A 69760-nucleotide genomic window follows, 5' to 3' on the forward strand; every position below is an offset into this window, starting at 1 on the left:
TGACTTAGTCAAAACATTAGGGATTTGAATATTATATAAGAGAATGCATAATGACAAAAATCAAATGTTATTTAAACTTTTCAAAAGATACACATTATATAGAATATTTATATCCGAAATAAATGTTGTATCAATATATATTTATTAGTTGTTCTTGTAACAATTTGAAGTGGTAACCGTTGCCTTTTCCTATTCACTTAATTAATTAATTAATGATATGTTTGTTTATATTATGTAATTATTAAGTCAATAATCACTTATTAACATATTATATATCCATTTCAGAAAGCAATCATAATCTTAATCATGTATCATCTATTACAACTTACCACTAGAGATGTGTGAGAAGGCTGGTAATAGCTACAGTAATATGTACGGTAAAAACTCAAATACTGTTAATTTTATGTAAAGTTAATAATTGAGAGTCGTTATATCATAATTTAATTTAAATATATTAAATTATTTAACAATTCTTAACTATCAATTTCAGATGAAGTTAAATATACTTAAATTTATACATATTTTATTCTTTTCACCAACATGGAAAAAGTTGAAAATTTGCTCAAATGCGGCATCAAGCGTTTATGAAAACGAATATAAAAAGTTGTGTTCCTACACTTTGGTTAGAAAGAGCTTGTAATTATTTTGGGTAAGATCATGATTGATAATATACGTTAAAGTTTTGGCCTATGCGATTATATTCTGACAACCTTGTACCAATTTGAAAGGAATCTCTCGAACAAATTTGAAATTCACAAATCATGTAGTAAATAAGTTCTTTTATATGTATAATATAAAAGAATATGATATGAGTTGGTGTTCAATTTTTTTCTAAAATACTTTGTTATATATAATTCAATAAAAATATTTTTGTTTACTATTTTTAAGATTTGAACCTATATAATAAAGTCCTCTTAATTAAGTTATATAATCTACATACCATTTCAAGTAATTTATTTTTTATCAATTAATTAAGATATTTATTTTGTAAAAAACTATATATAATTTGCATACGTAATTTAAATATAAATTTTGCTATTTGATACCCTAAAAGTACTTTTGTTAAGATATTTATTGGAGTTAAACCCCAAAATAGTCTCTGAGATTTACGAAATGCATCGATTTAGTTCCTGACTTCTCAATTGCACTATTTATGTTCTCGAAATTGAAAAAATGCACCAAGTTGGTCTCTTTCAAATTTTTCGTTCAACTGGCTTTCCGGCAGGAGTGACCTGGCAAATGATTGCCACGCTGAAAACGGTTACATGATGTGGCAATTGAAAGTGTTTAACCCAATTTAGTCCCTGATCCCCTTTTTAACTCTAACTGCAGAAGTAGCGCACCACTTCTTCTTCTTCTTCTTCTTTTTCTTCTTCTTCTACTCATTTTTATCGCCGTTGTTGTGCTGGTTGGAACGATGGTTGGACGTGAGCCTTGCGAGTGCCAGAGCAGTGTGGGTGTAGAAAACGCCCTGCCTGTGCTCCGATGATTTGGAACGGATACCCACTCAAATAAGCCCTTCTTTGGATGCCCGAATTGCAATGTGAGTGTTTCCTTAAGAATTGTTGTTGAGTATTTTTATGTTAATAATTAAATTTGCTGCTCATAGAGTAGTGAAAAAAGATGGTGTGAGATTTTTTGATGGCCAGACATTGTAGAAGATGATAATGAGAATTTGGAAGACGTTACAACATACAACAATGAAGAAGTGAGCGTCAGTCTTTCTTTGAGGATTGGCAATTTGAAGGCTAAATTAAGGATCCAGAAATATATAATACAAATGTTAGGATTGCTTTTTTTTTGTAAGTTGTAGTTTTAGTTGTGATGGTAAAAATGTAAGAACTATATTTAAAAAGTATTTGTTAATGAATATATGTGAACTCCTTGGTTTATTGGTGTATTCTGTGTAGATAGATTTTACAAAAATAAAATTCAAACTGAATGAATAGAACAAGTAAATTGATAATAGCAGTTTTTTATTATAAATAATACATTGTCAATATAACACACTATCAATGTACCACATAATGATAAACACCATAATACAGCTATTAGATTCTAAACCAAGAAGATTTCTAAGTTTAAACTCTTGTAAAGTATTAACTACTAAAAAAAATAAATCATACAGTCTGATTATGTGCTATTCTTGAATAGAAGTAACAAAAAAAAAAAAAACCAACCAATTCCCAAATTCTATATATAATCAAATATCAATAGCTAGTACATCCAATATCAAGTGTTTTTTTTTTGGTGTCTTGAACCCTGGTATTAGAACAAACTTCAAAAAATTTGCCAACCTAAAAAATGTTGTTGTACTTGCTTCTTGTATGGGATCAACAGAAGCAGTTACTGGTGGTGGTGAGTTTCTCCTTTTGGTTGGTAATTTATGTTGCCTTTTTGTTGTTATTGGTGGTGGTGCCTGAGTAAAGTTAGAAAATTAGTTCGAGTTAGTGTGAATAGGAGAGCTATGACAAAGAAGTAAAAAACAAAGGTTTTGAAAATTTTTATCTCATCTTGTGTTTTACCATAGTTTGGTTGAGATAAGTCAATCTCTATAGATTGGGGTGCAGCTACTAGTGGTGGAAGGTTGTCTGTAACAACCAGATGAGAAGAATTTTGGACATCTGCACTAGAGGGAGCTTCAGCTACTTGTCGTGCTTCGTTGGTAGTGTTACTTACTTCAACTACAGGTGTACTCCCAGTAGGAGTAGCTTTGGCCTTGGAAGCTGCCACAGCAGCTGCTGCAGCTGTAAGAGCAACATCAACTTCATCAGCTCTTTTCTGTTTGCATCCCCTTTTGGTGTGGCCCTTTACTTCACAATATGTGCATGTGAATGGTTTTAGATGTCTCTTTAGAGTAACAGTTTGCTTAACTTTCTTATTCCTTTAGTACTCTCATTAGCGTCCTTTTTTCTTTTGGTCGTGAGTTTTTTTAGTTTCCGATTAATGTTAGGAGCTTGTAGCTGATTGTAGCTAGACTATTTTTTCTACATGGATTGGCCTAGGAGAGGATTGATGTGATGTTCATAGATCTTCTTGTATGTTTCTATTGTGACCAAGGGGTGACAGAAATTCTCTAGTCTCTTGTTCACCCGTGCAAGAGCAGCACAAGTATGAACACAGAGAATGCCTACAGTAAATTAATCAAAAACTAGTTCAACTCCAAACCAAGTCACGTAATAATTCAAAAAAATTCACTTATATTGAAACTGAAAATAAAGTTATTGCAAAGGTAAAAGATATCACATGTTAACATCCAGAACTAGCAGGTGCAAAGTCTTTTGCCTATATCGACAACCATGTTGAGCCAACGATGACCAAGTTCCTCTGAATTCGAAATTGCTTCACCCCGAAAACCCTCACCAAGACTCCCGTATACCAGGGTTTGGAGCTTTCAGGTCGAAGAAAATGAAGAAGACAAAGTGATCTCTTTAAATATGGGGGGTTTGAACGTTTTGTAATTCCTTCCTAGCTAGTTGAAATGGCGTCGTTTTGTCATGGGTTTAGCGCCAAAGCTTAATACGACAACATTTTCTATTGTCCAGCGTGGCAATCATTTGCCAAGTCACTCTCGCCGAGAAGCTAGTTGAACGGAAAATTCGAAAGGGATCAATTTGGTGCATTTTTTTTTCAATTTCGAAGACATAAATAATACAATTAGGAAGTGAGAAATTAAATCGATACATTTTGTGAATCTCAGAGACTATGATGAGTTTGGAAAACTCTTATTTAATTTTGATGATGAACAAACATTATTAAAATGTTTAATTATAAAATTATTAATTTGATCTTAATTTATATTTGCCTAATTAATAATTTTGTTGTGCAGATTTTACATTGGGCCGAAAAATAAATTTCTGACTTAAGCCCAATAACCAGCCTTGTTACATGTTTTATACTAAGTGGCTGAAATTTTATATTGATGGGCCAAGCTCAATGTTGATTACAACCAAGCCCATGGTTAATTTTTTATGAGAGCTTCCTATGCTTGATCCGAAACAAAAATTCATCAGGAAAGCATATGTTATTACTTGGGCCAGATTTAATAATTGATGAAACTAAGCCCAATTATATGCAATGCTAATTCCTCATGCATTACCCGAAAACAATGAAGAGGGAAGCCAAATTGTTTTCAACAGATCCAAAAATTCAAACATGTGTTGGATTTCAAATTACATTCCACTATCATTTATTACATGGGAACTATGAGAGAGAAATTGACAAAGTGATTTGATTGCAAGCACCAAGGCTACACGTTTGTCAGTAAAAAGAAAGGGAAATTGATTCACTTTTATCTTTTGTTTCATTAACTACTATTTCTCTTTCCTCTATCTCATTCATCTCTTTCTTGTTTCTCTTCTTCGGTTATTACACAGAAAATATTGGTAGCCATGGAAGCAAATGTAAGCTACCGAAAGGAAGGGAGAACAAGCTACAAGACCATCATGATGATGGCACGAAAAAAGAAAAAGAAAAGTAAGTTGTGGCTAAGATTTACATCACTTATGGTAAGATTTTGTGATGAGATCTTGGCTTCTTCATTCTCAAAAAGGAAGATGAAGATTCGGCCAGCTTGAGGGAGATTCTTGAAGCATGGCTTGTCTTTGATTCTGCTCAACCACCACAGGGAGTAGCTAGAGTGGCGAAGTGATGGTTGAGGCAGAGATTGAAGCAGATGAAGTCATCATCATCATGAAGTATCAAGGGCCAGAAATCCATCTTGGAAAGGAAGCCAAGGATGGAGAGCTCGGATTGATGAAGGGTGATGATCAAGAAAGGACTAGAGGTAATTGCATGTTGGGTTTTACATGGTTATCTCTTCTCTCTCTAAGTGGCCGAACCGGTTCTGTTCATTGAAGGAGGAAGAAGTTGGTTCGGTTTTGGCTTCAAGTGTGGAGGCTTTCCTCTTCTTTAAAAAAAGGGGGAACAACCACTGTTTGAAAAAAGGAGAAAAAAATTGAGAGTGCAAAGCACAGAGTTCTCAGAGCTACCTGAGCTAACAGTTTTCTCTTCTCCTTCAATGTATTCTGTTTAGTATTTTTCTGTTTAATTTTGTCATGTCTTGAGTCTCATGGAAAAAGGCAAACAAGTGAGGTCTGTATGAAAAAAAGCCATAGAGCGGAAAAAGGCAGAGAGTGCAAAATTAAAAGAAAAAGCCATAGATGTCTTAGAGGTCCTTTGTTCATCTATGTTGTGTATCATGATTCTGTGGGAATCCCCTTGTAAGTTGGGTTAGCACTTTACAAGTTGTAATCAGATTGATTATAGTGAAATTCCATCATATTTGTGATGGAGACTGGATGTAGGCTGCACTGCACTTAGCAGCCGAACCAGGATATATCTGGGTGCAATCTTCTTCTTCTTTCTACTCCATTTCTGTTTTCAACTATACAGGAGCAAAAACCAGAAGTTTCTCGTGCCAAGTGACGAGACAAAAAGAAAAGTCTCGTGGCTAGGGATGAGACAAAACAAAAAGTCTTGTGTGTAGTGAAGAGATAAAAAGAGTAAAAGTTTCCAGAATTAGTCTGACAAGTCAGCAAGTGTTATCAAGCGAAAAGAGGACTAAGATTCAACCCCCCTTCTCTTAGCCACTGAAACCATCAATTGATATCAGAGCTTGGTCTCAAAGAGATCAAGCTTTGCAGCTTGGAGTAAAGATCCTCATGGCAGAAAACAGTGGTGCAAACGTGGTGTCTTACAATCTGGCTGAAGGTCAATCAAGCAACAGACCTCCCCTTTTCAATGGGAAAAATTATACCTATTGGAAGGAGAGGATGAAGATTTTTGTACAAGCAGTGGATTACAGACTATGGAAAATTATCTTAGAAGGTCCTCAATTTCCATCTACCACAAGTGCTGAAGGAGTGGTCACTCTTAAACCAGAAGCAAGTTGGACCGAGGAAGATAGGAAGAAGGTGGAGTTAAATGCCAAGGCAATCAATCTGCTCAACTGTGCTATCAGCTTTGAGGAGTACCGACGAGTATCACGATGCACAACGGCAAAAAAAATCTGGGACAAGTTGCAAATCACTCATGAAGAAACCACCATTGTAAAGAAGACTCGGACAGACATGTTAAACAGGGAATATGAAATGTTTGCAATGAAGGAAGGAGAGTCCATTGATGAACTGTTCGAACGGTTCAACTCCATCATTGTTGGCTTAGATGCTCTTGGAATTATTCATTCAGAATTTGTGCTAGTGAGAAGAGTGTTGAGATGCCTTACAAAAGAGTGGGAAACAAAAGCTTTAATTATTTCTGAGAGTAGTAGCTTAGATTCCATGACACTTGATGATTTGAGAGGAAATCTTCTTGCTTTTGAAAACTCCTATTTGAAAAAAGATTCAAAAAAGAAAGGAATTGCTTTTTCTTCTGTGACTAACCCTCTGGATGATGAATCCAGTGATAATTCTTCTGAAAATGAGTTTGTGTTGTTTGCAAAAAAATTCAAGAAAATGATGAAACTCAAAGGCAAAGGCAGCAGCTCAAGGAGGATGAAGAAAGACCTTAGCAAAGTAATCTGTTACAATTCCAAGGAAATTGGGCATTTTAAATCCGATTGTCCCAAGTTGAAGAAGGAGGAAAAGCCGAAAAAGGAAAGGAAGAAGGGACTGATGGCTTCATGGGAAGATTTGGAAAATGACTCAGATGATGATGATGAAGAATCTGAGACCAAGTCACAGCCTTGCCTCATGGCAAATAAGGTAGATCAGGTATTCTTTCAAAACCCTGACACTGAAGACCTTCATCTTATAATAGATCACCTCTCTGAAAAAATAAGATGTTTTTTGATTGATAATCAAGATCTTGAACAACAAAATTTCATTCTTAAAGTTGAAAATGATTTTCTCAAAGAAAAATTAAGAGAGGCCGAAACTGCTTGTGATCTTGTGGAAGAGAATAAGCAGTTAAAAGCCCAAGTTAGAAGTTGTGAAAGTGACCATTCTGTCCTTACATATGTGAATTGTTTTAAGCAAAATGAAGAGTTGCTTAAAGAGGTTAAAAGACTTAAGGAAGACTTAGCCAAGTTCACCCAAAGTTCTGAAAATTTGAATCAAATCTTGGCTAGTCAAAAACCTCTTTATGATAAAGCTGGGTTGGGTTTTTATAAATCTGAAAAATCACATTTTGAAAACATTGCTTCATCTTCAAATGATACAAAGTATCAAGACCCAACTTACTTTAACAAAACAGCAACTCCAAGATTTTGTAGGCTATGCAATCGAAGTGGACACTTTCCTATTCAATGTTTCTTTGGTGAAAGAATGATTGGTGATAAAGTTTGTAAAGTTGTTTTTTATTACAATGATTTGGGACATAAGAGATGGTTTAACGTGAAAGGATCCAAGAAAATTTGGATACCTAAGGTCACTTGAGTTTATTTTGTAGGTATGCCTAGCATCCAAGAAGAAAGAAAATATGTGGTACATGGATAGCGGATACTCTAGGCATATTATCGGAAAGACAACTTTCTTCATAAAGCTTGATGAATATGATGGAGGATTTGTCACTTTCGGTGATGATGCAAAAGGAAAAATAGTGGCTGTTGGGAAAGTTGGTAAAAACTTTTCATCTTGTATAAATGATGTGCTTCTTGTAAATGGTTTGAAACATAACTTACTTAGTGTTAGTCAATTGTGTGATTTAGGTTTTGATGTTATTTTTAAGAAGTTTGTTTGTTTGGTTGTTTGTGAGAAAACTGGGGATATTTTATTTGAAGCCAAGAGATGCAACAATGTGTATGGATTAACTCTTGAGGATTTAAAGGAACAAAATGTAACATGCTTTACATCTTTTGAATCTGAAAAATAGCTTTGGCATAGAAAGTTGATAAGGATCTTACTTGTGATGCATGTCAATTGGGCAAGCAAGTAAAATATTCTTTTAAATCAAAAGATGGAATCTCAACCAAAAGGCCATTAGAAATGTTGCATATTGATCTTTTTGGTCCTACTAGAACTCAAAGTTTAGGAGGTAAACACTATGGTCTTGTAGTGGTAGATGATTACTCTAGATTTGGTTGGGTACTTTTCCTTGCTCATAAGAATGATGCATTTTATGCCTTCTCCACCCTTTGCAAGAAAATTCAAAATGAAAAGGATTTGAAAATTGCCCATTTGAGAAATGATCATGGAAGAGAATTTGAAAATCAAGATTTTGAAAAATTCTGTGATGACTTAGGAATTTCTCATAATTTTTCATGCCCTAGAACACCCCAACAAAATGGGGTGGTTGAAAGAAGGAATCGAAGCCTTCAAGAAATGACTAGGGCTATGCTATGTGAAAATGAGATTCCTAAATTTTTATGGGTTGAAGCTGTGAACACAGCATGTTATATTTTGAATAGAACAATCATTAGAAAAGGGTTAAAGAAAACTCCTTATGAGCTATGGAAAGGAACCCCTCCAAATCTTAAGTACTTTCATGTTTTTGGATGCAAATTCTTTGTACTTAACAATAAGGAAAACCTTGGAAAATTTGATCCAAAATCCTATGAAGGAATGTTTGTTGGATATTCCACCACAAGCAAGGCCTATAGAGTTTATCTCAAAGAGCATAGGACAATAGAGGAATCCATACATGTTACCTTTTGTGATTCTAACTTAATTCCCAGTACTGTGATAGATAATGATTCAGATGGAGAAGGAGCTGGAACAAGCAAAGAAAATTCTAAATCTGTCCAGAATGAAGAATCTGCTAGTCCAGTTTTGTCTCGTCAGATTAGAGGAGAAACTTCCGTTTTGTCTCCTGAGCAGGCACGAGCAACTGAAACAGTAAGACCACCAGAAGTTCATCAAAGCTCTACACCTGTCCGAAAGTCTAGAGAATAGAAGTCTATGAAGGGATATCCTCATGACTTCATCATTGGTGATCCCTCTCAAGGAGTAACAACAAGATCATCCACCAAAAGGCAAACCGAACATAGCAATCTTGCTCTCTTGTCACAAATAGAGCCCAACAATGTCAAACAAGCTCTTGAGGATCCATCATGGGTCAAAGCAATGCAAGAGGAGCTTGCTCAATTTGATAAAAATAAGGTTTGGACACTAGTACCTCATCCGGATGGTAAGAAAGTTACCGGTACTAAGTGGGTGTTTAAAAATAAACTTGGTGAGGATGGACAAGTTGTTCGTAACAAGGCTAGATTAGTGGCCCAAGGTTACGATCAAGAAGAGGGAATAGATTTTGATGAGTCTTTTGCTCCGGTAGCTAGAATGGAAGCAATTAGGTTGCTTCTTGCCTATGCTGCCCATAAGGGTTTCAAAATGTTTCAAATGGATGTTAAATGTGCTTTTTTTAATGACTTTATTGATAGAGAAGTGTATGTGGCTCAACCCCCCGGTTTTGAACATAAAGATTTTTCAAATCATGTTTTTAAACTTTCAAAGGCTCTTTATAGTCTTAGGCAAGCTCCAAGAGCTTGGTTTGAGAGGCTTAGTGCCTTCTTGTTGGAAAACCATTTTCAAAGGGGTACCACCGACACTACTTTATTCATAAAAGCATCTAATGATGATATACTTCTTGTTCAAGTTTATGTTGATGACATTGAATTTGGATCGGCCAACATTTCCTTGTGTGAAGAGTTTGGAAAACTCATGACTAGTGAGTTTGAAATGAGTTTAATGGGAGAGCTTACTTTCTTTCTTGGCCTCCAAATTAAACAAACTATACTCCTAGTGGTACTTTTATTTACCAAGGAAAGTATGCCAAAGAACTTATCAAAAAGTTTGGCCTAGAAAACTCCAAATTAATGGGCACTCCTATGCATCCCAATACTAAACTTGAAAAGGATGATGATGGTCAAGATGTGGATGAAACAAGGTATAGAGGAATGATAGGTTCACTTATGTACCTTACCTCCTCTAGACCGGATATAGTCCAAAGTGTGGGTGTATGTTCAAGGTTTCAATCTCATCCAAAAGAATCCCACCTTACAGCTGTTAAGCGCATCATTAGATACATTAAGGGAACTTGTAATTATGGATTATGGTATCCTAAATCTGATGACTTTTGTGCAGTAGGTTTTTGTGATGCAGATTATGCGGGAGATCGAGTGGATAGGAGGAGCACCTCCGGCATGTGTTGCTTCCTTGGAAGCTCACTCAACATGTGGTCAAGCAAGAAACAAGCCACAGTGGCTCTATCCACTGCTGAAGCCGAATATGTTTCCGCATCTGCATGTTGCTCACAATTAATTTGGTTAAAAACCCAATTGGAAGATTACAAATTAAAAATCAATAGTATACCCTTATTTTGTGATAATATGAGTGCTATAAACATCTCAAAAAATCCTGTTTTGTACTCAAGAACTAAGCACATTGAGATAAAATATCATTTCATTAGGGAACATGTGCAAAAAGGTACTATTGATATTCAATTTGTAAAATCTGAAGACCAAATTGCTGATATTTTTACAAAACCTCTCTGTGAAGACAGATTCTGTACCTTTAGAAAAAGTTTGGGGATGTTTGATTTAAGTTTCATTGAAAATTTGTGAATGTGTAACTCTGTTCTGTTTTGCTCGTAGGTTTGGACGAGATGAAAAATAGCATAATGGAAGAGCTATGATTAAGGGGGAGGCAACGCAGAATTCAAATTTTATGGCCCCACCAAAATTCCATGACCCCACCATAACAGTTTTGTTAGTTATCTCTCTATGCAAATAAGAATCTTCTTCCTTGTGTCATCATATCTTCTTGGAAGTGGTTATTGTCAAATCAAATCCCTCTCTCTATCTAATCCCTTGATTTAAGGCAACAACTTTTCAGTTTTAGATTTCAAAAGTTAAAAGGGAAATCATCTTTTTTGGGTAATAACCACCCCATAATGGTCATTAACCTCTTACTAATGATCATTATTTCCACCATTCTCTCTCTCCAAGCCTCATTTAATGCGTCACCCACCTTGCTTCTCTCCCACTCAATCCGGTTATCACCCCCAACCTTTCATATTTCATTCCTCCATTACCATGAAAAAGAAAACCGCGCCAAGAAAGAGTGAAAGGATTCTTCTTTCTCAAAAACCATCAACGCCTCAAACCCACACTCATATCCACATTCATTCAACCTCATCATCTTCTCTTTCACCACCGTCCAAACAAACAACCACCATGAGAAAGAAGGTGATTGCCCACAAAAGTTCAGGCCGAGGCAAGAACAAGAAACCTGTAGTTGAAGAAGAAGAGCAAGAATCTCATACTTCTCCCACTCCTTCACCTCCACCCTCATCACCGAAGAAGACTACCCTCGGAAAAAGCTCACAGAAGAATTAGGGGTTTGCACTCAATGACACGATTGAACCTCCAAACTTGGAATCCATGGAATTCAGAGACAAGTATGGCAAGACTCACTCTCATTTTGACCCAAGCAGATTTAACTCCTGTACTTATTTTGAGTTTCACAAAGAGGTTATGGAGAAGCGTCATTTGTGCACTACCTATCTTGTTAGCCTCGAAAATCTCAAGAGCACCAACATCTCCTCGCTGTTTGAACTCCTCAACTGGAAGCCTTTGCTCCTCATCAAGAAACCAGTCTACCCTGGTCTTGTTCGAGAGTTTTATGCCAATATGCGACTCATTGACGGTACCCTTCATTCCTATGTCAAAAGGGTTCAAATAGCCCTTGATGCTGAGACAATTGGAGCGGCCCTGGGCTTCAAGGATGAAGGACCACGAGCATACATGGTGGAGAAATGGGACACACAAGTTGGCGTTTCACACAAAACTATTCTCCAGCAAATTTGCGAGAACCTTTCTGGATTGCATGGCACCATCCCAACCCACAAAGCCCTTGGACCAGTCAATTCCCTGCTTCACCGAATCATCACTCATATTCTGACTCCCCAAAACGGCTCACACAACCGAGTAACATTTTCTGACTGTCTCATATTGTTTGCTTTGGTTACCTCTACCCCTATCTTCTTTGGTTATATTATGATTAGGCACATGTGGGATTCTGTTAGAAGCACCAGAAAGGCTAACCTGCCTTATGGTATATTTTTAACTAGCATTTTTGAGTACTTTAAAGTTGATTTGTTGAATGAGGCTGTAGAAAACAAGGTGTCTTCAATCAGAGGAGGAGGAGCGACTAAGGAAACCAAAGGGCGAAAATCTGCTGCATCGGATAGTGACTATGAAGGCAGGCCAGAATCTTCCAAAACAATCAAGTCTATCAAACAGATTTTAGGAGAATTTTCAAACATGGCAGACATGATGTTTCGATCCCACAAAGAGGCCCGCAAGCAAGCTTATGAGAATGAGAAAGCTTGGAAAAAGTGCAAAGAAAGGGTCACTCTGATGATGGAATATTTTAAAGAAGACTTGGGAGATGATAGTGAAGGAGACGCTGAGGAAGAAGATATTAACTTCTCTGATGATTAGTGACTGTTTTTACTCTGTTTGATATTGGCTCCATTAGGCTCAATCCTTTTTTTGTATAAGCATGACTTGATACTAACTGCTTTAGGATAATCTCTAGGATACTGTGATATACTTTTGCTATTTTATCTTGAACATTTTGTTATGTTAATTCTGATTTGTGCAGGTGCCCCTTTGATGACAAAAGGGGGAGGAAATTTAGGTTCCAAAATTGAAATTGGAATGAAACAGGGGCTGAAAAACAGGGGAACAGGGGATGAAATTTTCAAATTGAAAATTCATGATCACCCTTGTTCAAAGAATGCATGTTGTTATTGCATTTGTTTTACTATGGTCATTACTGTTTGAACTGCATTTGTTTTTTGGTTTATCATGATTAGTTTATTTGGCATTTGGTTTATAATGATGCTGGATTTATTTTGATGCCTGGCTGTTGATTCATCATTGATAAACTTGTTGGATTGAAAATTTATTTTTGGCAGTTCCTTTAATCTGTGATACATAAAAACAGCCTTGTTTTGTTCTTCAAATATTTTTCCATCATGTTGTTTTGCTCTGATATTCTAAACAGGAAAATATTTGAAAAATATTTGGATACCTTCTTTTGATGTATGAAAAAAGGTTGAGCAGTAAATCAGTTTATGATATCAAATGAGTTTTGATTATCAATTAAAACTGCTCATAAATCAAGCATTTAGCATCATGTATAAATATGCTAAATAACATTGTTACTTGAAGCTTGATTTAAATGTTACAGGTTAGTGCTTCCCTTGGTAAAATAGCATACATTAAGGGAGAGCCATGTGACATTTAGAAAGGGGGAGAAATTCAAATTCAAAGGGAGTATTCTTTACTCAATCTCTAAATTTCTTTCCATTTCAATTTTAATAATGTTTGTCATCAAGGGGGAGATTGATGAGTTTGGAAAACTCTTATTTAATTTTGATGATGAACAAACATTATTAAAATGTTTAATTACAAAATTATTAATTTGATCTTAATTTATATTTGCCTAATTAATAATTTTGTTGTGCAGATTTTACATTGGGCCAAAAAATGAATTTCTGGCTTAAGCCCAATAACTAGCCTTGTTACATGTTTTATACTAAGTGGCTGAAATTTTATATTGATGGGCCAAGCTCAATGTTGATTACAACCAAGCCCATGGTTAATTTTTTATGAGAGCTTCCTATGCTTGATCCGAAACAAAAATTCATCAGGAAAGCATATGTTATTACTTGGGCCAGATTTAATAATTGATGAAACTAAGCTCAATTATATGCAATGCTAATTCCTCATGCATTACCCGAAAACAATGAAGAGGGAAGCCAAATTGTTTTCAACAGATCCAAAAATTCAAACATGTGTTGGATTTCAAATTACATTCCACTATCATTTATTACATGGGAACTATGAGAGAGAAATTGACAAAGTGATTTGATTGCAAGCACCAAGGCTACACGTTTGTCAGTAAAAAGAAAGGAAAATTGATTTACTTTTATCTTTTGTTTTATTAACTACTATTTCTCTTTCCTCCCTCTCATTCATCTCTTTCTTGTTTCTTTTCTTCGGTTATTACACAGAAAATATTGGTAGCCATGGAAGCAAATGTAAGCTACCGAAAGGAAGGGAGAACAAGCTACAAGACCATCATGATGATGGCACGGAAAAAGAAAAAGAAAAGTAAGCTGTGGCTAAGATTTGCATCACTTATGGTAAGATTTTGTGATGAGATCTTGGCTTCTTCATGCTCAAAAAGGAAGATGAAGATTCGGCCAGCTTGAGGGAGATTCTTGAAGCATGGCTTGTCTTTGATTCTGCTCAACCACCACAGGGAGTAGCTAGAGTGGCGAAGTGAAGGTTGAGGCAGAGATTGAAGCAGATGAAGTCATCATCATCATGAAGCATCAAGGGTCAGAAATCCATCTTGGAGAGGAAGCCAATGATGGAGAGCTCGGATTGATGAAGGGTGATGATCAAGAAAGGACTAGAGGTAATTGCATGTTGGGTTTTACATGGTTATCTCTTTTCTCTCTAAGTGGCCGAACCGGTTCTGTTCATTGAAGGAGGAAGAAATTGGTTCGATTTTGGCTTCAAGTGTGGAGGCTTTCCTCTTCTTTAAAAAAAGGGGGAACAACCACTGTTTGAAAAAAGGAGAAAAAAATTGAGAGTGCAAGGCACAGAGTTCTCAGAGCTACCTGAGCTAACAGTTTTCTCTTCTCCTTCAATGTATTCTGTTTAGTATTTTTCTGTTTAATTTTGTCATGTCTTGAGTCTCATGGAAAAAGGCAAACAAGTGAGGTTTGTATGAAAAAAAGCCATAGAGCGGAAAAAGGCAGAGAGTGCAAAATTAAAAGAAAAAGCCATAGATGTCTTAGAGGTCCTTTGTTCATCTATGTTGTGTATCATGATTCTGTGGGAATCCCCTTGTAAGTTGGGTTAGCACTTTACAAGTTGTAATCAGATTGATTATAGTGAAATTCCATCATATTTGTGATGGAGACTGGATGTAGGCTGCACTGCACTTAGCAGCCGAACCAGGATATATCTGGGTGCAATCTTCTTCTTCTTTCTACTCCATTTCTATTTTCAACTATACAGGAGCAAAAACCAGAAGTTTCTCGTGCCAAGTGACGAGACAAAAAGAAAAGTCTCGTGGCTAGGGACGAGACAAAACAAAAAGTCTTGTGTGTAGTGAAGAGATAAAAAGAGTAAAAGTTTCCAGAATTAGTCTGACAAGTCAGCAAGTGTTATCAAGCAAAAAGGGGGCTAAGATTCAACCCCCCTTCTCTTAGCCACTGAAATCATCAGACTACTTTAGGGTTTAACTTCATTTATTATTAGTAAAATATACAGTGTTTAAATATATTTAATATTTAAAATTTTAAAATATTTAAGTTTCTAATAATTTATTCGTGTTACATTTTGAACATTTTGAACAGATGGTAGTTATTTAGATATTAGTGAACAAAACCCTTAAATATTTAATGTTGATAGCAAATAATATGATGATGATGGTGTTGATGATAATTCGTAATGACACACATAATTCATAATAATAGTATTAGGGAATAAGTATATTTTGTGATTTGTAATTATTAATTAGTTATTATTAATATTTTTAATAATGTAAAATTATATTTAATAATATAAAATTACACATTTTTTTAATAATTAAATGCTAGCTATATTTTAATAAAAGAGACTTTTTCTAATTCCACAATAGCCATCCGATTTAATAAATATTATTATCCCTTCTATATGGATAAAATTCTCGTTGGTTTAGGTTAAGGAAACCCCACATGCAAACATCAACATGTCTATATTTTTATTGGAAAGAAAGCAAGTTTATTATCATCGTGAGGCCCCTCCGCCCCCCTTTTTAAAGTTTGGTGAAAAGTTTGCACCCTTTTTCTTAATTTATATGCTAAGTACCTTCTTTACATTATAGCCTAACTGAGGCTGTAAATGTCGAAAAAAAAAACCAAGTTTAAAATCATAGCTAGGGACTAAATTAGAATGGTTAATAATCCTATACATGTGTATGTATTATTCTTCTAGATGCGGCATTATATTCCATCCATAAGAAGCCAGCAGTTAATTTATTGAGAGCAGGCGAGATGCATATGTAAGCAAAAAACTATACTAAATTTTGGTTGAAAGGGTACTTGCACATATGACAAAAGAGGGGGAAGACTTTAGGCCCCTCAAAAAATAAAGAAAGGGCTTATCCTTATTGGAAAAATCTCATATAAAATAAGGAGTACATTAATGAAAGCTAGGGTTGCTTTCATATGACATATATAATTGGATATCTTTTTTATTTATTGATATAAATGAGTATGAGTTACGATCTGATGAAGTATTTGATCGCACGTCGTCTAATAAAGAAAGGGCCATAGAGATAGGTTGGCCAATCTGTCAACATGAATCCCCATTTTTAATTCTTCTCTCACCTCTCTTCAATTTTCATCGTCACTATTGGAATATATACAATCTATTAGCTTAGCTATAATAACCCTAATTTTGATTTCAATGCTGTAGCTTAGGCGCTTAGCCACAGCCACAATATAATTCAGCATCAGCATCAGCATCAACTACGGTTTCTTGTGGGATCAATAGTCAAATCAATGGATAGTAAGTTGAGGAACAGGAGTAGTAGGAGTAGCAGAAATCTGTATATGAAGGAACAAGAAGACAATGATGGTGCGGACTCCCCTCCTTCAAATTCCACCCTCTTCAACATTGATGCCTTGGTTACTTCTTCTCCATCATCTTCAAGTAAGAGAAGGTTAGTTTATTTAAAGAATAATGAACTATTAATTAAGTAAATGAATTATATGTGTAAGTAATGATGGGTGGTTAATTAAAGCAGGCGAGGCGTAGAAAAAAGGGTGGTGCATATAAGAATAAAGGAGGGAGAAGGACCGAGGCTAAAAGGGGAAAACAACACTCCACCACCCTCAGATTCATGGGCATGGAGGAAGTACGGCCAGAAACCCATAAAAGGTTCCCCTTACCCGAGAGGATACTACAGATGTAGCAGCTCAAAGGGGTGTCCGGCGAGAAAGCAAGTAGAGAGAAGCCGAGTGGACCCCACCATGCTGGTAGTTACATATTCATGCGAACACAACCATCCATGGCCTTCTTCACGGAACCACAATAGATCGTCTACTAAGAAGCCCCAGCCCTCCGCCGAGGACCTACTTGTGGACCCGGTCGAACCGGATCTTGAGGGCCACGACTCCATCATTCATGACCTTGGCTGGTTCCGTGATATCTCGGGGGCTCCCACCACGTCTTCGCCCGCCGTACTGGACAGCCCCATATTCTCTGGCTACGACGATGCGGATGTGGCGGCCTCGGTGGTGCTGCCCATGGGGGACGACGACGAGTCGCTCTTTGCGGACCTCGGAGAGCTGCCCGAGTGCTCCCTTGTGTTCCGGCGGGGGCTCTTGGAGACGGCGGAGCAACGGCGGCGCTGGTGTGGGACCCCAAGTTGATTACGGAACTGGTGGTGCTACAGCTTGGATCGGAAGATACTCTACATTTTCAATTATTTTCTTTTTCTTTATAATTTCGGTTTGTTGAGGATAGGAAAAAAAAAAAAGAAAATAGAAAAGGAGAGAAATGGGAACAAGTGGGAATGAAAAGGGGAATAAATAAGATTAAAAAAAGATTAATTAGGGAGGGTATGTGTATGTGTATGTGTTGTATCTTGTATGTCTGAACGTGGTTGTAATTAGCATAACTTGGCCGTCTATCACCAGCCATCTTCTATTATTTTTTGTGTGGTCCCCCATCTTTTCTCTCATTTTCCTTCAATTCCCAGCACCATATATATCATATAGTTTTACAATAAGTCAATACATATCTTACCTTCAAATGGTAATCAAATTTTTTGAAGGTCATATATTTTCTACTACAAGAGTACTAGATCATCACAGCTTTACCCACGGAATACATACAACAGGTAACATTTCCATTACGCCTCTGTATATCTATTTTATAAATCTTTTATTTTTTTAAAAATAATTGATTAAAAAATTAAAATTATTTTTACACTATAAAAAGATTATATAAAAAAAAATCCATGAATGAATGTTTGAATGCAACTCAACGGCTTGTTTTTTTTTTTTTTTGGTTTATAAACCATAAATTGCAACAAATTATAGAACTCTACGACTTGTGATTTATGAATGAAGTTTTAATACTTATTTATATAACCGTACTGGTTGTCGTATTGGTTTAATATTTAGGAAAAATGACATATAGATTCTTAACCTTTTAAGTTTTTAATAAATACATCCCTAACCAAATTTAAATACAAAAAGATTTTTGACTTTAACAAACAGAAGATAATTTAATTCTTCCGTCCATTTGTCTTTCATACACCAAATAAAACTTACTGATGTGATTAAAATGGTGTCTAAGTGTCTGTTACGGACTACGGTGTTATGTTAAAAGGGAGATAAAATTCAAAAGACAAATAAGTCCTTGCTGATAAAAACGACGTCGTTTTGCAAATAGGGATAATTGGAATTGAAGCCATAAGCGTCAACATGGTGGCAATGACGTCCCTAGCCACTCCATCCATCACCGTCAGCTTCACTAATTCCAAAACACTTACTTGACTTCTTAGCTATTGGCCTTCTTCTAATTCAACTCTTCGTCATCATCCTTCTTCTTGTGCCTTCACTCTCCGTTGCGGCGCTGCCGTCTTTGCCTCTTCCTCTTCCCCTTTCACTTCTCCAATTCCAATTCAAATTCCGTGGTATCATTCTATTCTCACTATTTCAATTTCTATCTTCCTTTCCATCAGCTAATCCTGTAGTTGACTTTGATTTTCAGATTGTGGCCACGCTTGGAATCAATACACAGCCTTAACGTGATTACGAACCTCTTTAAGTTATGATTTCGGGTGCTCCTACTTCCGGAAAAGGCACTCAATGCGAGCTTATCAAACACAAGGTTGGTTCGCTCCCTCTCCCTATTTATTATGATTATTATGATTATTATTAATCCCTTTCTTCCTTCAACGCTTCACTTACTCATTACCCGTATGTGATTTGTGAAGTATAGTTTAGTGCACGTTGCTGCTGGGCGATTTGCTTAGGGCTGAGATCGCCACTGGCAGTGATAATGGAAAGCTTGTTAAACAGTATATAGAGAAAGGTCAACTTGTTCCCAATCATATTGTTGTCATGTAATGCTACCCTCTTATTTCTCTTCTCTCGTTGTTCATGTTGTATGTATGTATGCATGTATGTGGTTGATGTGGGGTGTGTGTAGATAGTGAAGGATCGTCGCTTGAACCTGATGTTAAGGATTCAATGGATGTCCGTGAAGCTTGTCTCAGGCTACTGTCCTCAAATGACATCGTTTTCATCTGTAGGGACCTATTTGTCTTTCAAATTTTATCCCCCTTCTAGCGTGGCACCGTAACGGACACTTGGATACCGTTTCAACCACGTCAGCTAGTTCCATTTGGTGTATGAGAGGCAAATGGATGGAAGAATTAAATTGTCCTCCATTTGTTAAAGTCAAAGGTTTTTTTGTATTTAGATTTTATCAGGGATGTATTTGTCAAAAACTTAAAAGGTCGGGACCTATCTACCCTTTTCCCTAATATTTAAATTGCTTGTAGGGCTACACATGGGTTGGATAATATTCACAAATTTGTGGTATTTATCCGCATCCGATTCATATTTTACGAATATTATTTGATCCGCATTATGATAGAATCGGATACCAGCTATTACATTTATATCCATGTATCCAATTCGCAAATCAGCGGATCCTCACATTTAATAAATAAATAATTGAATAATATAAATACTAAAGTTGAAAAATGCAATTTCCAACCAAGTAATCCTTATACTAAAACGATGCTACTCTCATCTCTCACACACACACTCAACCCTATACACCCCTACCCCTCGACCCTCTCTTCTTTTCTCACGCGCTCTTCTGACCTCATCCATAACCGTGACACCATTGTTTACCTCCGTCACCAGCGTCTTGCTCATCATCGTGTCTCTTCCATTGTCTCCTCATACTATGCTACTTCCTCTTGGCCTCTCCTCCATCGTCGTATCGCCGTGTTCTCCATCGGCGGATTTGTTCGTCGTCTCCTCAAAGTCAGACTGCGTCTTCATCTTCTCCATCCACTACAAGAGACACAATAAATAGCGGCGGTTTTTTTTATGGATTTGCGGCGGTTTTAAACTGCCGTAAAATGATATACTGGCAGTTTCAAGAACGTCGTTATGGTTTAGGGAGTGAAGATTTGGTTTTGCGGTAGTTCTAACGAACCGCTGGCACAACCACAGTAAAATCAGATAATTGATTTTGCGCTATTTTAGTAAGTGGATTTAAAAAAATCTGCGACGGTTTTGAAACTGCTGCAAAATTATGTGAGTCTTTTAAAAAAAATGCGACGGTTTTGAACCACCGTAATTTCATACATGAGTTTAAAAAAAAACTTATTCGTGGTTATTTTTCTCATTGCTTCTTTTTTTTTTAACCACTTAAGTACTTATCTACATAATAGTTATAATTTAAACACATCCACAAAAGACTGTGATTAAACATGTCGAACAAAGGGCAAAGTATGATGGCTATATTGCTATAACACCAAGTGATAATAATGGATAAAAATTTATAAATTATTAAGAACACTAGCAACCTTTCATTTTGTGATGAATATAGCATCGAAAAGCTTTTTCAGATTGTAGCAACCTATAACTGTCATATTTCCTAGACCTTCCGTTTCTAAAACCTTTTCAGCTTGCTTTGGTACAACACAAGTTCTGTAGCCTAGCTTTACCACTGTGTTTACCCTTTTTTCTATTCTTGGGACCTGCATCATTAAATAATTAGACCGATAGATTACCAAGCTAACCTGATATATAAATAAATAAATCAGACAACCAATTTGTTAAAATTTGACTTAATATATAAAAGCAATCTACAGTTCTTGGAAGCTTCAAAAAAAGGTATTGTTTCAAACATCTTTAAAGGAAATAAAAATTATGAAAGCTAAAGATCTGATGGAACAAATAGATATGATGTCCTCAATTTTACTGTAGGATGCATGGTTCTAGTTAAATTCAATCAAGCTCTAGTGAATAGTTTAGGGATGAAGTAGTAAAAATTATTTAACTATAGATCATGTATTGTTTGTCAAAAGCATACCGATCAAATTATCAAATCCAAAACATGGGCAAATAATATCATTTTTGTATCAATTTTAAAAGATGCCAACAGAAAATCATATAGGAGATCCAACAAGAACTGGTGAGAAAATATTAAAAAGAAAGCTTTAATAACTGGAAATAGGATGCAACATTAGTATATCATTAAACTTTTCAGTAGAATGGCCAGCACAACACTGCTATTGAAGACTCTAAGTTAGGCTTTCAAATATTTAAGTGGCAAAATTTTAATGAAAAAAACTTGCTCACCATGCGTAGTTTTCCACCGAGGCCAACTTTGCCTATAAATGCAACACCTTTTAGAATAGAGAATTCCATGAAACTGAAGAGGAAAAAAGGAAAAAAAAAGTTGGAGATAGATAATGATTAGTGAGTGAGAAAGAAAGAACAGTTAAAATAGTCCAATTCACTTATTCAACATGAGTTGTAAGAATTATTTATCCAAACAAGGAGCACGATATGGTTCATAATAGCATCTTTGAACCTCATTTTTCATAAAATTTGTTAGTCCAACGAGTTTAATGTCATTTCAAAATGTTGTAGAAAATAAACCTATTACACATTGCAGCTGCTATTGCAAGATCCCCAACAGTCTCTGCAAGTGTCTATCCACCAACAACATTCAAAAACACAACCTGTTGTACTAAGGCAAGACAAGAAAATAAAATATTAGAATTAATACAAATATCAAAAACAAGAATACAAATCCATCAGTTAAATATAACTAACTAGATTTAAAAAAGTAAAAAAATGAGTTTTATTGACATTTTTTTATAAAAATAAGAGCTTTTTTAAACATTTTTTATACATAGAAATATCCGATATCCAATACCTAAAAAAATGTGAATATAATATCTTATCCGATTAATGTACAACTCTAATTATTCGGTATTGGTGTAATTTATGAATGATTTTAAAAATATTAAGTTGCTCATATTCAATGCAAAATTTGTATATATAGGTAAACAATTGGGACTCTTTGTGATTTACTCTAAATAAAACAGAACAAATGTAAATAATGTTGGATCAAGAAAATCGATTTATGAGTTCATTTTTTATTTATTTTGGTAAAAGATCCTAAGGGTGTGTGTGGTTGGAAGAATTATAAATAATTTTTAGAAATTTTAAAATGGGAATATCATATTCCCATATTGGTTCAAAGTTTGAAAAGCTATTCCTAAACAAGTTTGATTTTAGAGAATCAGAATACCATCATTTCAATTTCCACCTTCTTCTTGGGTATCTTTGATTTTCATATGGGAATGAAATTTTTATAACAAAATAATACTTGAACTACATACATCCTAAATATTAATCATTAGTCTATGTAGCTTCTATGCACAATCAAAATCAATCATTTGGTCTCTCTCTCTATCTCTTGTGGAAAAGTAAATATTTTAAAACGCTATCATCGCCATATCACCCTGATAATAGTATATCTTTCACATTTTTTCTTCTCCTCCCATTTTTCCTTCTTCTCTTCTTTCCACCTTCATCTCCTTCCCTTTATTTCAAGTACCCCTTTTTTTTTCCTCCACCTACTCCTTTATTTTCTTTTTTCTATTTTCTTCCTTCCATCTTTTGTTGCCTTCCTTCCTCTTTTTCTTCTCCATTCATTTCTTCTCACTTCTCATCTTATTTTCTTTCTTTAATTTCTACCTCTCCTTAATTAGTTTTTCTGTTTTGTGGTTATATTTTTGGTTTTTTATAGATTCAGATTTTAATGACCTTCTTATAGTATATTTTTTTGTGGTAGTTTTTGCTTAGATTTTAGTTTAACATAGTACTAACCTTTTTAGTTATTATACAATTACATTATATGAAATAGAGTGTTAGATAACAAAAGTGAGCATGAATATAAGTTAAGTATATTAGAGATAAAAATACTAAGATGAGTAAACGATCAAACATGTATGAACAAAACAAGAAATAAAAATATAAAAGAGAAGGTTTGAAAGCATTTTTTTTGTTGAAAAAAATGATAGAATTTCATCTAAGATGATTTGAACATGTGAAAAAAAGATAGATAGTCCATCCATTTAAGAGAGTGGATCATATTGAAGATAAATAGGTGGTGAAAGTTAGAAAAAAATTTTCCTCCCAAAAAAATCATATACGAAGTGGTTAAAGTAGATTTAAGTGTAAATAATCTCATTGTAGATATCATATATAATAGGATTCAATGACATTATTTGACTATGTAACCTACTCCACTTAGTGAAATAAAACTTTATTATTGTTATTGTTGATGGTGGTGATGATAATGAAGATGTCTTTAGATTTATGAGAAATATTCAATAAAAAAAACTTTTCTTACATAAAAATATGTTCAGATAAAAAAATATTTATATTTAATTAAAAAATATATCTCATAATATTACACTACATTATGTGTAAATGTAGAAATTAAAAAGGTTTAAATTTATTTTTGTTGAGCTTTTTTGTAATTGAAATTTGCATTCATTGTAAGCACACATAGTTTAATATAGAAAATATCTATCTTCTTATTTAGAATTAGATCTAGTTTTTCTTTTTCTACTTTTAAGTATTGTTTGGTTATTTTTATAAATAAATATTTTTCTATAAAAAAAATATAAAAATCAATCCAAAATATAAGTTGTGTTATAAAACAATAACGAGTGTGGATGTCCTATCACTCATAATAGAACGTCAGTTATAATAGATATTTTTTCGAAATAACAATTTATTATGAATAATATTCCGTTATGAATGGTAGGACGTCTACATTTATAATTAATTTATAACATTTTTTTTTGGGTCACGATAACATGTTTGATTTATCTGTTTTTTTTTTTGCTTTTATCCAGTGAGCCAAGTAGCAAGTTCAGAAGTAACAAAAAGAAGGCTTTTAGTGCAGCCCAATTCTCCAATATTCTGGTTCCTTCCCCCATTCTCTTTTTTGACTTTTGGGCTCTGGCCCATTCATTTTACCAAAAACAAAGGTTATGGATTCGTTCATCCAACTGTGAACACTGCGAAGCTTTACAATTTGCAACCTCGGCAGATCTTTCTTTCTTTGTTTCAGAGCCTACCACAATTTCAATTGAAATTTTTGGGGAGAAACGGAGGGAATTCACAAACCCATCTTGCTAAAAACAGAAATATTCCCAGAGGAATCATTGATACTTAGCCATCATTGTTGGCACTGGATCGTGTTATTATTTAGTGGCAATGAAATGATGGTAAGATTTATTCCCTCGAGGGTTTTTGGGATGCACGTATCTCATATGTTCACTTCATCATTGTACCTCCTAACATCACATTCTGACATTCTAACTAGACACAATGAATAAAGGCCGGAGTTAGCCACCCAACATACACACATATATGCATGCAAAAACAATTTTTAAATATGCAACCTAATTTCTCCGTACATGCCAACCATTTTACATCTGAAAAAAATGCACAGAATAATCAAATGGTTGACAAGTTGGTCTTGCTGGACCACTGGCTAACCCTGCTCTGCCCCCATGTCCAATTCTATTTAATTACTACTGATGAATTCCACGGTACAAGTTTCATATACGGAAGAAATTCAAGTGCAGTCGAATTCACGTGAAATTGATACTTGAGAGCCTTTAAATGATTTGACTAATTTGATTAAATTTTCATCTAATGGCTCTCAGATATCAACTTCACGTGAAAATGACTTCACCTGAGTTTTCACCTTCATATATATATTGATGCTAAGACAACAAACAAAAATGATCAAATTTATACATTTAGATAACATTTTAAGCAATATGCTTAAAAATTAATTATTATTTTTAATAATGTGATAATACAGGATTCATTTATTTTGTTTATCGCATTAATAACTAATACTAAAAAAATTGAGGGAGTATCTCCACAAGATTCCTGTTTGAAAGGTATCCCTTCACAATATGGCGAAGATATATAGGTGGGTACCAGAAATGATTAGCCACACATATGGTTCAGTGCTGAGAAACAACAAAAATGGAAAAACTTGAGGATAATTCATGAAGTAGGGCCATGAAATAATGGAGTTATGTTCCTCCATTTCCACCAAACAAAGTCTTCTTAATTGCAAAGGGCTCACAACTCACACATTACAGCATCTGAACACATGCCAATGCCATTCAAACATACACCAAAGGGATCTGAAAACATCTCATATTACTGATTGCATACAGCCATACAAGTCCTTGTCACTGTTCCCACCTTCTGAATCATTAGTCCCTCTTCAAAATTTGTCTCCTTTTTCAACCTCTATATCTCACATGCACTACCACTTTGGCATATTATCTATCACTCTTCACTTCTTCTTTTGCCATTCAGAAATGGTTGCTAAAACCAGTGTTTCACATGAGGCCTCTCCAAGAAAGGTTCATGTTCAGCTTGTTCCAAAGTCTGTTTCAGATAGGTTGCTTGAGAAGTTCTACGATGGATCACAGTTCGACTTTGATTACGAGAAAAGCGGCTTGTGGTCTCCTCCGATTCGCCCCTCAGTGTTCCTCAGTTCCCCAGGGAGGATCTTAACAGATGAACAAATGCTTGAAAGACTCAGAAGAAAAGATGCAACAAGGCATAGCAGAAAACCCAGACTTTATTGTTTCACTGTAAGATGATATTAGATATCTAGCTACCACCATCTTTGTCTCTTCTTTCTGAATTTATACTCAGAAAGTGAAAGGTTCTTATTCCTTTTGCAGGTGTTATGTTGTTCCTAACTCAAAGTGATCAATGAAGAGAAAGCAGGAAGGTTTCCAAGCTCTACTACTTCACTTGTAACCAGAAATATACAAATATGTCAAAATTGATGTATATGTTAGCAGCATATATAGAATATCAATTTCTTACTAGTTTTTTTTAGAGGAGATTCCTATGGTATGGTACCTATCAATTTGTTGTATGTTAATTTTTCTACAAGCGCATATATAGGAACAGTATATCTGGTACCCATATTAATTTGTAGGGATACTAATTTGCCACACTACCATGTTCTAAAGTATATGGGTTTCATTAATGATGATTAAGATGGTAGCAGCCACATGTTTTGATATAGATATGGTAATACCTGTGAAAGAAAGAAAAGATATATAGTAATAGAAGAACATCCAAACGTTATCTTTATTGTGCTGACACAATGGCCCCATGCCACTCTGTCCAATCTCGTATTTCAAAATACAAAGCACTCTCAGAGACTGTTAAATTGTTAAATTTCCTCAAAATCGATATTTTTTTAATGCATAATTGTTAAAAGTCCCTTTTATTCATCGTTGAAAAAGGTTCTAAGATGTCTAAAACCAATTCATATATTATTCATTCATGGTCTTCTCAAAAATTCAGAATCAAAACTTGAGCACAGATCTGAGACCCCACATAGTAATGCCTCGAAACTTCACATACCAGGTATTATTCGATCTGGAACAGCCAAACATGATTATTTTCTGATGAAACAACGTGGAATCTTCAGTGGAGCATTAGTTAGTAGTTACCAACCTTCCAGGTACAATGTTTAATAGACAGACAAGTGAGGACATTAATTGGGAACTAAGAAAAATGTAAAAAGTGAGATTTGCTAATGATAACTTTCTCTTATTTATTTATAATTTTAAATTATTTTATTTAAAATAGAGGAGCATAGCGAAAGGATTAGAGGAACAAAATAGTACTGAAGTAAATAATTCACTACCACCTACATTCTCAAAAGGTACCAAAATTGATGTGAAGAGCAGCTTTGTTCAACACTTCAACTACATTTTATTTCTTTGATTAAGAAGACTATTAGGTGCAACTACAAAAAGACTGACTTAAAAAATATACAAAGCTGCAAGTGCTTGCAGGCACATTAAACAGGAATAGGATTTTCTTGTTGGAGGGCTTCCTTCCCAGTGATGCCTTCTTTCAAATCTTTAAAATATTTTTCATAGTCCTTTTCTGGAGGTGGGTTGGCTGGATCCACGGTAAATGGATCGCTAAATGGAACAACACTTTTCACCTGCAACAAATATGTAAGATCATGTTGCATGCATTTTGGCCATATGAAAAACGCAATAATGTGTAATTTTGATATTTCTTCAATACCTTAATAAAAGTCTAATATTAACTATTCAGCCTAAGGCCATGCTGCCTCTCTAGAGAGGAGATTCCTCATTCAAGAAATTCACATTCAAATAATATTTTATTTATACATGATGAAAAATGAGGGAATGAATGGAAAGACTGACCTCAAAGGTTTTGTCAAGAGCATAAGGGCTTTCAAGTGCAGCTACACAAATAAGAGCAACCTCTTCCCTTGATATTTTTCCCTATTATTTTTGGCATTAGATTAGCCAAAGTATATGGGAGATACACAGAAGTACAATCAGATTGTTTTCGCATTACCGTAATATTATCTCCTTGATCAAAGATAAGATCTGCTCCAGCAGGCTCCTCAGTTAATGCACAAGGCCTAACAATTGCATAGGGAATGCCACTTTCTCGAATTAAATCCTCTCCCTGTTATTGCAATTAACCACTTTTAGCCAAGGACATTCATGCATGTCGACATGGTAGATTTAGTAACATATATATGGCAGATAAGGAGCCACCACTGAATTTGGTACCTTTAGTTTAAAAGTGAGGATGTTACCCAATTCCTTGTTTAATCGAACAGCAGGAGGCTGTTTACTTAGATCAATTCCAGGTCTTTCCGGTCTGGTAACTCCTGCCGAGCTCACATGCACAAACCTGACATTGGCACAAAATTGTACAGTAAAAACTCATGCATGTCAGGGGGAAATGGGGGGAAAGACAACTAACAAACATAAGGCTGTACCTTGGCTTTATTGGTTCTTTTATATATGCGCGAATGCTGGATACCGGGAGCTCAAATGAACCTTCTACAAAAGTTCCATTTAATTTACCATCATATTCAAACTTGCTGAACATTAGCTGCAGAGAATTTAGCTTCATAGTTATCAACCGGAGCAGGACACTGCTAAGCCAAAAGATGTAAAGAAATACTAACAGAAGAGCCATGCCTGTAGTGATATAACATTGGTTGGATCAAATGGTGGGGCATCAGACACAGTCCTTGCTCGGAATACAGGCCTCAGGGTAGAAAATGGCAATTGAATCTATAGAATATAAAGCAACAAAACACTTGAGAGTTGTTAGATAAAATATAGGCTGAAATTATTACATTAGATATTAACGTTAACTACCGTTTGCCATTCGCCTTTCACAGTGTCAAAGCCTGCAGTGTAACCAACAGTGTCCCAATCACGGCTTGTGCGAACAATGAGTTTATATCTACGGCCATCACCTTTTAGACGGAATTCCAAACCATCATATGCAGAGAGATCTTCTGGTTCTGAGAAATTCTGAAAACCAATTACATCAGCTCTCTCCCTTTCATATTAGGAACTCAACTAGATATTAATTAGTTAAAGTGAAATAAAAAATATATCGTAGCTACAAAAAAAAGTCCACAAAACATCATCTATTATACCCATATGCTGGTTTAGGTCAATCAAGTAGCAAACACTGCCAATAGCAAGCTTGATTGAAAGGCGAATATAAATATATTGCAGTTTACCTTTGTTCTGATACTTGTAAAGCCACCATTGTTTGCTGTCGAAACAACACCTGGACTAGACACACAATTGTGTTATTTTGAGTACTAATACACAGAAGACAAGTTATCCTAGTACACAGAATGTGCAGTCACATGCAAAAATTGACACATACCTTTAAAAATACCAGTTGGTCCACCACTTTCACCACCAGTTGGGTCAATTTGAAAAGTACTTTCACTAACTCCACCCATTACAACATCATCCAAAGCACCCCAAGAAAGCTGCCTATAATTATCACCTGAGAGGCAAATAAAAAATAAATTTGATTGACATGCACCCAACCAAAACTATACTTGTTCTTTCAATACAAACTAAAAGTCATTATATGTCTTGGAGCATGTGGTAAGCTGAAGAGAAGCCATGCAATAGAGACAGTCTTCTGCATATTCTGGAGGCTGCAGCAATCAGCTTGCAAGCTAAATGATGAAATTGAACCAATATTTATTATTGTTCAATAAGGAATCTACCTTCAAATCCGAATAAGAGTTTTCCCCTTCGAAGTCCAAGATTGTTCTTCGCAGACTTGATCAAATTTCTCATCCCAATGTACTCCACCATTTCTGGTGAATCACCTTTTATCTGCTTTCAATAACCAATGAGCTAGCAGACCTAATGAACTTCCAAATTTAGTACACAAGAGTTTTACTAATATCTACCTCTGGCTCAAAGAATTTAATTCCCTGCAACAGACACAATTTAGTTATATTAAAAAGAGATAATTATGATGCATTCATCAAATAATGAGTAAGTATTTTGCTTGTGGACTTACTTGGCTATATTTTGCTCTGTCTGGAGTGTCTCCTTCCTTAGGGCCAACAATGACAGAGGCAGCATTGATCACTTTCTTCACTCCTTTAAAGTATTCAGGTTTCAAAGTGCTATCTTTTGTAATGTCTCCAACAACCTTAGATGGCAACAGAATAAGTAAAAACTAAGGAGTAATGACAGCATTGATTTTCCATGTAGAATACTATATGACCTTTCAAAACAAAACATGCATAACATAAAAATTCTACATTATTGTGCATTGTTATCTTTCACCCACAATTCTTGAAACTTCGTAACCTCCCAAACCAACATAAATCATCCATCTTTACCGTATTCATTATATATGTCCAACAACATCGGTTTGTCAACAAAATGGTAAATATCCCAACTATGAAATCTTGGAAGAGTAAGACCCTAACACGAATTGTTGTAAATTTGGACATATTTATTTGACTATTTGCATAGCACTGCAGCATATACAATCAAAGTAACTCACCAAGTCAATATCTGAGCCTAACATCCTTCGTGCTTTCTCTTCGTTTCTGACCTGATAAATATTGATATAGAAAGTAATATTTAGTAATCACTACTGATAAGAAAAAAAAAAGGATAAACAAGACATGAATTGAAGTTGAATAAAAAAGATACATTAAAATTGAAATAGAAATAAAAGAGATAGATTTAAATTGAATATAAATAGAATCACTCTACTTTCTATCCAATTTCTTGACACAACAAGAGAGAGACTCTTCAACTAACTTGTCCATGCCATAGTTTGGGAATTGAATCGAAGAGACGGACTCCTCAACCTTCTACCCAATTCCTCGATGCAACAAGAGAGGACTCCCTCAACCTCACTTGTCCACGTCATAGTTTCAAACCTTTAATTACTGAATACTACGATTACAATAGTTTATGAGGTATTTATAACCTCTTATTAGGTTAAAACAAGGAAAATCCTAAACCCACAAACACAGACTAATCTAGTAACTAAATAAACAAAATCAAAATACATCAAATTAAATTGAACATTCTAAAAATATAAACTAATAACTTCTAAATAATATTTAAACTCTTCATTTCACGAACATTTGAAACACTTGTCAACTACTTTATTTAACACGTATCAGATTTATAAACTTATTTTTTCACAAACATTTGAAACACGTATCAACTACTTTATTTAGCATGTATCAGATTTATAAACTTATGTTTCTTTCATTTTTTTGTATCTGTAATAAAATCTTGTAAGCAAGGTAAGGCCAGAACATTACCAATATTCGAACTGGAATTCCCTTCTTCCTCAATATGTCAACCACTCTTCGACCAACACCACCAGTAGCTCCAGCGACCAGAACAATATCAGAAGTTCCCATTGAGTTAACTGATTCACTTGGGGATGGACCGGACAGTTTCTCAACTAGAAAGTCAAAGAACTTCACAATTCAGAAAATGACAAAACACCCATTAGTTTGATCCATACCAAGCTTTCTAATTTGTTCTATTATTCTTCTTCTCTCTATCATTCACTGATCATACTAGTCTGAAATTGAATAAAATGTCACCTTAGCAGGAGATGGGGGTCCATTAAAGAAGTATAGTGTTTTTATAAATCTTCCAAAATCCCAACCTTGTCTTCCAGCTTCAGCTGATATGGTTGCTCTATATGGTCTGGAAGATAATCTTCGCTCACGAATCCGAAGGAGGTGATTGGGCAGTGCAGATGATGCCCCAAAATGGTGTAAGGACTTGTTGCAAAGCTTTCCAGTACGCAATTCAGGGCCCTGCAGCAAGAATTTAGATAAGAGCAACAAATAAAAGGAAGAGAAAAACGAAATGCTTGGTACCTGGAAATTGAGAAGAGAAGTGGAAGAAGGGGAGGAGAGAGTGATGGAGCACCATTCCATTTTCCAAAGAAGTGTATAGTTCAGTTTTAGTGTAGGCAACAGTGCTTCGATATTTGCATGCAAGGATCAAGGATGAAATATAAGCCACAAATCCAACAAACGTGTCAATTTCTTCAACATATTCTACACCTTCTAGAGTTCTAAGCTTCTAGCTTCTACCATAAAATAAAAAACAGAAAAACAAAATGCGTTTGCCGGGAGTCGAACCCGGGTCTATTGCTTGGAAGGCAATTATCCTAACCGTTGGACTACAAACGCTCGTTGTGCTATTTGTGCTAATAAATATTATTAATCAAAACATTAAGTTGCGGAATTCTAAGGTAAGGCTAAGGCTTTTTGGTAAAGCTTTTTGAAGAAATACTTGTGCTTTTTAAAAGTTCAAACTCCTTATTTTGTGTTTGGTAAATCAAAAAGATCATGTGTTTGTGCTTGCAGCTTCTAAAAGATCGAGATACTTTTGAAAGCACCTAGGATAGAGCTTTTCAAAGTTGGCTTGTGCTTTTCAAAATTTAAAAGTCTAATATAACCTCATATGTTAACTAATTTTCAAATTTAATGCTTGCATTTATGTCTATTATAGTATTTTTAAATTTTAAAAGCTATTTTACCAAACACAATTGATGTTGCTTATGTTTATTAAAAGCTATTTTTGATTTGATTTACCAAATATAAATCTTACAATTTTTAAAAAGCTATCTTTTAAAAAGTAATTTTTAAAAACTACTTTTAAAAGGTAAAAGCTTTACCAAACTAAGCTAAGTCTGTTGATTCAACCTATAATTGACACTGCTTACAATTCACGCTGCTTAGCAAAGTCACGCTAAAAATAAGTTTACAACGCACAAAAACCTATATCACCAAATAATAAATAAAAAAAACCCACGGTTACTGACCAAAGTTTAAATAAATAAAATCTACTGTTGTTTTTTGGTGACTAAAATCTACTGTTGTTTAAAAAAACTTATGATTCTAAAAATATTTTTTATAATGAGATAAATAATTAAAGACAAGACTCTCAACAATTTTTAATTGATAAAAAGTAGTCGAATAAGTTTCAATATTTTATAAATTAAACATAATTAGTAAATGAGAAAGTAATAATAAATTTATATAAAAATAAGAATACCAAACACTGTAGGAAAAACTAAATTAACAACCAAGAGAACAGATAAGTAATAAATATTGATTATTTATTTATTTAAACTTGTGGATTTAAAAAAAAATAAAATAAAATTGTAAGTAGCGTCAAGCCGTCAATTGTAAATGAAACCAACCGACTTGGGTTAACCTTAGAAGTGGGCTTAGAATTCGTTTTTAAGTAGCAGACTTGGGCTAAATGCGTGAATTATAAGTAGCTGACTTGGGCCAATATTGACACTTATAAATGGGCCTCTGATTTGTCCCTACTCCATCTGAATACGCAAACAAAAATATTCCCTATTCATTTTTTTATGTCTCTCTTCTCTTTCCAGTTTTTAGAAACAAAAATACCATTCATGTCAAAATCGGACACTAATATATTTATGTATAAATATACGTATGATTTAATTTATTTTTAATATATATTTATATTTTAACATATATTTTATATTTATGACTGATTTTAGTGTATATGTAGCATATTGGCTTTGAATTTGCATTCGTAGGCGTATTATAACGATAGTATAGTTGCATTCCGTTGTAAGGATTAAAGAAACAAAAAAATATCATTAGAATTCTTCTTTTTCTTCTGTATTTATGCAATTACTGCTATTGACATATCGATGATGCGATTCAATTATATATTAGATTCTTCACACCTTAAATTGGCAGCATTAGAATGGTGACAAAAAGTTATCAATGAAAGTAGTGAAAGGATCAACAATTTTTTTTCTTGAATTTATACAACTATCAAGTTCTAACAGAAGATATTCAACAACAACTAGAACTATTTCCAGATAAACAAAATCATAGTAAAAAGTATACGTGTACAAATTTATTATTGACTATAAATTAATTCTTCTTATGTTAAGAGATTAATATTTATCTTCTTTTGTTTACTGATCAAGCTTCACCTGATACAACATAGATATCACTCCGCTTCATGCTTTGAAATTTCTGAAACTTTGTTAGGGAAAAAACTAAAAACCTTATATATACAGACCAAAAAGAAGCATGTGTGTGAGGAAAATAAGATTTTATATATCACTTTGCTCGTTGTTTTTCTTTCAATGTTGGTTGTAATTAATGGTTGTTTTGGGGGGGGGGGGGCATTAGGCGCAACTAACTGAGGTGTGTGATTTCAAAGTTTGGTGCAGAATTTTTCAATTCACAAATTAACTAGCAAGTGTATCGAATCGTACTAAGTAATATCTCAGGTGAGTAAGGGTCGATTCTACGAGAATTGATGGATTGAGCAAAAATGGTCGAATGATTCACTTAGTCAAGCAAGCAGAGAGTGATGTTTGGGGTTCAAAAGCATTAAACAGTAATTCAAAGAACGAGAAAGCAAACGGTGGATTTGATGTAGATTATATGAGAGAAAACAGTTAAGGTTTTAGAAATGTTTATTTTTTCGGATTAAGGTTTTCTTACCAACTAATTTAATCATATAAGACTCATTTCATGGCAAACTGTCAAGACTAAACCCTAATGTCTTAGTGATTTAGTCTCCTCTAACCTAGTTAACATTTTATTTTATTTGTTTATTTTAATAATTATAGAGGTAGATAAAGATGGAACGAATACCTACAGAGACGGATTAGAGTTTAACTTTTTACCACTCATAAATACAAACAAAACAAATTTTATATGAAATTATTATAGAATAGGACGGAATCGAGTAGGACAAAAATCCACCCTACTCATTCTATTACCACCCTTAGTTGTGACAAAGTTGTCTTGCTGCCACAAATAGCCAATTAGGACAGGTGTTCATGAATTTGTGACACTTTTTTATGCATGTTAGGTATTATTTTGGGCATATTTATCAATTTTTTTTGTTCTCTATTTGTTTTATCAATTATGTTTAGGATAAATCACAAAAAAGCACTCAAATAATTTTGTTGTTGATAAAAATACATTTAGATTTTGTTATCGACAAAAAAACTCTCAAATAATTTAAAAACGCGACAAAAGTATCTAATATTAAATATGTATTTTTAAAAAATATTTTAGAGATTAGATTTTGATGCGATTTTTTGCAAACATGATTAGAAAAATGAGACATTTTTATCTTTAAAATTTTGTAGTTTTTTACTAAATATATATATATATATTTGTGATTTTTTTTTATCAACAACTAACAATACTTTTAAAAAATCACAAAATAATATATACTTAGCGAAAAATCACCAAATTTTAAAAATAAAAATATCTCAATTTTTTAATCCTATTTGTAAAAAAATTACATCAAAATTTAATCTCTAAAGTATTTTTTGAGAAATACATATTTAATATTAAATATTTTTATCGTGCTTTTAAATTATTTAAAGACATTTTTATTGATAACAAAATTTAAATATATTTTTAATAGTTTATCCTTGTGTTTAATATATGCACAATGCACAATATCCATGCATACATCATTCATCTTTACCAAAAGCAACAATGATATTATGATGTATGATAGTAGAGCACCGCCATATACTTTGGAGGGGGAAGTCTTGTTGCTTGCTCTGAGTATTACTATACAGAGTCTCATATCGGCTAGGCACGGATTGGGATGGAAAACTCTCCAATAGTCTTTAACCATATATAATTCTTTTCTTTGTGTTCGAAAAAAAGTGAATGTATAAGAAACTATGAAATATTTAACATTACGAAAATATTTGAGAGGTAATAAAATCACTCTAAAATTATTTTATTTTATATTTATTAATTATTTTTAAAATAAATATTAAATTAAATAAAATAATTTTAAATTTTTGTGCCCCTAAGTCCCTAACATTACTCTTAACACAATTTGATCCCAAGATATAGTCCCAACTCCTCTCCCCCAACGGACAAAAAGACAGTGAGAATATGCCCTAATTAATGTGCTTCAATGATTTGCTGAACATGCTTGAGTTAAATATAGAAAAATAAGGTCTTTATCGTTCTTTAATATATTTTAAAGGGTAAATCTTTTTGTTTTTTTTAGAAATAATTAGGGGTGACAACGGGACAGGTAGGGGCGGGTTTTTGTCCTATCCGATCCGTCTTGCCGTACAATAACTCGCACAGAATCCATTCCGCTTTTATTCGTGAGTAGTAAAACGTTGAATCCTAACCGTCTCTGTGAATACCCACTCCTATAATTATTAAAGGAAAAGTCTAGGGGACCAGCAACTTTTGTGTTTTTTAGCCAGCACTTAACCATCAAAACAAAAGTGAATGATCTCCCACCATTAGATGTAATCTCACACCATTAAAAACATTATTGATGGTCAATTGATGGTTACAAAACATCAAAATTGTTGCCCCCTAACATTCCTCATTATTAAAATCTAATAAATAAAATTAAATTTCAAAATTTATATAACTATTATCACATACATAATATAAATTAAAGTAAAAATTTAAATATGATACATATTATTAATTATTTATTAATTATTTTATATATATTATACATATTATATATTAAAATTATATATACCACATATATAGCGGGACGGGTAGGAGTGGGTATTACCTAAATCCGACACCGCCCCGCTCCTCCCAAAAATTTACCCCGCTAAAAACCCGCCCCGAACGAGTAGATACGAGGTGGGTACTCACGAGTTTGGATGGTATTACCATCCCTAGAAATAATACACATTTAATGTATTTAGTTTTTTTTCCCTCTATATATTCACTTTTATCTCTAAAATAACACAGCTCTTAAATATATTCCAACTCCCTCATTCAAGAGCGACCCACCACCACTTCTAGAATCTACTACTAGTACTACTTGCCTTAATTCGTTTTTAGGCAAAGGCATCATTTCAAGAACCTCAAAACATTAAAAAAAAAAAAGATTTCCTTTAGTCATGATTGATGTTGTATCAATTGACATCATGGACTTTAATTTTGTTAAAGGGAAGCAAAGGCACTTATTGATGATTAGGTCTTTAGCATTTATGGCTGTATTAGGAGTGCACATTAAGCTACGAATAAACTAAAATATCCAAATCTGGAAAGAAATCACCCTAACAAGTCCAGTATTACCTAAGAACGAAATTGATTAATTAAAGCCTTGAAGGCCCGCAAGTTCATGTTGATCTCTGTCTCTGGTGGGTAGCAGGTCAGTGTGGAAATGGCCATTCCTGACCTGTTGCCTTCCAACCCCGTGAACCGTAGTCATCATCACTGTCTCTTCTCTCTTTTCTTCATATCATCTCACCACCAGAAAGCTAAGGTTACTTGGTCTAGGTCACTCCATCTTATTTATTGCTTTTGTATTCAATTTGAATTTATATTTAATCATATGGAAGCAAGTTGCTGATTTGAATCGATTTCATGTAGTGGCAAAAACTGTGCGGCAACAAGAGACTATGAGATGTACATAGCCTAACATTTTTAATTTGATTATTCTGTGCCCCACCACTCTGTCTCTAAATAATTTTTTTTTATTAGTATGGTTCATAATTCTATTTAAGAATTTGTTGTTGGTCAATTAGTTGTTGCATGCATAAATCGAAATTCAAATTTCCAACATTTATTTAAGCAAACTAGTAAGTTAACCAACAAACCAATTCAATTTAGTAAGTCACCACCGTCTTGGCCAAGTGGGTCCAAAAATGCCCATGGCCCTCGCCATTTGCGGCTCCCTCCTCCAATCTCATGCATCTCCCTACTCTCACTGCAATCTTGGCCGGTCAGTTAATCATGCACATAGCACGCATAGCAATTTATATATCAACAATATTAGGAAACCAATTTTATATAAGTCAAGAATCAGCCAACTGGTAAATCAGAAGCACGGGTGACTTTAACCGAATGTTATTACTGATAGATACACGGATGTTTCTTTTTATTGTAAATTGAATGGTTTTAGATATGATTTCTATATTTCATGTGTTACGCATTAATAAAATATAATTAATTGTATGGAACCAACTAATTAATAATCAAAGGATCTATTCCGTGATTCTCTCCTATCACTAGCCTATATTCCCTCATGTTTTGAACGTGGTCAACAATAATTTAAAAAATAAATTAAATTATAAATTAATAAAACTAATTATAATTAATTATGTTGTTCCATTCTTGACTGATTATTAGTTGGTTTATATACTTTTCCTTTATATATATATATATATATATATATATATATATATATATATATATATATATAGGGGGCATCTAGTGTACAGATGCATTTGTAAAGATGTTTGTCTTTTATGGTTATTTGTTGTTTAAAGAGAAAGTGTTACCCTTAATCGTTAACTTGGCTCTGATACTAATTTTTAAAATGTAATTTCTATTAACTCTTCGTAAATTTTTAAAATGTAATTTCTTTTTCAAAATTTCTATTAACTCTTCGTATTTTGCTTTTATAATTTGTATAGATTTAGTTGGTGGTACTTTATAATTTGCAGTTTCATAATCAAAAGTATTGACCATTTCTACTATTACTAATTCTGATTTTTATAGTTTTTCAATCTTGTTTTAATTTATAATATTCTTTTTTGCATGGATTATTGTATATAAGATCTTTTATCTGTTTGTCCTTTTCTTTAATATAATTTTTCAAATCCTCAAAAACTTCTTTTATTTCTACACTTTTTGTTGTTTCTAAATATCTTTTTAATTTTTCAACTTCATTTTCCATTTTTTCTTTCAACAGCTTTAATTCTTTTAAGTCATAATATGGTTTTTCGGGCATTTATAAATTTTTTAAGTTTAGCTCTAACTTGTTTATATTTGTTCTTATTTCTATCCTTTTTATTATAAGGTCATTAATTTCGAATTGAAGATTATTTAATTTCTTTTTATACTCCTTTATTTTACTTTTTAATTTTTTCGCCCTTTTTCTTTTTATTTTGTTTTCTGGTTTTTCAATCTTTGTAAATTTTATTATTTATCTTAGAATTTCTGCAAATTCTATCATCGATTCATCACTATTTTCTAGAGATTCTATTATTTTTTCTAACTCTTCAACTTCTCCTTTTAATTTGTCATAGATTATTTTTAGAGCTTTAAATGCTCCTTGATTTATTTCAGAAAACTGTAAATAATTCAACCGATTTTCTCTTTCAAAGAGCTCTTGTTTCTTGTCTTGATAGGTTACATATATTTTTTCTTTATTTATTGTCATAACTTAGTGTTTAGGGTTTCATTTAATTTTTCGACCTTTTTTGTTAATTCTTTTATTTCAGAATTTTCTTCTTTAGACTTTAACTTAGATAAACTTAAAGGGCTATTAATTTTGGATTCTCTTATTTGAAAATTCGATGAAACTAATTTTCCTGATGGTTCTTTTAGTAAAAGAACTGGGTTTTCAATAGCTTTATATTTTGGTATTTCTGTCTTTACAATTTTCTGAAATAATTCATCAACATAAATTCTTTCTCTGTTTTTAAATATTATACTATGATGGCTATTTGTTAAAACATAATTTATTGCATATGTAATTGAAAATGGTTCATCATCTTGTTCTATTAGATTCTTTCTGTGAAATTTATAAGCCAAACTTATAGATCTTCCAAGATTTTCAGTTGACAAAGGTATAGCATATCCAAGATGGGCATTGAATTTAACATTTACGTTTGCCAAGTTTCCATGAACAATTCCAATTATTTGATCTATTGGGTCATCAGTAATCCTTTTGTCACAGATTGCTAAGCTTATTGGTGAATTAATTCCTTTCATATATGTAGATTTGATTAAGACTTGTATAGTACTAATATGGATCCATCCAATTTTAGATCTTTTTTGTTGATCCTTAATTTTCTCAATCTGTTTACTCAATTCTTCATCATTTATCAAAGCTATTTCAAGTTCTCCATTGGCAGATTTTTATCTTTATAGGAGCTTCAAGTTGAATTTTTCCATAGTATATTATATTTTTCCTATTAAAAACTTCTTTTAAAAGATTTTGTTTATTAAAATTTTCATTTGATTTGAGATTTAATTCTGTTTTTAGAACAGCCTGTTTTTCATTATCTAATAATGCAGATAATCTATAATAGTCAGATTCTTCCGTTAATTCTAAACTTTCTAAATAATTCATAACTAAGAGATTAGGATAAAGGCGTACCTTTCTGGAGAAAAACTTCTTTTATTTAGAATATTTTACATAAGATGTTTTTTATCTCCAGAGGGGAGATTGTAGATACTAACTCCAGAGGGGAGTTTAGAATTGGTTTTTCCTAAGGGAATTCTTCTTCAAACTATAGAATCGCCTCGCCAGCTTCCTCCTTGCTCTCCTAGCATATGAGTACTCTTAGCCTCCTGCTTTCTATGGTTTGATGATCTCTACAATTGCCTAAGCAACCTATTTATAATGGTTGGGTCTGATGGACAATTCCCATCCTTACCCTTCTTATGACGTCATTGCTTACGTCATTGTTTATTATCTTGCACCAGCTACATTGTTGGTGCTCTATGACCTAAGCGCTTACGTCATTATGCAATAATGTTGAGAGATGCTTCAGATGTGATGTCCTCCTCTTTCATTATGTGGCCTTCAGATGCGTTGTCTCCTTCCTTTATCATGTGGGTTGATTCCGTTTCATTATTGCTTTCTTCAGATAACTCTGAGACACATAGCTGGCACTTGTGGTCTTCTCTGTCTTTTATCAAATAGCAGAGATTCCTTTTTATCCCTTCGGGGAGCTTTTCTAAGAGCCCAGATAAGTTGTAGAATGCTGATTCAAATTCCACTAAGAGTCTCATCTCTCTTTCTTCAATTTCATTCCTTTTACTGGATACAAGCAAAGTATTTCTGCTTTTATAATTGATTCTTGTGTGAGATTTTCTTGTTATCCTTTGAGTTCTTTCGAAGACCCTTGCTAGTGTGCTGGCTAGTCTTCCTTCATGACTGTAGATTGTTAAATCTTGAACTTGATCAATTGGTTGAAAATTTCCTGGGAAGACGGACATGAAGATTACTTGATGTGCTGGAACCAAGCATTCTTCTTCTTCATTAAAAATAGGTTGACTATTCGTAAATTTTAGGGATATATCCCTTGGATTTACGTTGTCAATCATATTTTTAAATCTCTTTACTGCATCAACGAATCCTGCAGGAAACTCACTAATAATTTTTAAATCATTAAAAATTAAAATTGTATCAATTAATCCATACTGGAAAAACTGATAGGTGTCAGATGGGGAAGCATCTGGAAATATAACCAGCTTTGTTAGCTGTTCTTTGGCAATAGGATAATATCCCAAGATTGCCCTTTTTTCTTCAGTCCAATTTAGGACTATGTTAAGGGTTTCTCTGAGATTTGATCTACAGACCCTTTTCTTTTCCTTGATTTCAACCCTTGTAGGAATGTTTCTTATTATCCCTGTTCTCTGGGTTTGAATTGGAGCTTTATCTGCTCTTTTTAGGGTTTGCTCTGGATGAAGAGCTTCATATTTCCTGAAGGATTCTTTTGCTTCTTCCAGTGTTAAAAACCCTCATTTATGAATTATCCTTGATTGATGTGTAAATGGTGCTGCTTTTTCCCAGGCATCATATACTCCTTTCATGGGGCCATTATAAATTACATAATATTTTTTATCTTGGGTGGATTTTTTGATAATTTCAGCAATTGTTTTATTTTCTGGAATTTTTTCTTCACCTAATTTGTCCACCACGCTTAGCTGGCTGAACTCTGATGATTTTGGTTGTTGTGTTGATTTCATTGCTTCGATGGCCTTCTTGAGGGATTGGATCTGCATCCTTATTTGCTGACAATGCTTGCATTTTTCGAGTTCTTGTTCGTATTTTTGAATTTCTTGATCTAATGCGTTGTAGACGAACTCCATTCTCTTGTTAATGTATCTGCAATAACATTTTTGTCACCCTTAATATATTCAATTTTTATTGGATATTGTAAAAATAATTGCCATCTTACCAATCGTCCATGATTATAATCAACTTTTAAATTATATCGTATAAAACCTGTTAGGTAACTTGAATCTGTCCTTAATGTAAATTCTTTGGGTAGTAAATCGATTTTCCATTTCTTAAGAGATTTAATTGCTGCCAGAGTTTCCTTTTCATGAGTGGTATATCTCTGTTCTGTTGGAGTAAAAGTTCCTGAAATATACCTGCAAAGTAATTCCTTTGGGGGATATTTAGAATCTAGTGATTCTTTTTCTTGTTCTAAGCTTTTTATAGCTTTCTTAGCTTTTAGACATCCTGACCAGGTTATGTCTGAGGCATCTGTTTCTACTATTAAGTAGTCATTTTCTTCTGGAATATAAAGTTCTGGAAGTTTTTCACATAATTCTTTAATTCTTTGAATTTGCATACTATCTTTTTCATCCCATTTCCATTCTTTTTTAGTACTTATTTTTGGAAATAAGCTTTTAGTGTATTCTGTTATATTCTTTAAAAATCCTTGATCAGAAATATAATTTATACACCCTAAAAATCTTTGTAATTGTTTTCTATCTTCTATTTTATTAGGAAATAAATTTACTTTTTCTACAACATTTGGTTGTAGTTTTAGCTTTCCTTCAATGGATAGAATTAATCCAAGAAACTCTATTTCTTGTTTTGCTATTCTTGCTTTCTTTTTGCTAAGAACTAATCCTTTTTCTTTACATCTTTCTAAAACTATTAATAATTTTTGAAGATGATCTTCTTTATCCTGTTTTGTAAAAATTAGTATATCATCAATGTACACTAAAACAAATTCATTTAACTCCTTTAGATTTTCTTCCATAAATCTTTGATAAATACCTGGGGCTTGTTTTAATCCGAATGGTAATACATTCCATTCATAGAGCAACACACTTGTTGATTCTTTTGTTGGGCAAGTAAAAGCAGTTAATTTCTTTGTTTCTTCGTCTAAACGAAGTTGCCAATATCCTGATTTTGCATCAAGCGATGAAAATCAAGTTGCTCCTTTGATTTTTTCTAAAATAGAATCTTTTCTTGGAAGTTTATGAGCATCACCAATAGTTGCTTCATTCATTTTCTTATAGTTTATTACCATTCTTCGTTTCCCCTTTTAATTTCATTATTGTTTTCAACGTAAAAAGCTGGAGCCGCATGAGGACTTTTACTTAATCTTATAATTCCTTTTTCCAAAAGATCTTTACATTCTAGTGAGAACTCTTCTCTATCTCTTGCGGAATAAGGAATTTTATTTGGAACATTTATCTCTTTTGTGGGATCTTTTAATTTAATGCTTACTAATTCGTTATTTGTATTTTTAATATCTAAAGGATTTTCAGCACAAATTTCATTCAAAAGTTCTTCTATCTTTATTTCAAGATTATTTTTTGGAATATTTATCTGAAAGTATAGATTTAAATAACATGTTTCTAATATAGAAAATATTTTAAATTTTAAGATCTTATCTATAGTAGTAGTTGGTATTTTTATACGTTTTGATTTTTGATTTATTGAAGAATCGTGTGGAGCTTTTAAAACTATATATGTTAATTCTTGAATGAATGGATGATATAGCTTTAAAAAGTTATTTCCTATGATAAAATCCATTCCAGAATCTAACATATATATAGATGGAACAATGAATCTATAATTTTGAATAAAAATTTCAACCATCTCTGCTTTTTGGTCAATTTTATGTATTGATTTGTCAGCTATTCTAACTCTTAATGGTTTCTTTAATTTTTTCCAATCAAGTTTTATATTTGAACTAGCAAAGCATTGTGTTGCTCCAGAATCTATGAAAGCATTTATAAATTTTTCTGTTATTTTTATAGTAATAAATGTAGCATTATTACTCAGTCTCTGAGTCTGTTTCTGAGACATATTCAAAAATATAGTCTAAGTTATCATCAGATTCTTCTAATGGTTCCATGAAACAAGACTTAGCAATTTCTATTTGTTTAGTAAGATCCTTTTTATCCTTCTTTTTGGGCATTCATTTGCGTAGTGTCCTTTTTCTTGGCAATACCAACATTTACAATTTTCTTTTTTATTCGGGCAATAGTTATTTCTTTGTCTTTTGTTTTTATTGTTATTTTCTTTCCTAAAATATCTCTTTTTTCTCCAGTTTGGATAGTATTTTCTTCTTCTAAATTGATATTTTCTTTTTCTTTGAAAATTTTTATTAAGACCATATTTTTGAGGTATCTCTTCATTATCCTGACAGCAAATTCTAATTATATTTGCAAATCTTTTTGAGTTGCTTCTTGCATACAACGTTCTTTTATTTCCTCTCTTATTGCAGAGGTTGCTCCACCAAAATTATTTTCAATTGTTCCTCTATTTATTTCTCTTATAAATCTTCCCATTATAAATTCATTAGCAGGATATGGAAGTTTTGTTATATACATACTGAGATAATGATTTTTATCTTCTTCTTTTAATTTGTAATAATGTATTCTATATTCACATATATAAGACTCCACATTACATAAATCATAAATCTGAATATTAGCTAAATGGTTTTTGCTTCTTGATATTCCTTATTATAGACTTCTTGTCTATGATCTATAATATTTTTCCAAAAAATTCTTTATATAGAATCATCATTATATAATATCTTATCATAAGCTGTTGTTTTTGTTTCTAGTTCTTCTATTATTTGGTTTTCTATTGATGTCATATAATCTCTTATAGTTCCTTTACTATGAAATCCTATGTAATTCCAAATGTCTCTTCCAGACAATTCACTAAGTTTTGGATTAGTAAAGGCTTCTAATAAGAAGGAATTCAACCAGTTTTCGAAAATTTCTTTTTCGTTCTTTTTGCAGTCTAAATCGAGCATTCTTTCTCCTTCCATTTCCTGTATTTTAGGAACGTATTTTGATGGTATTTTTGTATATTTTGAATCTTTATTTATAAATCCTTTTTTAAAAGCATAATTATCAAAAGCTGTTTCTCATTTAAATTGAGATTGATTATCCTTAGATGTTCCAGCTTCATTTTTTACTTGTATTGGAATTGCTGGTTCTTCGTCACTTGAATAGTCTAGAATATGTTCTTCATTTTCTATATTTTCATCATTTACTAATTCTTCTTCTATTTGAAAATCATGTTCCATAATATTATTTTCTTGAGCCATTTTTAATTGTTTAAAAAGCATTGTAACTTCTTCTAATTTTTCTTCAATATTCATAATTTCAATGGTGGTTTTACTTTTAAGTCTGTTATGTTGATTATATTTTGAAATTTTTCTTCTTTGGGATTCTCTTTTTCCTTATTTCTTTGAAATTTTATAGATACTAATATTTCTTCAAGCATATCTACTATAGAATTTAATTGTGGGTTAAAAGTATGATGAAGATGTGGGGAATCATTTCCATGGTAGCATTTTTTTAGAAATTTCATGTGAAAAATAAGTTTTTTCAGGTTTTTGAAGTCCCTCAATAAAACTTATAGTAAAATAAAGATTTTGAGAAAAATTATTTTGTATTGATTTTAAGAATTCAGTGTCATTACAATTAACATTGGTTAAAATCATTAATTTTTGATCTATTAGTTTTGATAATTTAATTATTTCTTCTCTTAAATCTTCTAATTTACTTTTTTCCATTAGGTGACGCTTTTCTTTGTGAAGGGTTACGGTTTTAAGTTAAAAGTGTGGTTTTAGAATGTGTGGTTTAGATTTTGCCACATAAGCACATCTTTAAAACAACATATTTACCATATATTTCACCATATATATATATATATATAATGTAAGATTAAATCCAAATTGTATGAGCAAACCATGACAAATCACAAATACCACTGGGTCCTTTTACCTAGGCGACGGCAATAGCTTTATAGACAAGTTGAACCCCTTCATATTAAAATAACCAAGATAATAAACTAATCTTATCTTTGCACAACGTTTATAATCGAGCACATACATATGCGGCGCCAAAAGTTAGGTTTAGACTTTAGAGCAACTATACTCTATGCTGAGTGCTGATACAAAATTAATATCACCATCTCTTCACAAGAATAGTTTCCTTTGTGACTCGAATCGAATGAAGCGATGTTGATAGGCACTTACAATTTTGTTCTTATTATTGATAAGAGTAAATAAAAGAGATGGGTCCAAAAAGGTCTATTATCTACCAAATCTATGTAGAATCCTAATCTCCAATTCTCCATCTTAATGTACAACGAGGGAAAAAAAATTGTACATACAATTACACAAAACACTGTTGCACCTTTCTAATTAAAATCTGTATATGTTTATTTCATACATAACTAACACCTAATTCATATTTCATAATGAGTATATTATATTATATCTATCAGGAAGTCGCCGGAGAAGAAGAAGAACCGACCAGAGACACGTAAACCTGACTCTGAATGACGGTTTTACCCATCTTGAACCCCGGCACCACCGTGAACCCCACCCTAAGTTCCCCTGAATCTGAATCATCACATGATTCCCCTGAAGAACAAGAACCCGAAACTGCATCCTCCGTCACGCATTCCATGTACACCTCACAGAATCTCGCGTTCTTCTTCACCTGGAAGATGCTCACTTCTTCCTCGAACGACAACGCCAAACACTGCAAGCTCCACACGCGCCACGCCATCTCAGCGAACGCCGTGAAGAAGGGAGACTCAGGGTACCCTCCTGAGTTCACCATCTTCCTCTGGTTCAGGTTCCCGAACAAGGAACACTCCATCTTCGCATGAACCACCTGCAGGTACTTCGCTTTTAAGAACTTGGCGAAGGAAGAGTTCGGGTTGTGGGTTAGGTACTGCTTCGGGTTCAGTGATTTCAGCTTCTTGAACTTTTCAAAGTAGAGGCTCTGGTTTTTGTTGTGGTGGCGAACGCTTTGGTCGTTTTGGACATTGAAGTTTGGGTAGTTGAAGCCTTCGAAGATTGTTATGGAAACGAAGGACTCAAAGGCGAAGCACTTGTGGCTTGGTTTCGTGAAGACCGCGTTTGGATGGATGAAATTGACGGCTGCTTCGAGGTCCCAATGAGCGTTCTCCATTTCCCTTATCATCATCTTAACGAAGCTCCTTATAGATCTCAACGCGTGGTGAAGAAAGTGGAGGAAATGCGTTGGGTTGAGCGCGGAGAGTTTAAGGTTGTCGAAGATGGAGAAGGAGCCGCTGGAGTTGAGCTTCTTCTCTAAGGATTTGTTGAAGGAAACGCAGTCGTGGAGGTGTTTCTTGAGCGATGAGATGTTGCGTTCTTTGTTGTCAACCTCAGCTTGGAGCTTCTTGATGGTGATCTCGTAGGTCTTCATGAGGCTCTGTTGTTCTTGAACCTCTGCGAGCATGATGGTGATTTGTGGAGAGAGATCCAACTCTCTTTTGATGAAGCTGCGTTTGAGTTCTGAGATGGCTCTGAGTTCATCCACAACGGCTTGGTCAGCGGCTTGTATTGAATCGTTGTTGTAAGGGTGCTGAGCCATTTGAAGCTCTGCGTATGCTGCTTTAATGGTAGTCACTCCTGCGAAGAGCCTCGCCACCAGCGCCTCCATAACTGCCCTGTTCCGAGCTCCTTTGTTGTCTTTGATGTTGTTAGGGTTGAGGATGCAGATTCCATTGCTTGAAGCGATTTTTGTTGCGCTGCTTCTCAGGCTAATTACTTTCTGGAATGTCTTGCCGAATCTCTTGCTCTTCAATGCTGATTTTGGCTTTATGGTTTCCATCTCTTTGTTACAATGTTTGAGGCAGAGGCAGATGCAGATTTTGGTTCCAAAAGTAGCCACAAATCATTGACTACTACTCTTATATCAGTGTTGTTGGAGCAAACACTGATTTATATTACTAATGAATAGTTAAAGCAAACACAAGTAGAAAACTAGATTAAAGAGCGGGAAAAGAAAAAGATGGTGTATGGAAGTAGGCTTGAAGCAGAAGGAGTTTGACATATAAGCCACTCTCATTTTCTCTTTCTTTTTCTTTTTTGTTTGCTAATTCCCATCCTTTATTAGGGAATAATAATAATAATAATAATATAAGTTGCAGTGGTGCTACCTAGAGATATCATGGTGTGTGGGGTCGATACGTGATTGATGGCCATGATGTAATTATGGACCCTACCGACTATGAAACTGTGAGTCTGTGATGCTTGACTGTTGGAGAACATCATGAACCATCAGGGATCTATGGAAACAAAGACCAAGGGATGTTTTTGTTTTTGTAAAGGTGGTGGGGGTGACATGTTAACTATCTTTTGAATCGGAAAAATTAAAGCAACTGATGATATGATTAAGCGTGCTACAGTAATTAATCATGTTCATGTATATGAATCAACAAATAAATATAGTAGTAGATAGATCCGATTGGGAAATGGAGTATGATGATAGATTCATAGTAGTAGGCTAAGCTGAATAAAAGTAAATTAGCATATTAACGGCAAAAAGAGTAGTAGGCTTCTTGTGCTTGTTACTGTTTCTCTGCTTTGGAACTATTCACACTACACCATAAACAAGTGGCCCACCAGCCCGTGCGTGGTTAAATCTAACTACATTTTGCCAAATGTAATTCCCTATTATGTGTAACTATATATGTTAATTCTCATAAGTAATAATAGGATGTATTTTAATCTAATAAATTGAATGCCTTAATTTGTCATAGATAATACTAAAAAGGTTTATTTGTTCTTGGTAGTTAGGAGGGAGGAGCTGTCTCTTCTCTGTCTTCTAATCCAGCTAATAATTAAGCAAATGGGGATTGATGAGGATAGAGCTGGAATCTCTTCTCTTCCATTTTTTACTTTATTTTATCGGGATCGTTGAATTAAAATGAAGATATTGTACTAACCAGTAGTGTATTTCTTTTGTGATTTTGTCTGTCTAATATTGGAAATTTGGAATTATTAGTTATTATTATTATTATTATTATTATTATTATCTTGTCTTCATTGCCATATTTCAAATTGAGAAATGTACTCTATTTCGTCAAATATAACGACGGGACATTGGTGGGAAAACATCACAAGCAGACGTAGCCGAAAGAACGATGGTGACTGAAGAAACACATTGCCCCCAACAGGATCTTAATTAGCTTATAACATGCATCATGAATAACATAGTCAACTTGGGACCCTCTCGTAAAATGGTTTACATACGATACCATCATGGTTTTGTCTCATTGTTGGTAAAATAAAAATGAAATGGTGGGAGTAGTATGATTTCAGTATGTAAAGCTAAAGCGCATTTGAGTTTTAATTAGGATAAAAGTTTGATCACTTTAACTTGAATGCAAGCAATTTGATAGGTCCATGCTGCTACACATTTGGAGGTTCCTTTGACTTGTTATATAGTGTTGCACAAAAGTGAATTTGGATGTCTATGCTAGAGACCAATTTCAATATACTCGAGTCATATACAGAGCTATCTTTTACCATTTGAATTTTGTCAATGTTTGATGATGTCAGAAAACATTTGATTATGAAAAAGTCTTAAGAATCAGCACTTTCATAAAAATTTAATCAGCATTTAACTATAAAAAAAGAATGTGTAATCTCACACTATTAAAAATATTAATAATAAACTTAACCTTCTAACATTACTGTTTTACTATTGTACCAGTTGAGGTCATGTCTTAACTCTTAAGCCTTTTTTTTCTCCCGAGTCATCTCCATCATTTGGAAACATTGTTCTCACTTACAAGCGACTATAGGCTAACGAATGAATTCCAGGATTAATGTTTATCATTTGCTAATCGGCTTAAGGCAATGCACACGGCTTTGGTTCTAAGAAAAATTAATTAAGTCTTCAAATTAATGGTTTTATTCTCACCTTCTTCTGTTGTATATTAATTAATTGTATCATACTATTACGTGTATATAAAAATAATTTACCAATTATTTATGTGTATAGAAATACGTATTTGATTTCTTATAGTTTTTTTATTATACTATTCTAAACGAGTTTGATTATTTTTCTATTATAAATTTAATTATTCTATTAAGACATATATATTTGATTATTTTAGAGTTGATTATTTATTTGTGAATCAATATGTATAAATAATATACTCAAATACATAAAATGATTTATTTGATAATTGATTTTTAGTGTATATAGAATTTTTTTTATTAAATTAGTACATTTTCCATTCATTATAATTTATGATATTTGTCATGTCTAACATCCAATTAAATAAATTATACTAACAATAATTGCATTGGTTTAACAATGTGCATATTCAAAATCATGGCACAACAGATAAATAATAGACTGAAAGGCTTCATTAACAAGGTCTGTATATAACATAGTAGTCTTTTGGGATCCGTTTTCTCATTTCCTCTCAAGTCTTCTAATTTGCAATTTAATACATCCTTATAGTTATAGGTGGGGTTCAAAACATATAATGGATGGCATAATAATTAGAGTTAAATTTATAATTATATCAACGCTTATTACTTTGCTTCTTGGATGTACAGCTTGCGAGAGAAAATCATTTGTCTTACATTCAAACTTATCTTTGAGATCTTTTGTGGCATGCATGCTTATTATATACTATTAATATTCTGTTGCTAATAATGAATTCTATGTGAAGACTTCTACTGTTAGAAGATTTATCTATACGATTGCCTGGGTAGTTGGTACCTGCATGAGTAGTAAAGATAAAGAAAAATTGAATAATAATAGAAACAGAAAAATTTTTAAAAATCCAACTTTTGGTAGATGTACAGAAATAGACGTTAGGTGATCTTCACATGGATTCATTTATTTATTTTCTCACATTGACATATATGAACAAATAATTGGAATAATAAACAATTATATAATGTGGCTCCACATGTTCTGGAGGCCATTTCAAATTGAAAGAGGATCACTAGCAGTGGTAGCTCGACGTAGATGATTATTATTACCAAGTAGTTGTCTATTTCAAGGAATTAATAGTTGTTGAGTCGCTATAGATTAATTTATTATTAAGTTTATGAATCATTAGATCATTTTGTCACGGTTGTTTAATGAGTCAAAATGAAGACATTATTATTGTCATTGAAGTATCCATCTTAAGTGTTATTGAACAATTTTTGCAACGGACCACAATTGCCACTTGGGCTTATTAATCATCGTACATGGGCTTCTATAGAAATATATATGGTTTATGGAGTACTAAAAAATGAAGATCAGAGGGGAATTACGAATTATTTAGCTATTTGTTAGCTTAGTCCATTTGCTCACCCACGATACAATTGACCAAAAAAATTTACAATAAATTATGATAGTTTTTTAATATTTTTTCCCCTTGAAATTAACATTAGTGATTAGCAACACATAAACAGCTTGTCTTGTAATTAGGCAGATTACAAATGTATTGCAGGAAACAATGTCAGCGCTAAATAGGGATGACCCTGACCCCACGCCCAAAATGCAACCAAAGTGGAACTGAAAATGATCAGAAAGTGCATTATTTGTATATACTCCAGGGTAACAAAGGAAAGGCATTGGACCAATGCCCTAAAAGTGTTGCACTCAATTTTGGTTCAGCTTAACCCTTTTGTGTCTTTGTCCTTCCAAATCTAAGCACACGCGTGAATCTAAGAGATATATATGTAGAACCTCAATCTAGATTTGATTGTAAAATCGGTGTACCTCTCGTGCTACAAAACCCGATACAGCCTATGACCCTATGTTAATACTTAACTTAATAGTTAATTAATAATATGCTTTTGTGTTTTTTTTGTTCATTTTTTTTGGGTCAGAACTCAGAATTAAGAAATTGTGATGTGGTTTCCATGATCCAACTATCTTGTAAGCCTTTTATTTGAGAACGAAACCATACTTATTTCACACTTTTATAGCAACTAATCTATAATAAAAGATTACTACATGATTTATTTATTGTCCAGAAATAATATCAATTTGTGTACGAAATTACACAAATATTACAAGTAATAAGAAATTAAATTTCTACAGTCTTTTATTTGAAACACAATAACACTTTAAAAAGGGATACGGAAACTCACAAGAAAGAGTCAAATTGGCAATACAAATAATGAACTAGTGAAAAAAATTCAACATAGACCGGTAAAATGCCACAAAAAGGGATACGCCTACAATGGATTTGGTTTTTATGACAATAGCTTCGGTGATTTGTGCGTTAAACTAGAATTTGAGTGAAAGTGTGAAACAGACGAGGGATGCACAACTTTGGTTTTGAAGTGAGAAGAGGCTGAAGAGCCAAGAACGGAACAAGCAAAGGAGACCTAATCATAATAAAACAAAATAAAGGGATGTTTGTAATTTGCCATAAAAAGAGGCGGGTTCCAATCATAATTATTTTGTGAATAGGCTAATAGGCTACCGGTGCCTGCCATCATAGTGACTCATTTTAGCAGAGTTACGATGTATTCATGTTTTAAAAGAAATGACACGGTCTAAAACTGACTTCAAGCTTAAGGTCAAAACATGATAAGTCATAAAATTAGGTTTAATTAACAATAGCTAAATTCATGCATCTTCTGCCTACTCCCAGAGTCCCAGTAGTTGTTGCTTCGAAACCCAATTAAAAATGTACAACAAATTATAACTCTTAAGAGTTTTAGGACACCACGACACCTAAAATATATTTTTTTAAATATATTTTTTAATAATTAAAATTTAATATATATAATTGATTAAATTGTATTATTTTTATTAAAATTAGATTCGATAAATTAGTTTGGCTAAGAAATTGATAAACCAAATTTTGAATTCGTCTAAATTAATATTATAAAAAAAATTTTAAATTAATTTAAAATTTGGTTTACCAATTTTTTAGCCAAATCAATTGTTCGGTTTTATTTTGACAAAAATAACACAATTTAATAAATTATATATATTAAAATTTATCGATTACACCAATTCTGTGTAACTCAGCCTCTGAATCGCTATTAAAACAGAGAAAGTGAATCAAGTGGTTCCATTATTAAATTATGATCCATTCATTAGGTGTTAAACTGCCAATGGCCATATAACATCTTTGACATTAAAAAAGATCTACTTTGTCAAAATTGCTGACTAGTGTATGTAGTTCTAGAAAACGCCACACATATGTATAATACTGAAGAGAAATAATGAGATGAATGAAAAGCGAAGAGAATCATGGGAAGCCAAAAGGAGGAGGTGAAGCTTATAAGCTTTTTGTGTAGTCCAGTTTGTCGCAGAGTTGAATGGGGTCTGAGACTGAAGGGTATTGATTACGAGTACATAGAAGAAGACATCTTCAACAAGAGCAACCTCCTTTTGGAGCTGAACCCTGTCCACAAAAAGGTTCCTGTTCTTGTTCATGGTAACAAGGCAATTGCCGAGTCCCTCGTCATCCTCGAATACATGGATGAAACATGGAAGCAATATCCACTTCTGCCTCAAGATCCTTATGAAAGAGCTCTTGTACGTTTTTGGATCAAGTTTGCCGATGAAAAGGTAACAGAACCAAGATCTCTATGACTATGATATTAATTAAGAGTCTCATTGATTAGGGTAATGCCAGGAAACCAAAAAAAATAGTCAGAACTTGTCTTATTTAATATTCATTAATTGTCGTAACAATTAATTAATGCTAAATAAGGTAAGTTATGCTGTTTTTGGCTGATTTTCTTTGGTTACCAAATATTTTCGATTGAATAATTAAATGTGCCAAAACACTTTTTAGTTTAACGATGAAACTATAATGTGACAAATGAAGTTGAGTAAGTCATTTCTTATTGCATTAAAAACTAGCTTGAGTAGAAGATTAAGAAATCATTTCGATTTAATTTTTAAACTATAATATGGACAAGTTAAAGAGTTTTTTTTGTTGCTTTAATAAATTAAATAAAAATTAGAATGATTTTTTTTATATTTAATTTCAATTTATCTTTTTTTTATTTTAATTATAATTTATTTTTTTATTTAATTTCAATTCTTAAAATTTTTTTCCCTTATAAATTAATTGAGTTGAATAACATATTAAGATGCACTGTAGGTTATGTACGGTGGATATGTTGCAATGATATCGATCGGGGAGGAGCAGGAAAAGAGAGTGGATGAGGTGAGGAAAGGAATGGACAAGTTAGAAGAACTTATCAAAGGGAAGAGATTCTTTGGAGGTGACAGGATTGGATTCCTTGACATAGCGCTTGGATGGATCACATACTTGCTCCCTGTTTGGGAGGAGGTTGGGTCTACGAAGATTCTGGATCCACTCAAGTGTCCTGCCATCTCTGCTTGGGTCAACAACATTCTCAACCACCCTCTCCTCAACGACTGCCTCCCCCCTAAGGATGACTTGCTTGCTTATAACCACCGTCGCAGAAAGCAGTTCAATCCTTCTCTTTATCATTAATGAATTATCAGTTATGTATGCTTAAATAATTAGTGCTATTTATGTATGATGAAGTGATGATGTTTTTTTACTTGTGCTGTTAATTAAGTTCAAAACTCAATGCTTCAATACAATAAATGGTCAAGTGTGTACTGCATTATATTATATTATCTGATCTAATCTAAAATAAATTAATTAGGAAAAGTCAAGGATAAGAATACAGAATATAATAGAGTAGTACAGTTGGTCAAACACCCTTAAAGGAGAGAAGTTCGAAAGAAGATGGACACGTGGCTGGCTACTGAGACAATGTAGTGAGGAAGTGCTACTGATTATCCAAAGGAATATGCCCTTTGGTCAAAAATTGCCGTCCAAAATGACACTGAAAATTTACACAAATTACGGGCGGAACCAATCATCACATGAATTATAGGTTTCTTCATATATATATACAAGCAGAAAAGGTGCACATAGAAAGGAACAAAATAGAGTGCAAAACAAAGAAAATGGGAAGCAAAGATGTGAAGTTGGTGAGCTATTGGGTGAGTCCGTTCGGTAAAAGAGCTGAGTGGGCATTGAAACTGAAGGGTGTGGAATATGAGTACATAGAAGAAGATATATACAACAAGAGCAACCTTCTTCTTGAGCTGAACCCGGTTCACAAGAAGGTTCCAGTTCTTGTACATGGCAACAAGGCAATCGCGGAATCATTTGTGATCCTTGAATACATCGATGAAACATGGAAGCAGTATCCATTGATGCCTCACGATCCTTATCAAAGAGCTCATGCTCGCTTTTGGGCTATTTCTGCTGAACAAAAGGTGACTTATATAAAATTGAATAATTCTCTCATTTTATTTCCCTCAACGGGTAATTAACGTCCAGCAGATATCTTTTGTCCGCTTTGAATTTATCATTTTTACTAGTTATATTTTTTTATCGAGCTTGGATTATATCTCCTAGACCTCCATCTACATAGTCCTGTTCTCAATAGATGACTTGCGCTTTATGACTTCTCTCGGGTTAATCGATCTATTAATTAAGATTTAGATACCAAAAAAAATTAGAAGCTTTAGTTAATTAGAGCGAAAAGTTGGTTACTTTGAAACATCAAATCATCTAATATGATTCAATTTGGCTTAAAAGTTTTTTTTGAGAAATGTTATTTGTGCACTAAAATCAACAACTAAAATAAACTATTAATATATTTGTGTATAAATATATGTGTGGTTTAATTTATTTTTAATGTGTATTTATATTTCAGCATATATTTTATACTGGTGGTTGACTTTGGTAGTTGATTTTGGTGTACACGTAGCATAACCCTTTTTTTTAAATAAAAATACTATTTGTGAACCAAAATCAACTGCTAAAATCAGTCACCAATATAGTTGTGTATAAATACATATGTGATTTAATTTATTTTTACCGTGTATTTATATTTTGACATATATTTTATACCAGTAACTGACTTTAATAACTGATTTTAATGTACATGTAGTATAATTTTTTTCAAATATATACTTTTTTTTTCAAAAAGATTGTTTACACAATATATATATATATATATATATATATATATATATAAATTAAATCCACCCAAATTAAACAATAGAATTTAGATAAGTAGTGAGTGAGCAAATGAGATTGTGAAAGTTTTGTGAATAATTTTTGTTAATGTTAGGGCAATTTATTAATTGAACTTGGTTCATAAAATAATTTAAAGTGTACTATTATTTTATATGATGTCTGGTTTAATATATAGTAATATATTTAATTTTTAGTCTTAATAATAAAATATTATAATTTGATATTTTATTTTAATATTTTTATATTATATAATATTATTTTTTAAATCATGTTTAATTAAATTTTGTTAATCTATTAGACTATTATATATAATTTTCAAAATTTTATATATTAATTGAACATTTGGTAAATTCAATGTTTTCGATTTAGGTTAAAATTAAATTTGAGCACCGAAAAATAACATTATAATTTATAAGTATTAGAATGAAAAAACCGGAGTCTGAATAAAAATAAATTCGTCCAAGTGTCCAACCTCGCTATCTTCACCGTTGCTTGGAGAGGGTTTGAAAATCAAAAATCACCTGGAAATAGTCAATATTATATAAATAGCATTTTTCAATCAACAATCAGAGTGGCGCAGCGGAAGCGTGGTGGGCCCATAACCCACAGGTCCCAGGATCGAAACCTGGCTCTGATAGATTAGAGTAGCTTCTGCCACAGTCCTTTTTCGTTCTCCCAACTTGGAATTTTCAAGCTCCACTTCTCTGCTAAGTTAGTGTAACAATTTTCCAAATTCAAAGGGTAAATACTAAAGAAAACAAAGTGCACTTTATATAGGTTGGGGAAGGCTCATGGATTGCACTGATTAAAAGCGGAGAAGAAAAGGAAAAGGCTCTGGATACAGCCTCAGAGGTACTTGAGAAGATAGAGGAAGAGATCAAGGGTAAGAAATTCTTTGGAGGGGACAACATTGGATACCTCGACATTGCACTTGGATGGATCCCTTGCATTATTCCCCTTTGGGAGGAAGTTGGGTCAATGCAAATAATTGACCCTCTGAAGTTGCCAGCCATGAATGAATGGATGACTAATTTCCTCAACCACCCTGTTGTCAAGGACTCTTTGCCCCCAAGAGACAAGGCCCTTGATTACTTCCACTCTCTCAAAAAGAAAAATGCTCCTAATTAATTATATACATATGTATGCTAATGTATCTATGTGAGTTATTACCATCTATTTTCTATCGTTTAGTAAAAAGGATGTGTCAAAATGTTATGAGTTGGTAAATTGGTATGATATGTGACATTCATACCAAGTTATTGTGGAAGGCTTGCGTTGTGTTCTTTTTTCCATTAAAACATTGTCTTGTTTTGGATGAAATTTATAACGTTGTGGCAACAAATCATGATTTGATGTACGTTTTTCGGTTATCTCTTGAATTGATAATCAACATAATGTTCCAATGTTTAATCATTCTGTTATGGTAGTGATTATCTAAATGCGATAACTTGGAATCCAATTATGCAAATCTCAAAAGTAACTCATTTTGGAGCTTAGTAATCTTGGTAATAATATATATACCGATAAGTTGGTAGCAAAACAATTTGGTTAGGTAGAAGTGGATAGTGCAAAAAGTCAAAGTAGAAATCACGTGGGGTATACTTTTCCTAGAGGAAACAAATTTGTTCGATAGTAAGAAGAAAGATGATTACATGAACCATTTAAATAGAGAGTATATTATTATATTATTATTAAATAAATATATTTCTGTTTTCTAAATTTTGATAGGTTCACCGGAATTAGTAGCTTAGAATTATTGATTCTCGTCCAACAAATAAAGTCAGGCCTAATAAGATAAAAGACTCGTTAAGAAGGGTGGCCTTCTCGACACACCCGATTTTTTTAAAGGTCGGACACCAACAAAAGATCACAATTTTACCTGCCTAAAAGTAAGTAATTATCTTCCTAAATCTCTCCTATGATCTCTATCTTTTTTAAAAGATGTATCCTAATAAATTCCCAAAATAAAGGAAACAGTTATCCAATAGAAAAGATAGAACTACTCTAACAAAAGTGGTTATCAACTCTACTATAAATACACTGACAGATAAAATGTACGTTATAATATATTAAAAATCTGCCTAAAATTCTTGTTAACTTAAGTATCGGAGTCTCTTGTAGGTACCACTAGAGGTGTAATTGGTTCGGTTTGATTCGATTTTAGACCGAAAATCAACAGAACCGACATGTTCAGTTCTTTGATGATATCAACCATTCGGTTTGCAGTTTGTAAAATAATCGAATTTAACCGAACCGAACCAACAACAATTTGGTTCTGTCATTTTTTTTTATTTTTATAAAGCCAAAAATCAGAATTTAAATCATCATAAAATGAAGGTTAAATAGTCAATAAACTAAAATGAGTACATCACATCCAAATTCAATACAATTTCAACTTGTCCCAATAATTAAACATAAAAACAAAGACAATTAGAAATATCTAACAAACAACAAAAACAAACACACTTTAAAACTAAATAAAAACCGAACCAGCCACTTTAAAACTAAATAAAAACCAAAACAGCCACCATGCTAAATCTGAATCCACACCAGATTCAATATCATCTTCTTCGGTTGGTGCAATTTTTACAAAAGCAAAACAAAGAAATCAATATAGATTATAAATTATAAACATAAACTTTGAAAGGAACTTCAAATTTCTTTTTTGTATACCTAATTCAAGTTTCTAAAACTTCTCAATAAGCTCCCCAAAATCAATTGTTATTAAAGAAGCGCCAAGCCAATTTTATGTGCAAATCAATGCCTCAACAACAACAAAATTGAGAAGTTTGCAACAGACCAGCAATAACAACAAAATTATAGCCATAATGAGGTTGAAGATTCTACCATTATCAACTTATAACATTTAACGGAGAAGAACCGCTAAGTTTAGGATTTTTTGCGACGATGCCGATTGGGTGACGGCACAGATTGGACGACGACGCGGATTGGACAACAGCGTCAACTGAAAAATTATGCAAATTGCACGACCCCGCGAGCTAGATGATGGCACTCTCCAGTTCTCTCCGATGCTTGCGACAGAGATGACTGCTATATTTGCGACCTGTAACGATGTCCTTGAGAGCAACGATGGACGACTTGCGACTGGAGGACGGCGGCAGCTCTCTGGCTCTCTCAGGCTCTCATTCTCTTAGGGCTCAGGCATGGAGGAGGAAGATGGATGTGAGATTGAGTTGTGGGCTTGCGTTGTGGCTGCATGAAAGCTGAAAGGGTTAGGGATTTGGAGGTTTTGTTATTAGGTTAAAGGGTAAACTGGTAAAAAGAATTATCACTTAACCACTTTTTAAGTTCGGTTTGGTTCGATTCGGTTTCTGTCAAGCTAACTAAAAACCAAACTGAACCGATCAGTTTAATTCGAAAAAAATAAAAAAACCAATTTTTTTTATTTTTTATTTAATTGTTGTAAATTTTGGTTTGATTTTGTAATAAATTTTAGTCCGGTTCGATAAGTTACACCCTAAGTACCACCCCAACTCTTCATGAGGAATACAGACAAGCAACATCCCGACATCAACAAATCAGACGCCGTCATACAAAAAAATCTGAATCTCATGTTTAAGTCCAAATTAACGTTTCGGTAACTCTCGAAACAATTGTATTGTAGCCATAGACGGCAGAGAGGAAAAACATTTTGCCTTTGTTCTTTTTCTACATCTAGTATGGACAGCCAAATATCCCTTTCATGAGCTTCAATTATTGAGCAACGGAGGGTATTTTTGGATTTACAATGTTTTACACATTTACTGATTCCCAAATCCCAATTGCAATAGCACATATACTGCAAATTGAAACTAAAGCCCACAAAAACAAAGTTCATAACTTAGGGAAAGCAGAGCATTGAGGCCATTAGGAGTGGCAAAACGGGTCGAGCCCGTCGGGCCGATTCGCTAAATCCGCTAAAAAAGACGGATAGGATTAGAATTTGGAGCCTGCCAAATTAAAAAAATCCGCTAAACCCGTACTGCCAAATATGCGGGGTGGGAAGGGGCGGGCTGGTCCGCCGGGCCGAAGAATTTTTATTTATTTATTTTTTAATTAAATAAAAGAGTGATTACTATTATAAAATTAATAATTATAGAATTTTTAAACACTTTTTTTTTTCATTTTTTATTTTTATTCTTCTTTTAGTTATTAACTTTATTTATTTTATTTTACAATTTCGTATATATGTTCAAATTATGTGACTTATTTTTTAAAATAAAGATGATTCTATTGACAAATATTATTTTGAACAATTTATTAAAGTTAAAAATAAAAAAAATAGTAAAAAATTATATTATAATTTGACTATTTTTTATTTGTATTTGATTTTTTAATTATTATTTTTTAATTAATTTTAATAAATTTTATTAAAAAAAAAAGAGTCAAGCGGGTTAGCCCGCCAACCCGCCAATCCGCCATAAAGCGAGGCGGGCTAGCATTTTAAACCCATTTTAATTGGCAGGGCGGGCCGGTCCGCCCCATTTATAAGGCAGGTCGGGGCAGGGCGAGTTGGGACGGGCCAGCCCGCTTTGCCACCCCATCAAGGAACAGCAGAGTAGTCTCAGGTTTCCTTGCTCTAATTGCAAATGATTTTTCTATTTTACCTTTTTTTTTTAAATGAGTTTAATTTTGATGTACTGACAGTATAAAGTATTTTATACAGTCGTGTAATCATGTTTGTTCTTTTGAATGACTATTTACACGCCAATGCACAATGTGATAAGATATAATTGGATGCACGTGTAAAATTACTTTTACACCGATAAAGTATTAAAATTAAATGCTTTTAAAATAATATATTTGGATTTAGCTCTACACTTGATGTCCTATATGATAGTGAAAGATGAGAAGGGAATAATTGAAGTAAAGTGGCAGATTTGGAGGAAGACGATGGAAAGAAGAGAAGACGTGAAGCTGTTCAACTTTCATGCGAGTCCATTTGGTCAGAGGGTGATTTGGGCTCTGAAACTAAAGGGTGTTGATTATGAGTGCATAGAAGAAGACATCTTCAACAAGAGCAACCTCCTTCTCGAGCTGAACCCCGTTCACAAGAAGGTGCCTGTTCTTGTTCATTGCAACAAACCAATTGCAGAATCACTTGTAATCCTTGAATACATCGATGAAACATGGAAGCAGTATCCGTTGATGCCTCAGAATCCTTATCAAAGAGCTCATGCTCGCTTTTGGGCTAATTTTGCTGAACATAAGGTATTATTATATTGTTGTTACTATTGTTGGTGTTGTTGTTTTATGTTTTGAAATTCAGCTTTAACTCTATGTAATAGCTTTTGGATGCTGCGTGGATGGCAATGCGTAGTAGCGGGGAAGAACAAGAAAAGGCTGTGAATGAGGCAAGAGAAGCAGTGGAGAAGATAGAAGAAGAAATTAAGGGAAAGAGATTCTTTGGAAGGGACAACATCGGTTTCCTTGACATTGCAATTGGATGGATTTCTTACTGGATTCCTGTTTGGGAGGAAGTTGGATCAATGAAGATATTAGACCCTTTGAAATTCCCAGCCATCAATGCATGGATTACCAATTTCCTCAGCCACCCTACCATCAACGATACTCTGCCTCAAAGAGACAACATGATTGTTTACTACCACAGTCGCAGAAAGGAAGTGTCTCCATTTTGATGTCTTTTACTTTTCATGCCTGCCTCCACCTCTACACTTGTTCCTTTCTGAATAAAAAATTAAAAAGAACCTCGGAAAAGATGTACTTTTGACCAAAACCTAAAATAGGAACAAGTATTCAATTTGGCTTAAACAATCTATTATCGGTGACAACGATAGATTGTGTATGAATTTATCTTAAATTTTAAAAATAAAATTCAGTTATGTACTTTGATTTTGCTATTATAACTCGGTTAATGCCAACGAATATTTTGGAAAAAATGTTTATAACTCAGTAAGGTATAGCAAGGGCTCGTATTCTTTTATGAGTTTATCAGTCTTTGTTGAAAAATAAAAATACTATTTGTATACTAAAATCAACCCTAAAATTAAATATTAATGTATTTGTGTATAAATATATGTGTGTTTTAATTTATTTTTAATGTATATTTATTCTAGCATATATTTTATATTGGTGAGTGGTGACTGACTTTGGTGGCTGATTTTAGTGTACAGTGTACATGTAGCATAACTCATTGAAAAAAGAACAAATAGATCTTTGACATTTTAGTTCGCAAACATTTAAATTCTTGAAGATTTAAAACTACATTTAAATTTTTGAACTTTTTAAAAATTGGATATATTGATTTCTAAATCTAATTTGTCTCATTTTAAAAACTCTCTTATGTATGCATTCATATATCGGCCAAATCAAAACAACGAAAGTCACGTTTAATTTTTTTATTGGGTCTGACAAATCCAAGTCAATAAAAAAATCGATCTGTTCAGATTTTGAAAAAATAAAAAACTTAAATATATTTATAAATCTTCAAAAATTTAAATATTTATAAACTAAAAAATTAAAGACTTATTTATTTTTTTCTATTATTTTTGCATCAAATCTTAAAATGATAACCTCATTAGCCATAAAAAGGTCACTAGAAAGTCACCATGTATGTTCTGAATTTCATTGTATCCTGTGAACTAATTTGTACCCTAATACTATTAGAAAGACAAGTATTTATTAATTGTATAATTAATTAATATTAAATAAAATAAATTTTTTATTTATTTTTTATTTTTTTATTATTAAATATTTTTTAATTTAAATACCGAAATGCTTTTGCTAGTATCTATTTCATTTTCTGTAAAGTATGTCTTCTTAGATAAGAAAAACAAAGCTTAATCACTTTTGAATATGAATGACAATAATATTCGAATTTACGGGTATTTATTTGTGTATATAATAATAATTATATAAATTTTTAAAATTTAATTTTATTTATTAAATTTTAATAATTATATGAACAGATAAAAGCAGAACAAATACCTATAAAAATAAATTAGAATTCAACTATTTATTATAAATAAAAATAAAACAAATTTTATATAAATTATTTTAAGATAGAATAAAATTGAATAAAGTAAAAACCCGCCCTACCGTCCCATTACTATCCCTACTTATGAAATTTAGATATACATTAGTCAATTATCATCACGCAAGAACATACTTCATTTATTCAAATATATTACAAGACACTGGACATTGTTGATAAACATTCCACAGATAACAAAAAATATTAATGGTCTCATTCATATTTAAAAAATTATGATTGACTTTGGACAAATAAGTAATTAGATTATGTTATTATTATTTGTTTATTTATCTGCTTGTTCTTTTTTTGAACAGATTTAACCTTTTGTTTAGTTTCAATTAATTAAAGTTATATTTTAATTATTGTATTAATATATAATAACATAAATTTTTATCACACGTAAATAATTTTTTTAGATGTGAGAACAACACACTGTTATCATCCAACATAAAAAATATTAAATAATTATTAAAATTTATTATTTTTAATTAATTATTTAATTTTTTATTTTAATAATTAAATAATATATTTTAATTTATATTTTTAGATATTGATCATTAATTAATAACTAAAAATAATAAATTTTTTAAATTATCTTTGAAAGCCAGATCCAGAATGGTAAGATGGAGACGTGGCTGACTACTGAGGTGACGAGGAAGTGGTATTGACTCTCCAAATAAAAATGTCTTCTGGTCAAAATTGGCGTCCAAAATGACACTGGAAATTTGCACAAATTACATGATGAACCAGTCATCACATGAATAATAATAAGTTTCTTGCATAGCTGAAAAGTTACACAAAATAGTGCGTAAATTGAAACAAAGATAATGGGAAGCAAAGATGTGAAGTTGTTGAACTTTTGGGTGAGTCCGTTCGGTAAAAGAGTTGAGTGGGCACTGAAACTGAAGGGTGTGGAATATGAATACATAGAAGAAGATATATGCAACAAGAGCAACCTCCTTCTTGAGCTGAACCCGGTTCACAAGAAGGTTCCAGTTCTTGTTCATGGCAACAAGGCAATCGCGGAGTCATTTGTGATCCTCGAATACATCGATGAAACATGGAAGCAGTATCCATTGATGCCTCACGATCCTTATGAAAGGGCTCATGCTCGCTTTTGGGCTACGTCTGCTCAACAAAAGGTGACTTGTAAAATTCTATCACTTTATTTCCCTTAACGGGTGCTTAAGATGCAGCAAATATATTTTGTCCGCTTTTAATTTATCATTTTTACTAGTTATATTTTTCAGTCGAGTTTATGGTGAAAACTTAAGTACAGTCGACTTCATTTGAAGTTGATAGCTGAGAGCTCTTAAATAAAAATTTAGTCAACTTAGTCAAATTATCTAACGATTCTCAGGTATCAACTTCATGTGAAGTCGATTGCACTTGAGTTCCCACCCTAATTTATTTAATGAACAGATGACTTTGACTTTTCTGCTAAGTTACAAAGGGTAAATAGTACAAAGTACACTTTATTTAATTAACAGATTTCTGTCTTATACGTAGCTTGGGAAGGAAGGCTCATGGACTGCGCTGGTTAAGAGCGGAGAAGAAAAGGAAAAGGCTCTGAATACAGCCTCAGAGGTACTTGAGAAGTTAGAGGAAGAGATTAAGGGTAAGAAATTCTTTGGAGGGGACAACATTGGATACCTCGACATTGCACTTGGATGGATCTCTTACATTATTCCCATCTGGGAGGAAGTTGGGTCAATACAAATAATTGATCGTCTGAAATTCCCAGCCATCAATGAATGGATGACCAATTTCCTCAACCACCCTGTGGTCAAGGACTCCTTGCCCCCAAGAGACAAGGCCCTTGATTACTACCATCTCTCAGTAAAGAAACATACTCCTAATTAATTATATACATATGTATGCTAATGTGTGTTTGTGAACATCATCATATATTGTTTAGTAATTAAAAATGTTGTATGATTGTATCAAAATATTATGACTTGTTATTATATCATTATACGTGACATTCGTACTACGTTATTGTGGATGGCTGGCGTTGTGTTCTTTTATAGTGCTGAGTATATGTTGGTGAGGTTGAACATTAAAAATTTGTCGTAGCTTGTTTGGATGTAATTTATAACGTTGTGATAACAAATCATGATTCGGTTATCGCTTGAATTGATGATCAACATAATGTTCCAATGCTTAATCATTCTGCTATGGTAGTGATTATCTAAATGCGATAACATAGATTTAGACTTGGAATCCAATCAGGCAAATCTCAAAAGTCGTAACTTACTTTAGAGCTTAACTAGCTATTTTAGTAATAATATATATACTGATAAGTTGGTTAGGTAAAAGTGGAACGTACTGTAAAAATATTATTTGTATACTAAAATTAATTATTATATATTTATTTATAAATATATATAATTTAATTTATTTTTAATGTGTATTTTATTTTAATGATTGATTTTAGTGACCGATATCCGTATTCGAGTAAAAAATTATGAAAGGTCAAAGTAGAAATCACGTGGAGCATACTCTTCCAAGATCCACAGATAAAAAATTTGTCGGATAGTACGAAGGAAGAGATGAATGCATGAACCACTTTTTCGCATATATAATAGTGAAACATGAGAAAGAAATAATTGAAGTGGTAAATTTGGTGCAACACAATGGGAAGCGAAGATGTGAAGCTGTTCAACTTTCATGCGAGTCCATTTGGTCAGAGGGTGATTTGGGCTCTGAAACTAAAGGGTGTTGATTATGAGTGCATAGAAGAAGACATCTTCAACAAGAGCAACCTCCTCCTTGAGCTGAACCCCGTTCACAAGAAGGTGCCTGTTCTTGTTCATCGCAACAAACCAATTGCAGAATCACTTGTGATCCTTGAATACATCGATGATACATGGAAGCAGTATCCGTTGATGCCTCAGAATCCTTATCAAAGAGCTCATGCTCGCTTTTGGGCTAATTTTGCCGAACAAAAGGTAGTTACTCTCTCTTGCATTGGAATTCCAGTAACAAGCTCTCTCTCTCTCATGTATATGTATGTAAATTGTAATAGCTTTTGGTGGCTGCGCGGATCGCAAGGCTTAGTAGCGGGGAAGAACAGGGAAAGGCTGTGAATGAGGCAAGGGAAGCAATGGAGAAGATAGAAGAAGAAATTAAGGGGAAGAAATTCTTTGGAGGGGACAAGATAGGTTACCTTGACATTGTAATTGGATGGATCTCTTACTGGATTCCTGTTTGGGAGGAAGTTGCATCAATGAAGATATTAGACCCGTTGAAATTTCCAGCCATTAATGCATGGATCACCAATTTCCTCAGCCACCCTACCATCAACGACACTCTGCCCCAAAGAGACAAAATGGTTGTTTACTACCACAGTCGCAGAAAGGAAGTGTCTCCATCTTGATGTCTTTCGCTTTCCATGCTTGTTCCATTATGAATAAAAAAGAATAGACTCTTATTTTTGTTCTACTTTTTGTCACTTTTCTCCTTTGACACCTCAGACAAGATGTACTTTTGACCAAAACTTAAAAATAGGAACAAGTACTCAATTTGGTTTAAACAATCTATTATACTATCAATGACAACGATATATTATGAATTTACCTAATCTTTAAAAATAAAAAAATAATATAGTACACGACACTGGTCTTTGTTGATAAAACATTGGACAAATCAGAAAAGAAAGAAAATCACGCAGGTTGAACATTCCGAGAAGGACGAGACAGAAAATTCAATGCCAATTAAACATTTAGTCAAGATTGTAGTCTCTACAATAACAATCCTATAAAAGTGAGACTGAAAATTAAGATAGGGTGTGAGGAGAAGAACAAGATAATGGGAAGCGAAGATGTGAAGGTGCTGTGCTTTTGGGCGAGTCCATTTTCCATACGCGTTGAATGGGCTCTGAAACTGAAGGGTGTTGATTATGAGTACATAGAACAAGATGTATTCAACAAGAGCACCCTTCTTCTTGAGCTGAACCCCATTCACAAGAAGGTTCCGGTTCTTGTTCATGCCAGCAAACCAATACTTGAGTCATTTGTCATCCTTGAATACATCGATGAAACATGGAAGCAGCATCCATTGATGCCTCAGGATCCTTATCAAAGAGCTCATGCTCGCTTTTGGGCTAATTTTGCTGAAAATAAGGTATTGTTGGTGTTGTTTTGGAATTCTAGTAACAAGCTTAATCTTTCAAGCCTGCTTGCATAGCACCTTCTCAATGTTTCTCTCTTCCTATTCAATAACCAACCTAAAACTATCACTAACTATGCTTTGTATATATGTAACAGCTATTATATGCTTCATTCATTGCCATGGTCGCGACTGGGGATGACACCGAAAAGGCTCTGAATGTAGCAAGAGACTCTGTAGAAAAGATAGAACAAGAGATTAAGGGGAAGAAATTCTTTGGAGGAGACAACATCGGATACCTTGACATTGCACTTGGATGGATATCTTACTGGATCCCTGTTTATGAGGAGGTTGGATCAATGCAGATATTAGATCCTTTGAGATTCCCAGCCATCAACGCATGGATGACCAATTTCCTCAACCACCCTGTGATCAAGGACAGATTGCCCCCTAGAGATGACATGGTTGCTTACTTCCACACTCGCAAGAAGATTGTGTCTCCTACTTACCATGACTTGATGAAGTATCTTTGAACCTCATATTTTTCAAGAGTAATTCATATCTATCTTTGAATAAGAGCCTATTTATTTTATTTCACTACATACTATATTTTCTCTCGGGTATTAGTGACTTCACTTGAGTTGTATTGCCGTTACAAATGTTATGAAATAATGGTGGAAAACTATTCTGGTTTTTGCATGTATACACCAATGTATCTGCAGAGTGTAAATTAATTGATAAATACGCTTCAAATAATAAATAACATCCCTCAAGATTGGTGGCACCATCTTTGAAGTCACAAAGAATTAGTATATTTGTTTGTATTGCTTCTGCAAATATTATGTTTCAATGGTACAATAAAACCATTGTGAAAGCTTCAATACATCAATCTCTAGTTAGTTTTGAAGTTCAAAGGATAAAAGGAGAAATAAAAATTCTAGGAAAAATCAATTGTTATTTACAAGAAGGCCAACTAACTAAACTAACTGTATGTAAGCTAGTTGCCAATCAAGAAAGAAACTAGTTCCTAAAAGCCACGTTCAGAGGCGATGTTCCCTCTCTAATGTGTCAGACAACTGACAAAAGATGGTAGCAGCAAGCACGATCTCAGCTCCTGTGCCAAATGGACCCATCATCAAGTCTCCAAGCACAGTTAACACCCCGATGCACATTCCACCATAAACTGCAGCAGTAACTATATAGAGATTCAGTTTCCTTCCCATATTTGAGTTCCTCTCTCCATCCAACGTCAGTTGTTGTTTCTACAAAAGTCAAAACATTGTTTAAAGAGTATGTATGAAGATGAACATGAACCAGAAGAAGGAAAAGAAAGGTCTGCATTTGTCATACCCAAAGCTTCTTAAGTAGACGTTTGGAAGAACGACCAGAAACTTCAATCCATGCTTTTGAGATCAATGTGCAACCTCCAACCATAAACGCCACATAGAGAATACCATGGATAGGATCGGCCAGCATGTTTGCCAAGCTGCATAATGATCAAAATAGTGTGTGTAAAATGATAAATAAGCCAATGAAAGAATCAAACATGTCTTACCTTGCTGGTGGCGTGACATAATAGGCTAGACCGCCGACAGGAATAAATTGGCCCGAATGCTCGCACAACTTCCATGTTCCCAGTATGCTTGTGAAGAGACTTGAACTGAAATTCCAATGCAGAAACTGCAATGAAACAGTTCTTGTTATCGGTGAATGAGATATCTTGGTTCAAGCAAAATCAATATCCATAACAGGCAATATAAAAACTTAAAACTACCTGGGAGAACAAGTAGATAATGGAAACAGAAGAAGATTGAAGAATGATGGGCATGTAAGAGGTATAGAAAAGCTTAATTGGAATTGTGTTCTTTGCCCCTCTAACATTAGTTGATCTCACACGAAGACCAAAGTAAAAACGATCAAAATAAACGACAAGAAGGAAGATCACGATTGTAAGAAGCAGGTTGAAGACATTTGGAAGATTCTGTCGAAAGAATGCCTCTTGGACAGCACCAACTTTGTCTGTCCTAGTAATAAGGACATGGATTAGTTCTGTAACAGCACCTTCAAATTCAGCTCCCCTGCCACTCTTGATTCTAGTGAAGCTAAAAGCTTTCCAAATTATGCTCCCACATATATTCGCAGCGATGAATGGTGTGACTCCAGTACTAATGAGACCATATCCTTTCTGAAAATATTGATCAAGGTATATGACAGTTATTCCTCCAAATAAAATTTGACCTATTACAAAGAGACTATCCACCCATCCGAGTTGGCCATACAGTCCATATTTGATACAGCCAAAGGCTTGAACAATTGTAATGATGATTCCCAGGATCATCTGATATGAATTTCTGCATGGGAAAAAGTTAGAAAATACTCATTAGTCATAATGCAAGAAATCAGTAGCATGGTAAAAGTGAAACAAATCTAGAAGATTAATGTGCTCATGATGCAAAACTGGCTAAAAGTACTTACACTATTGTAGGACGCTGATATCCTGCCAAGAAGTCCATCATATATCTGGAAATAACAATTGGATAGATGCCAAGCTCCATAAATGTCCTGGGGCTTGATGCAAAGATGCGGCGCATCAGATGAAAGGGATCAGCAACCTTAGTTGAATGTATTCCAGAAAGAGAAAGATGGCTCCAGAAAAGAAAGGTTAACCAAAAGGCCACAGTGTTTATCAGCATGTTCCTTAAGGGGAGATTCGAGGAAGCTTGCGGCACTTCTACAAGATAAGGAAGAAATGGATTAAGCAAAAGCTGAACTCCGAACCGTAATCTTGCCATTTGGACTAGAAAAACTGATTTGTGCCTTTAACCCCCTGCAAAAACCATTCAAATATATCATTAAAAATGCAGGTAATTGAAAAGAAAGAATCATTGAAGATGAAAACCTTCTTGGAGCTATTGTCATTTGTAATGAATAACTATAAGTTGAGTCTCATTTTAATCAGAGCAGAGCCCCTTTACTTAGACATAAATATTACACAGAACAATTCAGAATATGCTCAATAAATCGGACAAGGACAATTAATTTTCCACAAGAAATGCAAGATAACAAATCTTTATAATTGAGTGCGAATCTATTAACAGCAAATAGTTATTAGATCATGCATGCCACTATACAAACACACAGCTATCTAAATTTCTCAGCCAAAACATTAAGAGCACTGAAATCTTTAGAGGGAAGAAAATCTTCAAAAGTCAAATTTTTTTCCTCCGTTGAATCAAATCTTTGATAAACCAGTTAAAAGTAGTGTACATTCAAATCAAACTGAAGATGGCAAGGTCAAATACATGATAGAAGCAAAGAAACAAGAAAAATGGGATTGAAACTTGCAGAACAAGAAAAGAAAATGTAATGCCTAATGAGAAAGAAAAGTGAAAACCGAAAAGAG

General features: G+C 33.4%; 11 protein-coding genes, 1 long non-coding RNA gene and 1 other non-coding gene across 16 annotated transcripts; 9 read left to right on the forward strand and 4 right to left on the reverse strand.

Annotated features, from left to right (window-relative positions):
- Positions 1-16123: 16123 nt before the first annotated feature.
- On the forward strand, positions 16124-17782 carry LOC130968604 (probable WRKY transcription factor 65). 2 transcript variants are annotated; one of them, XM_057893956.1, is made up of 3 exons: positions 16124-16284; positions 16421-16667; positions 16749-17782. In XM_057893956.1, exons 2-3 carry the CDS (start codon positions 16507-16509, stop codon positions 17377-17379), a joined length of 792 nt encoding a protein of 263 aa, XP_057749939.1. In that variant the 5' UTR covers positions 16124-16284; positions 16421-16506; the 3' UTR covers positions 17380-17782. The 2 variants fall into 2 exon arrangements, with proteins under 2 accessions (XP_057749939.1, XP_057749942.1); XM_057893959.1 differs by having other exon boundaries at positions 16233-16667; positions 16752-17782.
- Positions 17783-18168: 386 nt separating this feature from the next.
- LOC130968605 (uncharacterized) lies at positions 18169-19576 on the forward strand. Its single transcript, XR_009081707.1, has 3 exons — positions 18169-18650; positions 18728-18847; positions 18959-19576. It is a non-coding gene; the product is annotated as an uncharacterized LOC130968605 (long non-coding RNA).
- Positions 19577-24984: 5408 nt separating this feature from the next.
- Positions 24985-26118, forward strand: LOC130970599 (uncharacterized). Its single transcript, XM_057896726.1, has 2 exons — positions 24985-25694; positions 25788-26118. The coding sequence occupies exons 1-2, from the start codon at positions 25116-25118 to the stop codon at positions 25803-25805; spliced, it is 597 nt and encodes a 198-aa protein (XP_057752709.1). The 5' UTR covers positions 24985-25115; the 3' UTR covers positions 25806-26118.
- A 632-nt stretch (positions 26119-26750) lies between these two features.
- Positions 26751-31499, reverse strand: LOC130970619 (protein HIGH CHLOROPHYLL FLUORESCENCE PHENOTYPE 173, chloroplastic). 3 transcript variants are annotated; one of them, XM_057896752.1, is made up of 16 exons: positions 31313-31499; positions 31031-31249; positions 30740-30901; positions 29962-30012; positions 29467-29601; positions 29354-29377; positions 29165-29276; positions 28810-28935; positions 28658-28707; positions 28284-28442; positions 28101-28196; positions 27896-28011; positions 27684-27807; positions 27463-27576; positions 27306-27386; positions 26751-27076 (listed from the first exon to the last, which is right to left on the reverse strand). In XM_057896752.1, exons 1-16 carry the CDS (start codon positions 31370-31372, stop codon positions 26927-26929), a joined length of 1779 nt encoding a protein of 592 aa, XP_057752735.1. In that variant the 5' UTR covers positions 31373-31499; the 3' UTR covers positions 26751-26926. The 3 variants fall into 3 exon arrangements, with proteins under 3 accessions (XP_057752735.1, XP_057752736.1, XP_057752737.1); XM_057896753.1 differs by having other exon boundaries at positions 30740-30885; positions 31096-31249; positions 31313-31452; XM_057896754.1 differs by lacking the exon at positions 31313-31499 and having other exon boundaries at positions 30740-30885.
- A 59-nt stretch (positions 31500-31558) lies between these two features.
- Positions 31559-31630, reverse strand: TRNAG-UCC (transfer RNA glycine (anticodon UCC)). Its single transcript has one exon. It is a non-coding gene; the product is annotated as a tRNA-Gly (tRNA).
- Positions 31631-45287: 13657 nt separating this feature from the next.
- Positions 45288-47263, reverse strand: LOC130969809 (protein GRAVITROPIC IN THE LIGHT 1-like). Its single transcript, XM_057895700.1, has one exon. It carries the CDS (start codon positions 47063-47065, stop codon positions 45701-45703), a length of 1365 nt encoding a protein of 454 aa, XP_057751683.1. The 5' UTR covers positions 47066-47263; the 3' UTR covers positions 45288-45700.
- A 5034-nt stretch (positions 47264-52297) lies between these two features.
- On the forward strand, positions 52298-53828 carry LOC130968538 (probable glutathione S-transferase). Its single transcript, XM_057893873.1, has 2 exons — positions 52298-52783; positions 53325-53828. The coding sequence occupies exons 1-2, from the start codon at positions 52463-52465 to the stop codon at positions 53682-53684; spliced, it is 681 nt and encodes a 226-aa protein (XP_057749856.1). The 5' UTR covers positions 52298-52462; the 3' UTR covers positions 53685-53828.
- Positions 53829-54011: 183 nt separating this feature from the next.
- On the forward strand, positions 54012-56663 carry LOC130968537 (glutathione transferase GST 23-like). Its single transcript, XM_057893872.1, has 2 exons — positions 54012-54484; positions 56031-56663. Exons 1-2 carry the CDS (start codon positions 54086-54088, stop codon positions 56379-56381), a joined length of 750 nt encoding a protein of 249 aa, XP_057749855.1. The 5' UTR covers positions 54012-54085; the 3' UTR covers positions 56382-56663.
- A 3405-nt stretch (positions 56664-60068) lies between these two features.
- Positions 60069-61101, forward strand: LOC130967574 (probable glutathione S-transferase). The gene is made up of 2 exons (XM_057892495.1): positions 60069-60464; positions 60542-61101. Exons 1-2 carry the CDS (start codon positions 60078-60080, stop codon positions 60890-60892), a joined length of 738 nt encoding a protein of 245 aa, XP_057748478.1. The 5' UTR covers positions 60069-60077; the 3' UTR covers positions 60893-61101.
- Positions 61102-62990: 1889 nt separating this feature from the next.
- Positions 62991-64252, forward strand: LOC130970428 (glutathione transferase GST 23-like). Its single transcript, XM_057896514.1, has 2 exons — positions 62991-63389; positions 63757-64252. Exons 1-2 carry the CDS (start codon positions 63075-63077, stop codon positions 64108-64110), a joined length of 669 nt encoding a protein of 222 aa, XP_057752497.1. The 5' UTR covers positions 62991-63074; the 3' UTR covers positions 64111-64252.
- Positions 64253-64489: 237 nt separating this feature from the next.
- Positions 64490-65691, forward strand: LOC130970429 (glutathione transferase GST 23-like). The gene is made up of 2 exons (XM_057896515.1): positions 64490-65198; positions 65276-65691. The coding sequence occupies exons 1-2, from the start codon at positions 64884-64886 to the stop codon at positions 65624-65626; spliced, it is 666 nt and encodes a 221-aa protein (XP_057752498.1). The 5' UTR covers positions 64490-64883; the 3' UTR covers positions 65627-65691.
- A 217-nt stretch (positions 65692-65908) lies between these two features.
- Positions 65909-67062, forward strand: LOC130970427 (glutathione transferase GST 23-like). Its single transcript, XM_057896513.1, has 2 exons — positions 65909-66372; positions 66516-67062. The coding sequence occupies exons 1-2, from the start codon at positions 66058-66060 to the stop codon at positions 66888-66890; spliced, it is 690 nt and encodes a 229-aa protein (XP_057752496.1). The 5' UTR covers positions 65909-66057; the 3' UTR covers positions 66891-67062.
- A 193-nt stretch (positions 67063-67255) lies between these two features.
- Positions 67256-69149, reverse strand: LOC130967328 (uncharacterized). Its single transcript, XM_057892140.1, has 5 exons — positions 68833-69149; positions 68132-68708; positions 67913-68037; positions 67708-67843; positions 67256-67619 (listed from the first exon to the last, which is right to left on the reverse strand). Exons 1-5 carry the CDS (start codon positions 69147-69149, stop codon positions 67398-67400), a joined length of 1377 nt encoding a protein of 458 aa, XP_057748123.1. The 3' UTR covers positions 67256-67397.
- Between the last annotated feature and the right edge of the window lie 611 nt (positions 69150-69760).

The sequence above is a fragment of the Arachis stenosperma genome, chromosome 3 (genome assembly GCF_014773155.1).
Source record: "Arachis stenosperma cultivar V10309 chromosome 3, arast.V10309.gnm1.PFL2, whole genome shotgun sequence".
In the NCBI taxonomy this organism is placed as follows: Eukaryota; Viridiplantae; Streptophyta; class Magnoliopsida; order Fabales; family Fabaceae; genus Arachis; species Arachis stenosperma.

Coding starts and splice junctions, on each gene's coding strand:
- LOC130970428 (XM_057896514.1), top strand. CDS start 63,075: ATGGGAAGCAAAGATGTGAAGTTGTTGAACTTTTGGGTGAGTCCGTTC. Junction 63,390..63,756: donor CTACGTCTGCTCAACAAAAG/GTGACTTGTAAA, acceptor TCTTATACGTAG/CTTGGGAAGGAAGGCTCATG.
- LOC130970599 (XM_057896726.1), top strand. CDS start 25,116: ATGGAGTTATGTTCCTCCATTTCCACCAAACAAAGTCTTCTTAATTGC.
- LOC130970429 (XM_057896515.1), top strand. CDS start 64,884: ATGGGAAGCGAAGATGTGAAGCTGTTCAACTTTCATGCGAGTCCATTT. Junction 65,199..65,275: donor CTAATTTTGCCGAACAAAAG/GTAGTTACTCTC, acceptor AAATTGTAATAG/CTTTTGGTGGCTGCGCGGAT.
- LOC130967574 (XM_057892495.1), top strand. CDS start 60,078: ATGTCCTATATGATAGTGAAAGATGAGAAGGGAATAATTGAAGTAAAG. Junction 60,465..60,541: donor CTAATTTTGCTGAACATAAG/GTATTATTATAT, acceptor TCTATGTAATAG/CTTTTGGATGCTGCGTGGAT.
- LOC130970619 (XM_057896752.1), bottom strand. CDS start 31,372: ATGGAATGGTGCTCCATCACTCTCTCCTCCCCTTCTTCCACTTCTCTT. Junction 30,013..30,739: donor GAATTCCAGTTCGAATATTG/GTAATGTTCTGG, acceptor AATATTTATCAG/GTCAGAAACGAAGAGAAAGC. Junction 28,197..28,283: donor TGAAAGGCGAATGGCAAACG/GTAGTTAACGTT, acceptor TATATTCTATAG/ATTCAATTGCCATTTTCTAC.
- LOC130970427 (XM_057896513.1), top strand. CDS start 66,058: ATGGGAAGCGAAGATGTGAAGGTGCTGTGCTTTTGGGCGAGTCCATTT. Junction 66,373..66,515: donor CTAATTTTGCTGAAAATAAG/GTATTGTTGGTG, acceptor TATATGTAACAG/CTATTATATGCTTCATTCAT.
- LOC130968537 (XM_057893872.1), top strand. CDS start 54,086: ATGAATTATAGGTTTCTTCATATATATATACAAGCAGAAAAGGTGCAC. Junction 54,485..56,030: donor CTATTTCTGCTGAACAAAAG/GTGACTTATATA, acceptor CACTTTATATAG/GTTGGGGAAGGCTCATGGAT.
- LOC130967328 (XM_057892140.1), bottom strand. CDS start 69,149: ATGGCAAGATTACGGTTCGGAGTTCAGCTTTTGCTTAATCCATTTCTT. Junction 67,844..67,912: donor TATGTCACGCCACCAGCAAG/GTAAGACATGTT, acceptor ATCATTATGCAG/CTTGGCAAACATGCTGGCCG. Junction 67,620..67,707: donor GTCTACTTAAGAAGCTTTGG/GTATGACAAATG, acceptor TGACTTTTGTAG/AAACAACAACTGACGTTGGA.
- LOC130969809 (XM_057895700.1), bottom strand. CDS start 47,065: ATGGAAACCATAAAGCCAAAATCAGCATTGAAGAGCAAGAGATTCGGC.
- LOC130968538 (XM_057893873.1), top strand. CDS start 52,463: ATGGGAAGCCAAAAGGAGGAGGTGAAGCTTATAAGCTTTTTGTGTAGT. Junction 52,784..53,324: donor TCAAGTTTGCCGATGAAAAG/GTAACAGAACCA, acceptor GATGCACTGTAG/GTTATGTACGGTGGATATGT.
- LOC130968604 (XM_057893956.1), top strand. CDS start 16,507: ATGGATAGTAAGTTGAGGAACAGGAGTAGTAGGAGTAGCAGAAATCTG. Junction 16,668..16,748: donor TCATCTTCAAGTAAGAGAAG/GTTAGTTTATTT, acceptor GGTTAATTAAAG/CAGGCGAGGCGTAGAAAAAA.